General features: G+C 34.3%; 7 protein-coding genes across 9 annotated transcripts in view; 3 read left to right on the forward strand and 4 right to left on the reverse strand.

Annotated features, from left to right (window-relative positions):
- Positions 1-594: 594 nt before the first annotated feature.
- LOC100253519 (enoyl-[acyl-carrier-protein] reductase, mitochondrial) lies at positions 595-3,244 on the forward strand. The gene is made up of 3 exons (XM_010664834.3): positions 595-860; positions 1,373-1,556; positions 2,728-3,244. The coding sequence occupies exons 1-3, from the start codon at positions 719-721 to the stop codon at positions 2,948-2,950; spliced, it is 549 nt and encodes a 182-aa protein (XP_010663136.1). The 5' UTR covers positions 595-718; the 3' UTR covers positions 2,951-3,244.
- A 426-nt stretch (positions 3,245-3,670) lies between these two features.
- Positions 3,671-7,911, reverse strand: LOC100263783 (phosphatidylinositol transfer protein CSR1). Its single transcript, XM_003634219.3, has 7 exons — positions 7,700-7,911; positions 6,834-6,986; positions 5,954-6,100; positions 5,540-5,692; positions 4,719-4,841; positions 4,161-4,258; positions 3,671-3,898 (listed from the first exon to the last, which is right to left on the reverse strand). Exons 1-6 carry the CDS (start codon positions 7,826-7,828, stop codon positions 4,181-4,183), a joined length of 783 nt encoding a protein of 260 aa, XP_003634267.1. The 5' UTR covers positions 7,829-7,911; the 3' UTR covers positions 3,671-3,898; positions 4,161-4,180.
- Positions 7,912-9,567: 1,656 nt separating this feature from the next.
- Positions 9,568-11,384, reverse strand: LOC100241512 (plant UBX domain-containing protein 10). The gene is made up of 4 exons (XM_002281711.4): positions 10,507-11,384; positions 10,246-10,422; positions 9,991-10,170; positions 9,568-9,894 (listed from the first exon to the last, which is right to left on the reverse strand). The coding sequence occupies exons 1-4, from the start codon at positions 11,068-11,070 to the stop codon at positions 9,667-9,669; spliced, it is 1,149 nt and encodes a 382-aa protein (XP_002281747.1). The 5' UTR covers positions 11,071-11,384; the 3' UTR covers positions 9,568-9,666.
- Positions 11,385-27,143: 15,759 nt separating this feature from the next.
- LOC100246848 (protein neprosin) lies at positions 27,144-30,742 on the forward strand. The gene is made up of 7 exons (XM_010664829.3): positions 27,144-27,783; positions 27,880-27,966; positions 28,191-28,403; positions 28,826-28,990; positions 29,102-29,155; positions 29,246-29,392; positions 30,122-30,742. Exons 1-7 carry the CDS (start codon positions 27,436-27,438, stop codon positions 30,497-30,499), a joined length of 1,392 nt encoding a protein of 463 aa, XP_010663131.1. The 5' UTR covers positions 27,144-27,435; the 3' UTR covers positions 30,500-30,742.
- A 1,112-nt stretch (positions 30,743-31,854) lies between these two features.
- Positions 31,855-38,521, reverse strand: LOC100251987 (arginine-specific demethylase JMJ20). 2 transcript variants are annotated; one of them, XM_010664826.3, is made up of 10 exons: positions 38,262-38,521; positions 36,979-37,146; positions 36,164-36,326; positions 35,886-36,003; positions 34,975-35,044; positions 34,727-34,807; positions 34,297-34,383; positions 34,056-34,112; positions 33,838-33,949; positions 31,855-32,923 (listed from the first exon to the last, which is right to left on the reverse strand). In XM_010664826.3, the coding sequence occupies exons 1-10, from the start codon at positions 38,469-38,471 to the stop codon at positions 32,421-32,423; spliced, it is 1,569 nt and encodes a 522-aa protein (XP_010663128.1). In that variant the 5' UTR covers positions 38,472-38,521; the 3' UTR covers positions 31,855-32,420. The 2 variants fall into 2 exon arrangements, with proteins under 2 accessions (XP_010663128.1, XP_002278337.1); XM_002278301.4 differs by lacking the exon at positions 34,297-34,383.
- A 24,483-nt stretch (positions 38,522-63,004) lies between these two features.
- LOC100258668 (cell division cycle protein 48 homolog) lies at positions 63,005-68,283 on the forward strand. The gene is made up of 9 exons (XM_002281635.4): positions 63,005-63,219; positions 64,356-64,521; positions 64,597-64,825; positions 64,979-65,745; positions 65,841-66,062; positions 66,175-66,246; positions 66,599-66,880; positions 67,022-67,381; positions 67,777-68,283. The coding sequence occupies exons 1-9, from the start codon at positions 63,176-63,178 to the stop codon at positions 68,077-68,079; spliced, it is 2,445 nt and encodes an 814-aa protein (XP_002281671.1). The 5' UTR covers positions 63,005-63,175; the 3' UTR covers positions 68,080-68,283.
- A 1,172-nt stretch (positions 68,284-69,455) lies between these two features.
- LOC100262226 (leucine-rich repeat receptor-like serine/threonine-protein kinase RGI4) overlaps positions 69,456-70,733 on the reverse strand; it is a 5,005-nt gene continuing 3,727 nt past the window's right edge. Inside the window, exons 2-3 of one of the 2 annotated variants that reach the window (XR_787992.3) lie at positions 70,286-70,733; positions 69,456-70,170 (exon numbers count right to left, since the gene is read on the reverse strand). The exon at positions 70,286-70,733 is cut by the window's right edge and continues 131 nt beyond it. Coding sequence is in view for 1 of the 2 variants with exons in the window: in XM_003634214.4 (XP_003634262.1) it covers positions 70,374-70,733 (360 nt within the window). In the remaining variant the exon portion in view is untranslated. The other variant, XM_003634214.4, reaches the window with a different exon arrangement.

Below are 70,733 nucleotides of genomic sequence, written 5' to 3' on the forward strand. Positions count from 1 at the left end.
ATCAAATAGGAATTCAAGACATTTTCTAACCGATACAAAACTTGAATCATTTTTCTAACTAGTCTAGACCTTTTAAATCATTACCTTCTCTTAATTTATTGGTAAAAATTTGTTATGTGCGATTATTTTGAAGTAACATAACCTTAAGAGAACATGAAAGTATGACTTTAATTAAAAATTTAGAACTTAGGAACTCTTAACTCTTTTCATAAAAAAAAACCCTTTAGGTGCATTTACGGAAAATCCTTCTACCTTTTTAGTTGAAATAATTATGAGATTGTGATATATTTTCATAACGGTGCCACGTAAAGAGGGAATATTTCTTCAAATTTATGAAACTTAAAGGCATTTTAAATTTTCTTCAATTTCTTATAATTATTTCAACTGCATTGATCAGTTGATTTACCTTCCAATATTTTAACATGTATTTTTCTAGCAAATAAATCTAATTATGCATACAGGAAATCATAATTCGAGCCATTTTTTTTAAATATTGGGCCAAGCCCAGTCAACGTTTAGATTGAGTCCGGATTATGTGGGTCAATCCGGCCTAAGATACCATAGTGGCACTTTGAGAACTGAAAAGCCCATAACTCGAAGTTCAAGCACGGCCCATAATGGAGCCTTATGCTCCAGTTCTTCTGTCTGTATCAAACCACTTCGCTTCTGCCCGAGATATTGGTTTACGCCTAAGAGCGTGAAAAAGCGACACGAGAATATGCAGGCTTTTCGACAATTTCTCGCCGCCGGCCACTGCTCTCCAGTTCTCCGGATCGGAGTCCGGGTCCTATCGACGTCCGATTCTGCTTCTTTAAAAAAGAACGTCGCCTCTATTCTGGATTCCCTCTCTCTTAAGCCAGGTACTCCGCAATTTTTTGTTTGTTTGCTAAGAAAACGGGGGAAAATATAATGAACTGCTTATATTTTTAATTGTTGGGACTTCAGAGAACACAAGGCCCCTTTTGATTGATTTCAATGTGAAATTTTCCGCGAAAATTGTGTTGTTTTCCCTCTGTTTGGTTGCGACAAGGAAATGAAACTTTGGATCTTCGTGGTTTTTCACGCCTTTCTAGGCTATGTCTTCCCACATTGATCTGCATAAATTAAGAATCTTTATGCAGTTTAAGCCAAACAGTTGATATGAGATTTGATTTTGTATCTTACAGTTTCTACATTCAAAATTTTCGTTTCTGCTATTTTCCTGCATTTTCTTGGTAGACAAATGGGTAACTGCTGGTAGATGGAAAATGTTGGACCAGTATTCACATCCTTTGGTGGCATGAACTCTATGCAGTTTGAGATTTGGGATACCAAATTGCACTCGTTCTGATAGTTGTATTGTTGTTGTTTATGGAAAAATGATCAAATATAGGTGCCACACTGGTGCAGAACTGTGGGGATAGTGAAATTGGGAAGGTTGTTATTCAATTGGCGAAGGAGCGTAAGCTTCAAACCCTCAGCATAATTGATGATAAACCTGGAAGCGCTGATACTATCGAAGAGCTTAAAGCACTTGGTGCCGATATTGTTGTACCTGAAAGCTACACAAAGACATGGTACTTTGTTCTTCCCCATCTTCATTTTTATCTGTGATTGACTTCCTTTATTATGATTTCGTTATTGGGTACACAACATTCGTGCTAGCATTTGTTTGCCGGCAGCTAATGAAATACTTTGGCACATATAATTAGCTAAAATTAAACCCATTTAGGTGTTTCCATTTGCCTAATGGATGGGACGATTTTTGCACTCTCATGAGTCATGATGGAATCAAAGCTAATTTATTAAAAATGTTATTATCGGCTCTATTTTTCCCAAAGTTCTCTGGATGTGATATTTTATTGGGTTCTCTTGTTATTCTCAACTTGCAACTAGAAGCAATTATGTAGAGGTTGGCTGATAGGATGCATGTCAATCTCTTTATTTTAACACAACCATTTTGGGTTAGCTTCAGGTTGGCAGGATGATCTAAAAGGGGTGGAATTTATATTGGTGGGTTGTGTCAAGATTCAAGCGTTCAACCAGATAGGTTAATTCAAACGCAACATGAATGATAATCATGTTCAAAATATGAATCCAAGCATGACCTAATTATTAAATAGGTAACACATTGTGTAAACCATTTGATAATTAGACCGAGTTAGGTCTTGTTTAAATCAAGACGATTGACCTCCCAACTGGACATGTTTATGATTCAATTGATCTATCCATTCAAAACCTAATTTTAAACGAGTCAAATGTGGGTTAAATATTTTATGATTATAATCAGGTTAATCAAATACGATTATCAAATAGGTCATTTTATGTAGATTGACCTAAAAACTACTTGTTTATTAAATAGGTTATAGGGGTCAACATAAATTTGACCTAAATACAATTATACTCAATCCAAGCCCATGAAAAACATGTCAGGTTTGAATGGTGTTTGTGAACCATATCAAACTTGGCCATCCTTAAATCTACTACATTTTATGGTTTGAAATCTGGGTAATGCTTTCACTATTTTTGTTGAGAATATTAGGTTTGATAAGTTGGCAAGTGAAAAGAAAATTTCTTTGCAGACTGCAGCTTCTTCTGTATTTGGTTTGTCCAACTGTGTCATTGGCTTAACAATTTCTTGACCTTTCCAAGACCAGTGAATTTTGGCTTCTGTCAATGGTTCCTAGTTGGAAATTCTTTTCCAGTTGATTGTGTTTCTTCCTCATATGTTTTAGCTTCTTCTATCAGGTACATGAAACGTTTAGCAGGTGAGATGAGCCCTTCTGCAGGTTTGAATTTCAGTGACGGCTACCAAGCGACTGCTGTATGCAAAGCTGTGACAAGTGGGGGAACATTTCTCACATATGGAAAGGAATTACCCAAGTATGTTGCCTATGAAGGATCAGCCCGTAAACCAGTTGAATGGAGCACATTTATCAAGGAAAAGAAGATGAAAGTGTTGAAGATGTAGGAAATGCTGTGATAATGAACAATAACATTGGTGTTTCAGCTACTTTGGTTCTGATGGGTAAGGAGTTTCTCTCATTGTTGAGTTGTTAGTGAGGAACCCGACTGTCCTCGTGTATTGCTTGGAGAGGTTGCTCTTTCCCCTGTTAAATTCGTAGGAAAAATGCTAAGATATGCTTGCTTTGTGATGCAAGCAAGGATACTTTACAAATTGTTTTGGCATTCTGATTTGAATTAGAAATAATCTGTCTAAAGCATTTGAATGTTGAAATGACAGTGCCTTTGTTTCCAGATTCCAGTGGACTTTGTCTTTGTAAACTGTGTGTTTACCATTGAAGTTGGGGTCCTCTAATATGACCTTTATATCTTGATTTTCAAAAGGATTTTGAAGGCAAATGCAGAATGAACACTAAGTGAGACTATCTCCGCCCCCTGATTTGAATTCGATGTTTTGGGTTGGAAACAAGGTGCAGGAGCCTTGCCTCCTGCTTTCCCCAAAGGGGAGGGTTGTTACTTGACCTTAGTGTGGCATTTGAATTTAGCATTGAAATGTTATCAAAACCTTCCTGTTTTCCAGTGTCTAAAGATGCAAATTAACTTCCCCAAGTTAGATAACAGGATCAAGGCTCGATAAGGAGGATAAAAGTAACAAATGATTTTCAAACACTTGCTTGTTTTTATTCATTACTTCATTTAAATTGATGAATGATTTAAAAAATGTATCTGAAAAAAATGGTGAATTTGTAATCTCATTGTATCATAAGACTATCAGATGATTTATTGTTTTCATGACCATGAAAATTACAACAATGGAGAGTAATGTTTGGGTCTCTATCCTGCATTTTCTCAGCCAAACTGCTGTGCCACTCTACAGAAGTCGGGAGCCAGAAACAGCTAGGAAAATGCTTGTGGTCCATCTTCAGCAGCTTACCCAAAAGCACCGCTCAAGATCCTGCATGTTACATTTACCATTAGAAAGAAATAGTTAGTATCATTTCCAATTATAGTCATACTGAAGTTGTGCATCATTTGATTTGAAGGAAGTGCTAGTAGGCAATCATTTTCTTCATCCTTGCAGAAATATTGCTCAGCTAGTGCCCAAAGATTAGCTTGAAATTCCCCCTATTTGAAAGCCTTTCATAACGAAATTGGATATGCTTATTTTCAGTTTTTATCAGCCCTTTCAATACACTCTCAAGATTCTACTACTGTACCTCTCAGAGTGAAAATGCTTTCAGTCTCTGAAGCTGGCTGGAAATGATTCTTCTGTAAAATATTCCTTCCTCACAGTCTCCATGGAGCAAAATCTCACCTTCAAAAACCGAAAAGCAATAACAATGGCATGAAAAGACACCCAAATAAATAAATAAATAAAAGGGCTGGGCAGAATGAGAATAGCACTAATCAGTGTCGAAATTTGATGCTTGGATTTCATCATAGAAAATAAAGAAAAATTAAAAAACACTTGAAATAGTTGATATATTATGATGGAATACAGCCTATCAGCAAACTGGAAAAAAAAAAAAAGAAGAAGAAGAAAAAACGAATGAGAATTCTTTCAAATCCTAATTCATGAAAATAACTGGATGCTGTGACAAGCAAAAATCTGCATTTAGTAGGCTTACAGAAGTAGAGACATCAGGATAGATGAATTAGTTAGTTAGACACAAAGCAAAGATATCTGAAACTTGGCTGAATCAAGATGAAAAAGAAGTGAAAATCTGAAGGGAGCTTAGAAATAATGATTAAAGCATAGCATGGAAGTTGCATACCAGAGAAGCATATGATTTTAATAAGGGCTTCACCAGCTGCCAAATTGGTTTAAATACAAAGGGAGCTTCCACAAAAAGGACCTGGCCCACCCGCCTTGGATAGTAATAGTAGAATACATCAAACTGCCAGAAATAGAAAGAAGTCAGCCCATAATGTACCTATCAGAATTGGCAGGGAATACTGCTTACAGGTCTTAAAATTTCCAATGGCTACTGCAAAAAAACAAATCAAACAATTGTGATGTTAGATAAAAACAAAATAAAAACTTGAAAAGCACAATTCAATTTGATAAATGTGCAGTTAATTTGTATGCCTACTGTGTATATAATTAGCCAGCCGAAACTGATGCTTTTTGTTTCACAATGTTTAATAAGCACAAGCTAATCCTCTCAACAATGTAATGCCACACCATTAGCAGCAATGCCACAGGCACAACTAGATGATAGGGGTATTGCTGAAGAGAAAATAAGACAAGTACAGTAAACCAGATGCCTTTAAGACCTTCCAATCTTCTCCATGATTTTTTTCTTTTTTAATATTTCAAAGAAATATCTTAGGTATCTTAAATGTCCAAATTCAGCTTCACAGTCAGAATAGTTTAGAATTGTTGATGTATTCACCCAAAGAATTCAGTTTAGTAGTCATTTCGTTTGAGAATTGCCTGGGCTATATATGCAATTGCCAAATATCACCTGTCTTAAGTTTTTCATCCAATAAGAAGAGACTGGTTACCTTAAGATTAAATTCTAATCCCAGCCAAGTTTAGATTTAACACAGAATCATCCAAAAGATGATTGTGCAGCTAGTTTGTAGAAATTACCAAAAAAGTTAAGAATTTAAGATCAGCATTCTCAGTACCAAAGCCCCGAAGATCAATTATCCCAAGTATTTGTTCTTTCCCAGCTGGGAGTTTACTCAACACCTTCTCAATCAGAAACACACACAACTTCTCATCCTCAATAGGATCCTGCATCTGTGGACAAACCATTTTACACATACCATTAAGATACATGCCATTAAAAGATAAAAAAAGAACAAAGAGAGAGAGAAGGACAAGTTGAAATTCTTTACACAGGGTTAGAAATTGAAGAAAGATATATACTCTGGAATAGAAACTTTGGTTTGAGAAACAAAGATTGAAAAACTTGATTCTTTTAAATAGAGGATAAAGCCAAAAGAAAAATAAAATAAAATCTGTTAATTAAGAAAGTAGATAAGAAACTTTCAGACTTACAGCAGGAAAATGCTTTGATGCTACCACTATTAGTACTGGTCTATCATTGACATCAAGAAAGTCATGCACGTAGGCTTTTCCGGTTTCAGCTACAATTCTGACAGACTCTTCATGCAATTCAGACACACCAAATTCTTGACGCCATTTCTATTTGGAGTAGAAAGAAAACTGACATGGATAGAGATTCATAGCAATTCTCCAAAACTTTAGAACAAAATAAAAGGCTTATATAGTAAACTATAAGTGTTAAACATTGTTCTTTGACATACATTGCAAAAGGAAAGCGCAAACTTTTTTCACAGGGATGTCCCTTATCATTAATGTCAATGAGAATACTGGGTTTGGGGCAATTAAAACTTCTCGCTCTCTCTCACACTATTATTTCACACTGTTAAGAAAATACTAAACATGGAGGTGAAACATACTAGACAATGGTCTGTGCCACCCTTTCTCTGTCCCTCTCTCCCACTATCACTTCACTTTGTTAACATGAAGGTGAAACATACAAGCAGATGGTGTGTGCCACTCCCCCAATTAATTACTTTTCTTTTTTAAAGTTACTAAAATACATGCAGGTGAAACATAAATGCAGATGGTGTGTGGCATGTGGCTAATCTTTTCTAAGCAACAAAAATACCGCAGGCGACAATAGCTCAACAACTGAAGTAAACACATCAAACACAATATTTGGAAAGCAAAGAAATTATTGCCTTTTCATAAGGGGAAACTATCCTCACTGTCCTTTTGGCAATATGCTTGCACTTTTCTGTAAATCAAATTATCGGATGATAGTCAATTCAAAATATTAAAGGCATCATTATGCAAAATAATTTCTAAAAATTTACTATCCTGAAAGCATAAATGTGCAGGTTATGGATACAATGGCTTTAGTCAATTTTGCGACAGCATCTTCAACCGAAAACTTTCGATCCTTCAGAAACCATAGAATCATGTCTTCATCGTCTCGTCCATTTCTGCCAACAGGGAGACTATGCTGATCTTTTTCAAGCTTCTCCTTTACTTCCATTACTAGCTGCAACATTGGAAAACATAGATTAAGGATCCATCAAACATTGGTATTTCATTGATGATGCAGGAAATAGTAAATAGGCTCCAATTTTGGAGACTATCCATCAAGGTAAATGAATCCGTAAAACAAAGGATATTACTCCAAAAAGACTTTTCCTGGGACTATCTTCTGTTGAAACAAACAGACTAAGGGGGACCTTTCCAGGAACTAGGATTGTTCTCCTCTGATTCATCCTCTATAGATTAAATCAACAACTTGAAACATTATTCATTGGTCAAGGAATTTTTGGCAGTACCGTAGCAACTATTTATCACACTCATCTTATGGAGCACCTTCCTTTTCTCATTTTCCCAAGAACCAAACAAGACCTTAAGGAACTCACAAGGAAAAACAAAAAAATGGAACCATAAATAACTTTTAGCAGAATGCCAACCCCAGCCCAAATCAGAAACCGGAAAAACTCTAGCTTCAACCACAATCTAAAAAACAAAAATTCCATTGACAAAAAAAACCACAATGCTCCGCCCGGCTGCTAAGAATTTACAGAAAAAGAAAAGAAAAGAGTGATTAGAACAATAGTACACCCAATTCAACCCAACCGGTAACAAAGTCCCAAGCTTCCGTTCCTCTTCCCAAGGTTCTTCGACTACAAAACCAACCCTAATTACCTAAAAAAACAGCAAAAGAATACAGTGGAGACGAGAGAAAGTGAGTACCTTACGCGAATTATCGGAGTTGGAAATGCGATTTTGAATTGAGAATTTGCAGGTTGAGAGGGATTTAGGGCGGAATTGGAATTTTGGGAGGGAAGAAGGGCGAAGAGGATGACTCAGACGCATCGCCATTTCCGAGCTCTCTGCGAAAACCAGAAAAAAAAAAATGTGAGAACGAGGAGCATTCTCAGTGGGATGTCTAAACTTCTCAAAACACCACAACGACGCCGTTTTGGAATCGGATGAAACTAGAAACAGCGAAACTTTGTCCCTTTTTACCTTGGGCCGGGTTTAAAGCCTCTGGGCCATTTCATGGGCTTTAATAGATTAAGATGAGGCTCACTTTATTCACAAAAATCGCCCATTGTAATTTTTGCTAAAAATTGATGTTACTTTCTGAAGTTTTTTTCTTCATCCATGACCACTTGATCATCGTTTGCAATATAAAGAATGACTCATATGTAGATATTTTGGGCCTACTGATACGTTCATATAGAATAAATGAATCAGCTCAGGGCATCTTTAATTGGGCTTAGACAAGCCTTTAGATAGGCCCAAATGAGTTGTTTGCCGGGCTATAGCACAGCTAGGAACCTAAATCCCAGCCCTAGCCTGACCCTAAGCCTAGCCCAGTTTCACATTCGGGTTGAATGTTTTTTAGGTCCATCCGAAATTTGACATTTTTTTTTAAAAAAAATTGAAATAAAATGAAAAAAGTTATGAGTTTTTTAAAATGGCAATATGATCCACCTCATATAGATGAGTTAAAATAAGTGTAATGAATTTGAAGCAATATATGCAAATAATTAATCGATTTTAAATTTGTTTTTATTTTTCTTCACTTTTTCTTTCTTTCCATCAAAGTTGTCCTCACTTTTTTTAGAACCAAACATAACCTCAACAATTCTCCTTTTGTTGTGGGCTAGATTCGAAAAGGTTCAAAATTTCAATGCTTGGGTTGAGATGAAGTTTAAAAAATCAGTCCAAACCTAATTTAGAGTCATATTGGGCTCGATTTGGGCTCAGACTTGAACTATGTTGTGATTCACCCTAAAATACTTGGAGAAGGTTGGAATGGTTTGGGGCCAATGGGCCAAATTTAGGCCTCAGGGACACCTCAACCCTTTGTAGAGGGTTGCTTTTGAATTGTGAGTTGAACGGATGGACAAACCAGAGGCTCCTATTACGATATCTTTCTAACAGACATCGAAAAGACACATCAATCAAAATGGTATTACGTGTACTTGATATCATTCATTTATTCTCTTATACCTTAATTTCATTTGTTTATAGTTCTATTCAAGGATTTAGATTTTTGTCACCCACATTCAATTATCGCTTAGTGTCAGTCCCGACCTTAGTATTTTCCGAAATCAAATCCAAGGTTTGGAGCCTAAAACTCCTTTTCAAGTCATCCTGTGCCTATTCTTGCGCCCATCAACCCCTACATTTGGGCTTTTTCCCTAGAGACATGAGACACATGCCCAATATTCAAAATGCCAGGGACAATGTAGGCTATTACAAACATGCCTGTCCAACACACCACTCTTTTCAAAAAGTAGAGGACATATTCCAAAGAAAAATGTCACCTCCCCAGCTGCACTGGACAGTACTAACAGCTTTACTTTTTGCCTAAGCAATGACTTTACTTCTGTTCTCCAATGTAAAAAGCAAAAGAATCCAATGTTCAGCGTTGCATTCCATAGGGCCCCAGTGTACAACTTATGTGCTGGCTCTCTTGGATTCCTAAAACCCAAGGAAAATAAGGGGAGAGACATTGAAAACTTGCCTTTGAATTTGCCCTCTTTTCTGATCTCTTCTACACAAACAATGCAATTAGGCTGTGGGGTTTTATTTACTTGAGCCAGATGAGTAAGAATTTGATCATGAATTCATCATTAACAAGAAAAGAAAAGCATGTCTTACATATTATGGCATAAGATCGTATAGGAAATTGCCATACAAGTATGTTACAGAAGCTCAAGGAAGAGGCTTGCTCTAGGATGAAGGCAAGCATCTTTGAGAGTCATTCCCATCTCTTCTACACTGTAGACCCTTCTTGGGAAGCTTGATATCAGTCTATAGTTTCCCACTCCGGATAAGCCCAGAGAATCAATGTACCTGTAAACCGACTGGACTTTATCCATGACTGAGAAGCTATGCTCCCTTCTTTCCCCATTTGGAAACCGAATCAGTATCTATGAAAACATCCGGCATTTGAATTAGAGCAGTTATAGATAGCCTAAAACCTCTTGTTCTAAAACAAGTAAACAAAATCTGTTTGATGGTTATACCTGGGTAACCCTTGAATCCTTTTCTTCATTTGCAGTTTCATTGTGTGGAGTTTCTGTGACGGTGGTGGCCTCTTTCACCTTTTTACCGGTCTGTTTCTTTGAGGGATTGTGCTTTGCTGCTTGTACTGGTTTTTTCTGGACTACTTGTTCTGAGCGTAAATCTTTGGGTCTACTTTTTTCCTGGAAGAAAGTTGATCTATCATCAATTTGGTACATATTAATGGTAAATTAGACCATATGAACATGCATACAGACCTCGTCTATCTGAAGAGCAGCAAGATATGCTGCATCTTGTTCTTCCCTCAGCCGACGATCTGCTCTCCGCTTTTCTTCCTCCACAGCCCTGGAGCTGCTGCCAAAAGCCAGCCCTTGCTCCTCCATTGTTCTTTGTAGAATCTCCACCAATTCAGCTGGGTAAATTGGCCCTTCAATCTAGAAAAGACAAAGACTAAGAATTGGGCTATTTTGAGATTAGGAAGATGGAATGAGAGCACAGAATCCCCATTTCCAACCAACCTGTTGCAGGACTGCTAGGCTATCACCCGAAGCAGGAGCTACCACAGCGCAGAATGGGAAGCTGCCAGGCCTCAGTGTGGCAGCCATGTGCAAACCCTCTCCTCTATCTGCGAGTGCTCCCCAGGAAACAAAGTTGGCATCAAGGAACTGTGTAACCAGCTCTGAACACAGGGTCTCACTGCAGAAAGAGTATGTGAATGGGTGTTGGGGCGAGTGGAGATACATGAACAAGAACTTGTGATCGTCTTCTGCCATCTTGAGAGCATCCGTGAAGCGGCATACATAGAAAAAGGGATGGCTGGAGCCATACTGCTGCTCAAAACTAGTCAGAAAAGCCCACTCTTCAGGAACCATTTCAGGCTGCTGCGGATGGGGCAACTGGAAATTAGGCTGCAGCAGATGCTGATTACGCCTTCCACCGATTCCCATGAGGTCTATTCCATGACCCATCACTCTGGAAACCCCCCCTATGATGCTTCTTGGAAGGCTCACCATCCTTCTAACAATCCCATGGCAGGTGGCCTCTGCCAATGCCCGCCCACTTTCCCTTATTGCAGATGACATTGTTGTAGCCCCAGATGACAGAAAACGAAAGGGGGAAAACAGAGATGGAAGAAATATAGAAAACACTAGCAATATGAAGATGCCTCTGCTTCTAGGATGCCTTGCTTTTGAGAGAATTCATCCGTCATTTGTGGCAGTGGAAAATCTGTAGTTTTCCGTAATCTGTGTACAAAAGTGAGAGAATAGTCAAAAAGAGGAGGGTGAACAGGGAACCAAATTCGTATTCCTGCTGCAACTTTTTCTTTTTGTCATTTCTGAGTTGAATTATACTCTTTGCCTGCTACACATATGAGAACATTCTTGGCATCTATAACACATTCAAGAGCCGAATTCAAATTCCTGCTACTTTATTTCCTTCCTTCCCCCATTTTTTTAAAGTAACTCTAAGTTCAAGAATATTATTTGCATGTTTGCACAACTTGGAGCTGGGGATAAATCAAGTACTCGAACAAGTTTAAGCTTGTATTCAAGCCGGTTTGGGCTAAAACCCTTACACTTTGCTTCATAATTGGTCTTCCTCGGCTTGCCAAATTAGGTTGGAAGTCGTATTCCGAATACCTGTAAAGCTACCAATTCACCCAACAGTTTAAGCTCTTTAGCCAATGAGCCTAAATCAAGTTGATTTGGACTAAATATTTTCACTTCATCAAAATTTAATTTGACAAATTAGGGATTGTTGAAGTCTTAATGTCTTTTCCTTTCTCCATTTATCTATTTATACACAATTTGTACAATGGTAACATAATCATAAATTACAAATTTACAATCATGGATCCAAACTATACTTTGAAGTTGTCAAGTGGATAAGAGGACTTGATTCTCTACATTCTCATATGCCTTCATTGATCCCTGGATCAAGGAGAGACTTGTGATTTGCACATAATTTGTTAGTGTTGAAGTTAGGTTTGGGTGCCCAAGTGGGCTGACCCGACCCGACCCGACCCAATTAATGGGAGAAATAAGGGAACTAGTTTATGAGAGTTTTAAAATTATCTGCCATTATTTATAAATAAATAAATAAAAAGATTTTTTTGTTCTCTCTTAAGAGAAAACTCTCTTTCTCTGAGAATTTTCTCCGTGGAAAACCAGAGAGAGAAAGAATACGTTTTCTCTCTCTTTTCCTGAAAACAAAGGTGAAGAAATATGTTTTCTTCTTTCCTCGAAATACATAAGAAAGAATCAATTTTCTTCTGAAGAAACAAAAAGTCTTTTATCTTAAAGTTATTCTTGTTTTCTTCGTGAAAACAAAGGTCAAGACTCTTGTGCTGTGAGAAAATAATGGTTCTCATATTTGTAGTTCCATTCATGACTTGCGACGAGAAAATTACTTAGTGAAACAACCAATCTTGATCTTGGACATTTCAGAAGGTAACTCAAAAACCTTATTTTTCATCATTGGTATTAGAGCCCTATTAGGTTGTTTTCTACCTTTCAGATGAAGAATATATTTCTTATGAAAAAAATAAACAAGAAAGAAACTTTTTTTTTTTCTGGTTGTGGTTTTAGAAAAACTAAAAAAAATAAATAAACAAATAAATGGATAAATATGATTCTGGATATTGTTCCAAATTAATAATAATAATAATAATAATAATAATAATAATAATAATGTTCAGGAAACAAAATAAAAAATAAAAATGATAAGAGCCACTGGGAGAAAACATAAGTGCAATGTGCACCCATCTCTACAGGAACTTTTGGACGAAGTTGGAATTGAAATGGACAATTAAAAAAAAAAAAAGACAAGAGCCACATTTTTTTGGTTATGGTTCCCAGAAAAGCCCTTCTTTAAGACAAATAATTTTATGGAATTTTTTTGGAAAAAGTAATAATAATACTAAACAAGTTAAATATGTTTTAGTTTACTTAGATCAAAATTGAATTACTCTTGTTAGTTACAACTTCTCTCATGCTCACTTGAGACCCAAGTTCAAGCTTTGATGCAGAAGGAGGGGGTCTTAAATATGAGTATTCATTACTCATTGAACAACAAAAAAAATGATAAATAAATAAAAATGAAGAAGGGAATGCCTATGAAGAGGCTTAATCCCTTGACCATAAGTAAGAGTCTTGTATTCTACCAACTAGGCTAGATGTTTTTTTTTGTTTTCATAGAAAGATTACGGTTATTGAAAACAACATTTAGAGTTATAGAAGACATTGTGAATAATCCTAATATTGTTGTTCCTTTTAGCTTTAAATGAGGAGATTAGTTTTTTTGCTACATGTTAATTTGTTGTGCTTTATACATGTAATGTAAATATATTATATGCAAGATATGACATGAATATTTATTGTTTGATAAATGAGTATGTCTTTTATGTATATGCATGTCTTCAATTCTTTTGTATATGTTATTAATACATGCTAGTTGTATAATATATTTTTTTTATGGAGTGGGAGGTTTTAGGCTAAAAAGAAATTTAAGTAATTTCTTTCCTAAAATCATAAATACTTGCATAGATTATTTCTAATTTGTAATAATTAAAATTATATATAGGAGTTGATTGGGAACATAGTAAACTTTCGTTTCTATTGTAATTTAAGATTATTACACATTAGAAGATGATTAGAGCAAGTAAAAGTATCAATATCCATAAAAGTACCAATTAATAAGATTGTGCAATATCTCTAAGTAGTTGAATATGTTGACTACAACTAGGAACATCATAGTAGAAGTAAACAAGGATGAGAAATTGAATGACGATAACTATGAGGTTTGGAATCACAAAGTTTAGTATATCCTTGTAGAGCAAGAGACTCTTGATACACTGAATCATATCATGTAAGAACCTAAACAAGGAAACTTTGTTCAACATAGAAGAGATTAGAAGACTTATATGGCTTGGAAGGAAAAGAGTTTTTTAGCTCGCATTACATTATTAAAATGTATGCAAGATGATCTCTTGATTGAGTATGAGGTTTTCTAACTGCTCATGAAATGTGGCAAGCTCTAAAAGAAAAGTATGGTGGACTTTTAGCTACTAAGTTGAGAGAACTTATAATGAAATTTGAAAATTACAATATGCGACCGAACCATACAATGAAACAACATCTTAGGAAGATAAAAAGAATGATAAGAGAGCTCAAGACATCCGGACATGCCTTCACTAATGAGCAACAAGTTGAAGTGGTCATCAAATCTCTACCAAAGAGTTGTGAACATATGGTGGTCAATATGACACATGATAAGAGTGTCAAGACCTTTGATGATATAGTTTGCCATTTTGAATTGGAAGTCAACTGACTTATAGTTGCTAGGCCTAATGAACAAGCTCATAAAAACTTTTAGCTTTAAGCGTAATAAAAAATTCTTTAAGAAGAATAAGAGATCTAATGATGCTTCAAAGAAATGAAAGATTGAGACACGCAAGAAGTTTAAGTGTACTAAGAAGGATAAGAGCAAGTTGAAATGCTATAACTGTGGCAACAAAGGTCACTTTATTTGTGAGTACACTGTGTCCAAGTAGACATAGTCCCCACTAACCATATAGCTAGAGACCAAGGAGCATATATAAAGTTTCAACGAATTAGTTTCGGTACAAGATGAATCTATGTAGGAAACAACTTTAAAGTTGAGGTCAAGTGTACTGGAATGTGTAAATTGAAGTTGTGTATAGAATGTACCCTATTCCTACATGATGTTATTTATATTCTGAATATTCAACGAGATTTGGTCTCTATGTTGGTCCTTCTTGGTTTAAGTTTCAATTTGAATTTTCATGAAATGGAGTTGTATTTGGGAACAACATAATATGGTTCTAGATTTATTTTGAATGGTTTTATAGTTCTTAACATTGATAACTGTGTGTTATCTAATACTAATGATAGTTGTTATTCATTAATGACTACTTCTAGAAATGCATGTGATAATGTGATCATATGACATGCTAGACTTTGGCATACTGAACAAGGAAGAATGAATAGACTAACTAGAGAAAATCTTCTTGGTCAATTCATTAAAATTGATATGTCAACTTGTGAATATTGTCTAGCAGATAAAACTACAAAAAAAAAAAAAAAAACCATTTGGAAAAGAAACTAGAACTAAAATATCATTGCAATTGATCCATTTTTTAGATTTGTGATCCTATTAGTGTTAAAACAAGGTATGAAACCTTGTACTTCATTACATTTATAGATAACTTTACTTGTTACGATCATGTTTATCTAATTTCTCATAAGTTAGAAACATTAGATTGTTTCAGATGCTACATTAATTTAGTTGAGAATCAGTTAGACAAAATGATTAAAACATAAAGAACAAACTGAGGTAGAGAATATCTATCAGAACAATTTAAAGATTTATGTGATGAAAAGGGTATTGGTACACAATAGACTATTCCAAGGACTCCACAACCAAATTTTGTTGCTAAGAAGAGGAATAGAATGTTGTTACACATGGTTAGGTCAATGGCGGCTCAAGTCAATCCTCCTATTTCATATTGAGGATACACATTGTTGACTACTTCTCATGTACTTAACCAAGTACCCTCAAATTTTGTTTAATCTATTCCATATGAGTTATGGAATAACCGAAAGCCTGATCCTAACAATTTGCAAGCTTGGGGGCCAGGGGCTTATGTTCACAATCCTTCTTATAAATATGGAAAATTAGGTCATAGAGGAAGGAAATGTATCTTTTAAGATACAGTAAACACTCCAAAGGGTATGTGTTCATAGGTGAGCATAAAGATGGATTATTAATTGAATTAGAACACGAGATGTCACGTTCTTAGAGGACGATTTCCCACGTATGGGTGAGATTGATAAGGATTTACACCTTTATGAAATTATGGATCTCGACATAAGATTCATACCCGAATAACAATTGATGCTTGAAATGAGTGGGAGTGAACTAGTACTTGTAACAAGTATAGTAAAAGAGTCAATGTTGAGAAAAAATTCTCAATAAATAATTATTTGACAATGATTTGAGATTGAAGAGAAAGTTCGTATTGTCACTCAATATGATGATGCTAAGCCTAATTCAATTCAAGAGGCTTTTACTTGTCCAACTAAGGATGAATGGAGAAAAGTAATGGAAGAGGACTTAGAGTCAATGCAAAAGAATCAAGTCTAGGACTTGGTTGATTTGTCTTCAAATTGAAAAGCTATTGGGAACAAATGGGTTCTTAAAATAAAACGAAAGGCATATGGATCCATTGAAAATTGTAAAGCTCAATTAGTGGCTAAAGGGTATACCCAACAAGAGGGTATATAGACTATGAGGAAACCATCTCTCCAATAGTTAGGTTTGCCTCATTTCACCTCATTCTAGCTATAGTAGCTCATATGGATTTAAAGCTACACCAAATAGATGCTAAGACAACTTTCTTTAATGGAGAATTGAATAAAGAAATCTATATGGAACAACTAGTGGATTTCATTATCCAAGGCTAAGAGCATAAAGTGTGCAAGTTAAATTGATTGATTTATGGCCTTAAACAATCGTCTAGGCAATGGTACTTAAGATTTCATTGTGCAATAAGTTCGTATGTTTTCACAATGATTGATGAAGACCATTGTGTTTATATTAAGCAAAATAAAGATAAATGTGTTATTATCTTTATCATGGATGATATACTTATAGTTGGAAATGATTTGGAGTTTGTATAAACCATTTAAAGATGGTTGTCATCTACTTTTGAGATGAAAGATATGGGAGAAGCATCTTACATTCTTGGAGTAAAGATCCATAAAGTTCTCATCAACTAGTCGCTCTTTCACAAGAGAAAAATATCCTTGGATAATCCCATTGACACTTCATTTGCAAGAGGTGAAAACCTAAGTAAGGAAATATGTCCAAAGACTTCAAAAGAAAAGAGAAAAATAACTAATGTTCCCTACTCTAATGCTATTGGAAGTCTAACATATGCTACGATGTGTACAAAACTATATATATCTGCTATGTTGTTGGGATGGTGAGTCATTACCAAGAAAATCCTAGAATGATGCATTGAAAAACAGTAAAGAGAATTCTTCGGCAATAGGCATTGCGGACTATTCTTTTTGTTATCAAGGCAAAAAATTGCGCTTGGGGGTTATTCACATGCCGTTTGGGTAGGTGATATAGATAAGCACAAATCAACATCTAGATACTCATTTTTGCCTAATAATGGTGCCAACTTATGGAAAAGCAATATAGCTTTGTTAACCATCAAAGCTGAATTTACTATTTGTTCAATTGTAATATAAGAAGTTGTATGGTTGAAAAGATTTTTGCAAAGATTAGGAATAGTCAATATATTTTTTAGCCAATGACAACCTAAAATGACAGTCAATTTGCGACCATTTATGTAAAAGACCTTAAATATCATGGAAGAAATAAACATCTAGATACCAAGTATAATTTTAAAAATGACTATTGCACAAAAAAAAAATGATCCTAAATATTTACTTACATGTGAAATGGTTGTTGATCCATTTATGAAATTCATTCTAAGAAACATGTTTTCTGTACATGTAAAGTCATTAGGACTATGTAGGTTATGATCTATGTGGATCATATGTCATGGATCATTATTGATTGGATATATGATACTTTATATATGATAAAATGATATGAGTATTTGTTATTCATATAATTGAATATGTAATTGGTACTTACATATATATGTATGTCAATAGGTAGAGGTTGGCTCTCTCACACAAGCAACCACCCCAATCAATATGTTTATGAGTTAGGATGAGACACAATATACTAATGATGATAAATTAGTAAAAAGTATACAAAAGATGATGAGTATCGTCTTGATTAAGTATCAAGATGAGGTTTATAATAAATGACATCTTGACCAAATGTAATTGCCCACAATTTGTCTGTTTGAACTGGACTTGAGTTTTAGCATAAAAGGTTTAAGGAGAACCATAAATGCAAAACTCAAACAAACTGATGGTGTGAAGCTCTTAGTTGAGGTCCGTATGGCGGCAGTTTGACATACACTTTCTAAGTGAAGAGAAATCACCATAACATGTATTTCATACTACATGTGTTTGAATGTGACTGATAAAGAAAGTGAGTAATTAATTCATGCACCCTCACTGTGTGAGATCCTTAGGGCTTATTACAATTATAATAGTCCATTATTGTACTCTTTGTACTTTTAACTATGTTATGAGGTGACAAATTAATGTTGCTACTTTGGTATATTTTCGACATAAATGAAATAATTTATCCTTATGAAACATATTGGGCAAGCAGTTAATTTGGATCTAAAAGACATGAGCTCAAAATGAAGACTTTTTTTTTTTTAGTTACATTAATAAAGATGTGTTCATAGTCAACCGGTTTTATTGCTTTTGTAGCTTATATAATTATGAATACATTTATAATGATGGATAGTATACAACTTTGAGTGATTAAGCGTATACATTAAAAATGTAACTAAATAAGTATGAGATACATCGGGACATGATTATTACTGTTCACTCATAATTTTTTAAGGTTGAACTACTATGTATTTCTAAGAGGTGCATAAGTTTATAGCTCTCAAATTGCAGGTGTGCTCGCATGGTCACACGACTCATTCGCTTGTATGAATGATCTTCAAAAGTGGAATATAATGGACTTAGATAAGTGATCGGGCTAGTTCAACCCATCTTATACAAGTAGAAGCTGTTAGAGTTGGGTTTGGGTGCCCAAGTGGGCTAACCCGACCCGGCCTAATTAATAAGAGAAATAAGGGGAATAGTTTTTGGGAGTTTTAAATCTATCCAAAAATTGCCACTATTTAAAAAAAACAGTTTTTTTCTCTCTATTTCTTAAGAGAAAACTCTCTTTCTATGAGAACTCTCTCCATGGAAAACTAGAGAGAGAAAGAATACGTTTTCTCTCTCTCTTCCTAAAAAAAATGTGAAGAAATAAATTTGCTTTTTTCCTTGAAAAACATAACAAAGAATAATTTTCCTTCTGAAGAAACAAAAAGTCATTTCTCTTAAAGTTATTCAATATTTTCTCCGTGAAAACGAAGGTCAAGGCTCTTACGCTCTAAAAAAATAACAGTTCTCATATTTATAGTTCTATTCATGACTTGAGGTGAGAAAATTAGTCAGTGGAACAACCAATATGGATCTTGGGCATTTTAGATGGTAACTCAGAAACCTTATTTTTCATCGATTAGCTAGGAATCTTCTTAGACTTGGTGGATGATCCATGTTCCTTTGCTTTTTGATTAATTGGCATATAAGCGATCAAGGAATGTCTACTACATTGCTTCCTCAAGGAGAGTGGGCTATCCACATGGTTTTTATTTTGCATAAGTGGGTGTTCCTAGTAGTCTCAAGTGGTTTTGAGCTCATGAAAGAAGCAACATTTGGCCAAAAGATGATCATTAATTTGATAGATGTGTCATGTTTAACATTTTTTTTTTAATATTTGAAATGATTATTCCTACGGTGCCATTAATACAGTATCCATTCATTTTCCAAGTAGTGCCACTTTGCATCTTTCTTGTCTTTGAGGCTTTATCTACTGTTCTTTTCACTATGTATTAAGAATGGTCTTCAAGTACTTACTTTAGTCCATATTCTTTTAATTTCTACTATTTGTTTCTTTTCTTTTTCTTATTTTGGTGGTGACTTCTAGAAATCTTGAATCTCTAAAGGTGACATTCCACCTTTTGTATGAACTAGATAAAAGAAAAAACATATGCCTAATCATTCCATTGGAGACCCTAACTTTGAAATTGATAGCCATAGTAAAATTACTCTTCATTATTCACACTTCTAAGCCAATCTTAGGTTCTCTTTTCATCCCTTAATCCATTACTTTTTGAGTTTCTTTAATATCTATCCTAGCCAAGTTCATCCAAATGTCATCAAGCTATTAATAGGCTATTTAGTCATCAATCACAAGTTTGGTTTAGATTTAAGTTTGGGTGATATCTTGTTTATATACATTCTTAAGATAATTGAGAATGAGAGCAACTATTTATTGTCCCTATTAAAGAAAACATAATCCCTAATATATCATCTTTTATACTATAATAAAGGATGGGAAAACAACTATATCAAAGCCATAGGGAAATGGGAATTCGATTCTCATGTGATGTTCCCTATCAATTTTGGCCTAATAAGTTGGCAATCAATATTGACAAGATTTTTTAACGGATTTCAATGATCAAATTGTTGGCAATCCTAAATCATATAAGGTAATATAATCTATCTCCGGGCTCTCTAGATCTAACACAATGGAATATATTATTATCTTAGATTCTTAATATCTTGATTGTAGGTCAAAGTCACAACTAACTTTGACATAATCTCAATATTCTCTCAAAGTTGAGAAACAATACAACATAACAACTTGATGAAGTCATGATAACCTAATAGACTTACGTCATGACTTACCATAGGTCTTATCTAATGTGTAACCATACACATTATTCTACTTATCTTGGGAAACCCATGTCGATGGCCAAGGCCAGTTATTCCTCTAATTAGGAGGTAGTGCACTACAACCTCTAATAGATTACCTAAGTCTATGATTCGACTATGCACAAATCATCTATTTGCAAGAAACCCATGACTTAGATTTTTTGTACAACTTTTAATGCACCCAAGTCATATACAATACAAGAGATGCAAGTGAGAATACTCACAAGGTGTAATGCATGGAATAAGGATAGATTAAAGTGCAACTGGAACTTTATTAAATAAATAATAAACTCTGAATTTGTTATATCATATCATGTTTTTAAGGGTTTTATCATAACAAACATATGTTGTGAACTAACATACTTTTGGAGTATCTTGCTTAAAAGTTGATTCCTTAGTTGGGAAGGGTTAAAATATTTATGTTAAGAAATAAAATAATCTCCTTTAAAAAAGAAAAAATAAATAAATGAAATTCCAACTTAAATGCAATGTCTTTATTGAAACTTAAGCATTTGTCTTAAGGGGGTAATGGCATTCATGTCCTCAAACCCTAATGCCCATTACTACTTGGTTAGAAGTCATATATATATATATATGTAAGTTGAGAAATCAACTCTTATTCTAAAGATCTTAAGGTGAAGCTTGAAAGGTTAGTTGTCTTTTTAGCCGTCAAAACCTAGTATCTTAGGTAAATACTTAGATGATGCTAGTTGATTATTTTTAAGTTGCATAGAAGGAGATTTCCTCAACTTGAGTTTTGATTGATGCATTGATTTTTCTTTTCTAAAGGAGTCAAGCTTTTGAAATGGTTAATGTTTTAGTATGTGTTAAAATTTTACATTTGAGATTGCTCATAAAATGGTTTCTTACACTATTTTCAGATGAGATGGGTGAAATTAAATTGATATACTTGATTGTGTATATGGTTGTTGAATGAGTGATTTTTTTTTAACAGGAGATTAATTATACTTCGTTTTTGGGAGAGAATTGGGTAAAGGTAGATTTGAGTTTTGAATGTTGATAAGGTGGAATTTGTTTGATTCATTGAAGAAGATTGCAAGTTGATTCTGATTTTGATAGATGTTATTAAAGGAGTTAAAGAGATTCAGTGCATTGAGATGTATCAAATTGGTTCTATCATGTATCAAAATTTTCAATGCTCTTTGCTAGACATTTAAGTTCTTTGGAGTTGTAACTGTCATGGGTTAGTTTTGAATATTTTAGATATTTTTACTTGTTTGTTAGTAGTGTTAGTGATGTGGCAAGATATAATTGAGTGAATTTGAGTTGAAATCACTTAGAAATAGCTTGTTAATTAAGAGACTTTATAGGGAGTTAGATTAGTTTTAGAGATAATTAGTGAGAAAGATTAGTTTTGAGATTTTTAGAAAGGGATTTTCTCAACAATTTTCTATTTTTTTCTCACTATCCAAACATGAAGATTATCATTGTTTTTTTCATGATTGGAGGCTAGACTCTTCTATATCTAGGAGGACATTTTATCGTGAAGAACAAGAGATGAATGCATTACTTTGTGGTAAATTTTGATTCTTATATCTTAATTCTTGATTTTTGATATAAAACGATTGAATTCTTCTAAACTTTTCTAAGGATTTCACATATATGGTGCTTAGAAATACAACAAATGCTCTCTACAAGATTGATTCATTATGATTGAGTAGATCATCTATGCCTAAATCTATGAGAAAACTAGGAACGAATATGAACCGAATTTGTTTGCAAATTTGAAGCTAAAAAGATGCAATTGAATTTATCTCAATAGTTAATCTCATTCTATCTTGATCTAAATTTGTACAATTGTTTTTTCCATATATATGTTCATTAATTTATTTCACATTTTGACAATTGAACACTCGCAAACTAATTCACAAGAAGTTAGTTATTAGATCAAAAGTTTTTGAAAATCATTTTTCATTGACACTATAGATCATATCAAAGGCTATTAATTCTCAAATAGACAAATTGATTTATTAAAGCGTGTTTGATCTAATCCTCATTCTCTGCTAACATGACCTAGCTGTTATGCTAACTTTTAGTTCATTTTTATTTTACTGAAAAATCATCTTTGTTTTGATAACTAGAGGTATCGATTATCCATTTGGTTTAATTCAAAACATTTGATTGAATAAATTTTTCAAAAAGACAATCAGTTGCATAATTGGAAAATATGTTTAATGATAAAAAATAAAAAAAAACAAACAAAAAATAGTTTTTTTTTCAAACAAAAAATAGAAAATATGGTATTTCCAGATAACATATTTCAATTGTTTATATTTATTTTCAGAAAATTGTTTTATTAAAAACATTTTAAATTTCCAAAAAAACTTTGTTGTATAAAACATTTGAACAATTTTCAAGAATTATTTTTCGGTTTTCGAAAATACTTCTTAAAAATACCCTTAAATTCTGCTTTTGAGGTGGTCTGCTCTTTACTTGTGACAACATGATCTTGGATTTCCCTTTTCAAGTGATGTGCATACCTGAGCTGTCGTGAGGTACCCTTGGATTCTCTTGTTTTATCTTGCTTTTAGGAGGTAAGTGGAAGATGTGATAGATTGGGCTTGAGATTGGCCCATTCAAATATGGGCCTTACAAGTTACATCATCAATGTTTGAATGAGCTGACTACTGATTGGGCAAAGAACAACTTTTAGATGAAAATCATATCACACAATTATAAATGATGGTAGTCAGACTATTTGCTTTAAGAAAAGGCCAATTTAAAAGGTTGACAAAAAGAAACTATGCCCCTAACATGAAAGACACTAAAAATATGTTAAGTAAGACCAAGAAATTTATGCCTTCCTTTGCTCTTATGTCAAAGGTTATAATTTGTAATGTAGGGTTAAGGAGAAACAAATTTATGGTATGGTGATTAAAATCCAAAACCTATACAATGGTATATTAATTTTGGACAATGTTGAGAAAAAAAATACATTTTGAACTTTATTTTATAAGAAGAAATGATAAAATAAAAAATAAAAAAACTACAATAAAAAAAAAATGAAATAGAGGTGGTAATATTGGACTTGGGTTTTGAAGGAGACATTGTCATGAAAGTAATATAGAGTCGATTTTGTTGTATGATTTAAAAGTAGTTTTTCTGTTTTTAAAAATAGAAAACTGGTTTTAAAAATTATAATGTTGTTTGGTCATTGTTCTCTAAAAACATTTTTTAAAAATAAAGTGAAATATAGAATAATTTTTAGAAAACTAATTGAAGTTGTTTTCTAAGGAAAATATAAAAAAAATTCATAAAAAATAAATAAAATTGAATATGATATCATTCCCTTTTTCTCTTCACTATCTAATACCAATATTGAAAATCTTCAAATATAATATTTCTTTAAATTACACATGTTTTCATATATTTCTTTTTGTTTTTTTTTATTTTTAAAAACAACTTGCCAAACATCCCAATTTTTATAAAATACTAGAAAATTATTTTGTTTCTTTAACTTAAAAGCAGTTTTTAAAAACAAGTTTTAGAAAATATGACCATCAAGCTCATAATCTTTTTCAATATGATCTTTTTGACCTCAAATTAGTACTATACGACATCATTTTGATACTATAATGATCAATACTACAACAGTTAATAAAACACATAGCATCAACGAACCGAGAAACCAAAGGATAGCGTTCGAACAAATGAATGTTATATTTTATATTAACTTGATTAAAATATTGAACAATGAAATAAAAAAGTTTATAAATTTTCCATTAAAATCCTATCAAATTATCTTAAATCTTTTGATAATTCAATGATGTAAAATTGGGTTTTTGGTTAAAATGAAAATTAATTTGATATGCATTATTGGTCTATAACTATTAAACGGTTGAAGAGTTTTAATCAAATTAATAGGCTTTTTCTTAATATGTATGAGAGTGCAAACCCATTTATGGAGGCCTCGTGCAAGCTTAAAGGAAGATTGTGCGGGTGCTAAACTTGACATTGGGAAGCCTTCCTTGTCCTTATGTTTTTTCAAAAATAAACAAACAATCTACTAAAGGATAGCTTTATTGTGTCCTCTTTTTCTATGATAGATTGAGGTTTTTCTTAGTGGGGGTGGTGCTTTTAAAAAGCTACAGTGCTTTCAGCTTTGTTCAAAAAGATGGTGGAAAGAGCAATGTCTTATGTGTCAACAACCTCAGCATCACATGGTCTCCACGCCCAAATCAAAGGATCCATCACCATCTCCATCCTTCAAAGTAACCCACTGAAGTGTAGGGTCTAGCTCAATTTACATTTTTATGGGGAAAAAAACAGAACTAGTTTTAGAACAATGTAGGTTTGATGCCAGGAAAACATGTGCTCCATTGGTACTATTTTCACATGCTTGTTCCATGATTTTCCATTGCAATGCTGTCATGTACCTGGGTTCTACTTATAATTCAAAGTCAAGAGGTTGTTGATCTAAAACTTTCTATGTTTTAACAATTTTTTCGCAAGCGTTTTGATGGGACTAGACTCATATTGCTCACTGTTTTTCCTCATCAGTACTTGTTTTCATTAGCCAAATGTATCAAGCAATGAAGGATCTCACTTCATTTGAATTTTTCATCGGCAACTCTAATCAGAGGATGATGGATAATAGCATGGACCATTGGTGAGAGATCATATAAAAAGACCATGTGCCAAGCATAAAGCGAAAAGATGATTAATTGAGGGGTCCAACCATGAGGGTTATCCCAACAAGGGTGCAATCACTTTGAAATCACCGTCTTTCTTTTTTCATATCTTTCTTTTCAATCTCCTTACTACTTTTTCTTCAATTTTTTTTGGTAGGTTGAGTAATGACTCCCTTCAAAAAGCAAGCATGCTAATGGCAGCCTTTGGAGAAGTTTGAGGAGCCTATAGTATTATAGATTTGATTCCATCCATCACTAAATCTTATTGCTTTAAGGTATTAGTATAACAATATATGCTCACTAACACAAGTTTTAAGAAGATGGGGTTAGAATCAGAGCTAAAAATCTGAATCTTAATGCAATTTTTTCTCGGTTTGTGGGGTTGGAATCTATTCTCTTACACCCCAACTTTACAAAAGAGGCATGGTTGTGGTTCCACTGGGATTAGTAAATAGTCCCTTTGCTTGTGTTTGTGAAATGAGAATCACTCTCTGTGGACCTTTATTCTTCACTAGTTGCCTTCACTTAGCTGCAGATGTGGATGAGTGTGTGAGTGGGTCTTTCTGAAAAGAAGAGAGAAATAAAGAATAGCAGAAGTGGCAAGCAGCATTGCCCATTGCTCTAAAAAGATAACTAATGTATGCCCCATACCTCTCTGCTCCCACAAACAATGGGGGATTATTTGGTAATAGAACTGCATAGTTGGAAGCCCTCTACCAGTCCTTTAACTGATTGATTTTAGCTATTTAAAGGTGTGCTTAGCCTTGTGGTCTAGTGGTACTAAATAATGTCAGTATTCCTCTTATTATGGGAGATTGGGGTCTAGCCTTGGGCCCTCTAGTGAGTCGTCACCATGAGGCTTAGCGATCGGGTTTTAAGCATAATCCTTTTGCTTATTTAAGTAATACGACCAATGACCATCTTTTTTATGAGACATAAGTTGACTTTGGTGAGTACTAATGAACAATTTTGATGGATGAATACAATGTACTTAATGGTAGATGATGAATATGCTAATGATGGGTTCAGTACTGTCTCTTTTGTTCTATTATGCTGCCCCATTTTCAAATACATTATCATCACCAAATCATGATGTTTTTGTGTTTGACAAAAAATTATTGTTTCTCACTAACATTGTATAATTCTCTGCCCTTATGTCCCTAACCCACAATTCTCCCTTTCAAAGGTCATGCCTGCATCATCCTGCTACAAGTTCTATGAGAAGTGTCACTGAGTATAGTACTATCAGTCAGTTGCCTTTTTTTCTCTTTTCTAGTTCTCAATTTCTTGAAGATGAAGCCCTTGAATTCCTTTCTGAAAAGCTGGAAGAGCCTAAGGAGGGAGAATTTTCAGGGGGTAACTGCACAATTTTGATCAAGGATTAGTTTGATCTAACATGGGATCATCATTAGGAACTTTTGCTAGCAGTAAGGTGAGACTAATAGTCAAAAGAAATTCAATATTCCTCATCATAATGATTTCTTTGTTGTGATCATATGGATCTTTGTGGGCCATCAAAATGTTCAGTTGTGCTCTACATATGCTCCACTTCGACTTCCTAGTGGCATAAGCATGCTCCAAGGTATCATTTTTCTTGACTAGGAACCATAAAATAGCGCAGAAGAGATGCTGAAAGTCAAAGAGAAATCTGAATTGCCTAGGAAGTGGCTTTGGCCACTAAGAATTTTATAAGGAAAAGTAGTGAAAACAGAAAAGGGAAAGGGCAGATGAAATTTGGAAACACCAAAAATGAAGTGCAGTTCCTGTTGTTAATATGAATCAAAGTGGAATGCAATGGAAATCAGTAGTCATTGGATGCATTAGATCAGCTATAAAGTTTGAATTTGGCCTTTGTATTATGAGTTTGAGAACCTCCAAAACCTCTTCTTGTGAATCAAAGTAAAGGACAACAGAAATCAATGGTCATAAGCCCTATTAAATTTCAATTCAAAAGCTCAATTTTCAGTCTCTGCACTAGAAGCTTGACCAAGCATTAGAACCTCTCTCTCTCTCCCTCTCTCTCTTCCTCTCAAATTTAACTAAAAAAAAGTGAGTCTCTCCAAGTCTTTTGACCGCAGTCAGTTGTGGGTAAAACTGGGAAAAGGACTACCCCACCAATCAGAGCCTATTTTAATATGCTTGTGCCTGAAGGTTCTGTCTGTCAGAACACAAAACCAAGACACTGGAATCTGAGAGGGGAGAGAGAAAGGGAGGGAGAGAGAGAGAGAGAGAGAGAGAGAGAGGTGTCTGCATATTAGTTTATAAGGGGCCTTGAAAGTTTGGAGATGGTGAGGCAGTGAAGTGTTTTTCCCTTGAATGGTTTCTTGTGTTTTGGATGGATTTGATGAGAGATACAAAACTTAGGAATAAAACATGTTGTGTTCATCACACAACAGGACAAGCCCAATGTACACGAATACAAACCATTCTTCCACAAGAAACAACAACACCACAACATTCCTCAAACATGGCCTCTTCCTCTCCAATCATGTTCATATTTGTTGCTTTTCTTTTTGCCGCTTCTTCACTTAGCCCGGTCCTCTCACACCCCATTCCCTCAGATTCCGGCCACCACCGCCCAACGGCCAACCAGACTTTCCACCCAGGTCTACAGCTGCAGAAGCTGAAGAGAGTCAGAGCCTATCTCAGGAAGATCAACAAGCCTGCAGTCAAGACAATTCAGGCAATTTCTTGTCTTAATGGTGTTTTCTATGTGAATTTGGTATTTTCTTGATGGCTCTAAAGGTTCAGGATCTGGGTGGTTGTTTTTCTCCTGCAGAGTCCTGATGGTGATGTGATAGATTGTGTTTTATCTCATCTCCAACCAGCTTTTGATCATCCTCAGCTAAGAGGAAAGAAACCATTGGTAATTTTCCATTTCTTTCCATGGAAACTGTTTCTTTTTCTCTGTGAACAAAGTAGATTTCAGCTACAAATACATGTATATTCTTGAAATTGTTTTCAGGAACTATTTTCCCTTGAAACAAACAGACTTTCAGTTTCTGAAATCTTGTCATTATGGGCAAAGACAGGTTCATTTAATAGGCTGGTAATTTTTCTTTTCTTTTCCTTTTTTTTTTTTTTTCTCAGGATCCACCAGAAAGACCAAAAGGACATGACTCCATAAATGCTGTGGCAGAGACCTTTCAGATATGGATGAATTCTGGTGAATCATGCCCAGAAGGAACAATTCCGATTCGGCGAACCACAGAGAAAGATATTCTAAGAGCTAGTTCCATAAAAAGATTTGGAAGAAAATTAAGAAGAAATGTGAAGAGAGACTCAACAAGCAGTGATCATGAGGTTGGTATATTGAAACAGGGAGCTCTCTTTCTATGAGTTCTTTGACAATTCGTTTTCTCAAGAAGGAAATGTCTTTCTTACTAGTTCTAGAAAATTTACCTATTTTTCTTTTCCTTTGATGCATCAAAATGAGTAAAGAAGCTATTATTATCTGTTTGTGGGAAAAAAAGTCTCCCCCATCAATTCCCCCTTTGGATTGCAACCCTCCACCAAAAGGAAAAGCTAGTCTCTACCAAAAAGGCTTTATTGTACTCTTTCCCCTCCATTTTCTTAGCAATCAAACAGTATTTTGGAAAGTTAAGGGAAAGGAAAAGAACCCGACTAAGAAATGAAGAAACTGTGTTCATGTCAAATTTCACTGAAACTGCAGTCGACATTCAGAATTGTGGGTGCCCCTTTTACTGATAATCTTTTGCCTGCAGCATGCAGTTGTTTTTGTCAATGGAGATCAGTATTATGGAGCCAAGGCCAGCATTAATGTGTGGGCGCCCCACGTGGCCGATCAATATGAATTCAGCTTGTCACAAATATGGATCATCTCTGGTTCATTTGGCAATGATCTTAATACCATAGAAGCTGGTTGGCAGGCATGTATTTACACTCTTTTCGGGTCCCCAATTTTACATAAACCATTGTTCATCCTTAGAAGCAGTTCCTGTAGTTTTTAATTACTAAGAAATTGTTTTCATATTCTTCAGGTCAGCCCAGAGTTGTACGGAGATAACTATCCAAGATTCTTCACATATTGGACAGTGAGTTTCAAGTTCTTTTACTCTGTCCATCATGCTTAAAACTTTTGCCACATAACAGAAAAACAAGGACTAATTGCTCTTAATTTGCAGACCGATGCATACCAGGCCACTGGCTGCTACAACTTACTTTGCTCAGGTTTTGTCCAAACAAACAACAAGATCGCTATTGGGGCTGCAATCTCTCCAAGGTCGTCTTACAATGGCAAACAATTTGATATTGGATTAATGGTTTGGAAGGTGAGTTCCATTCTATTTTTGTCACTAGGAAATGGGACAAAAGTATCAACTATTAGGCTTATTGGTAAAGGTGAGTTTTAATCAGTAGTCAGCAAATTGAGAAGACTTACAAAGTAAAGTTGTAGTTTGGATTAAGACAGAATAGGAAGGTCTGTTCATTACTCAGATTTTGAAGGTAGTTTTTACAGTTATTAAGTGAATTCTATAGTACTCGCTTTGAAAAAACTCTTCAGACTCAGCATTAGGAAATCTTGTAATCAGCGATCATTTAACCAAATAGTGGCGCATGGAAACAAAGCGACAAAGATGACCTTGCTGTTTCTCCATCCTTTGGCTCACCTTATTATTAAACTGCAAGATTCTCTTCTTTTCTTTGTAAAAGGGTTCCATTACGCGTCAACTTTTTCTTTATTTCTTTGTTAACAGACTTTTTCTTTTCTTTAAGTCATTTGACTTCGACAGCATTTGGGGCCTAAGCAAAAGCACTGTTTTTTCTTTTCTCTGTGCATTTTCTTTTATTATTCTCTTCTTTGATGTTGTTTTCATAGGCCACATCCACCTCCCTAGGCACAATATGTATCTGAAAAAACTAAGGCAGGATAAGTAGTCCCACTCATAATGTTTATCATAATGCAGTAAAGCACAATAAAATCTCCAAGACCTAAGTGTTGTACAATATGTTGCTATGCTAGAAACTAATGGAGAAACATCTTTTTATTGTGCGTGTAGGATCCAAAGCATGGACACTGGTGGCTTGAGTACGGGTCTGGACTATTGGTTGGGTACTGGCCATCGTTCTTGTTTAGCCACTTGGGGAATCATGCAAACATGATACAATTTGGTGGAGAGATTGTTAATACTAGATCAACTGGTTTTCACACATCAACACAGATGGGCAGTGGCCATTTTGCAGAAGAAGGATTTGGGAAAGCATCTTATTTCAGAAACTTACAAGTTGTGGACTGGGATAATAGCCTGCTTCCTCTACAAAACCTTCACCTACTGGCTGATCATTCAAATTGTTATGATATAAAACAAGGGAAAAATAATGTTTGGGGAACCTATTTTTACTATGGAGGTCCTGGAAGGAATGTTAAGTGTCCCTAAGGAAAATGGCATAGGGAATAGACAGTAATCTTTTTTTTTTTTTCCTTTTTTTGAGTATTTGGCTTGGCTTCTCGTAGTTGGCCTTAACCGGGGTTTCTGGTATTTTTAGATTTTATTTTCCATAAAAATTTGATTCCTTTCTTTTCTAACAGGTCACCATTGATTATCCTACCTACCTCTGAGAGGTATGTAAATTTGGGAGAGTATACAAATTTTCAATATACTGTGGGGTTGTTTTGTGCAGTCTGTTTCTCTCTTTTATCTCTCTTTCATTTACAGAAAACCTTAATAATGTAGAAGATAAAAGAATAAAGTAGGACTAAGGACATTACTCAAATGTCCAAAGCTGCCCCAACAACTGCCATAATACAATATGCAATGACCCACCTACCCTACATCGATTCAAGCCATTGAATTTTTATCTATTTAAGAGAAGACAGATGCAGTATTGCTAGTTTGCAACTGATACTTTCATGATTTATCAGCAACACACCCTTCAAATGTGGATTTGCATGTGCAGAGCAAATACAACACAAGTATGAAACAAAGCTGTTGCTGGTTTAACAAATGTACCTTCCCTGCAATATAAAACTATATCCTCAACCCTAGCCTGCATCCCATCTTTCAAAACTATATATAAAATAATGTATCTCAGTTAGGGGCTAAAATAATTTCTAAGAATAATATTAAAATACAGTCAACCAAACACTCATTTAATTGCAGCAAGCATTCTTTTATGCCCAAACTTGTGCTTTTCCGACATGGATTTGAGTGAGTATAGATTAAATATTGGATTAAGAAATATAGTTTACAGTGAGACTTTGTCTTCCCCTCTTAAGGCCATATGTCTTTATCTCTTGCTAAGTCAATGCTATAACCCACACCTGATCTATTTCATCTTAATCCTTAGATCAACTTCAGTCAAAAAAGGGTTGTTGGGGTGTGGCCCCCCAGCAGCGACAGTGACCCAATATGTACAGGGAAAGATCCAGTAGTGGTGGAAAGCACTAAATTTGAATTTGTTCAGCTGTGGATATATGAACAGTTCATCCATTTGGAGAAGGAATGTTTGGTGTGATTATTGTGTTTTTGACAGAGGTTGCTTAGGCTGGAAAAGGCACTGGGCATGCAGTGAAGATGCTCTATAAAGCAAATAGAACCAGCAGCCCTTTATGGGACAAATCCAGGGAATGAAAAGGCCCACAGCTGCTGGTGGTTTTGCTTTCTTGGGTTGCAAGATATGATGCTCTCAGATTCTGAGAAAGATCGAGAAAAATGAAAAGACACTTTTGAAAGCTTAGTTTGCAAGCATTTAAAAGAAAAAGAGGAATCCAAACTTTTATCAGGGAGTGGAATTTACATGCTGAGGAATCAACACAAATCAACAATATGTTAATGGAAATGTGAAAAATTAAAACAGGGGTGCAGAGAGAAGAATGAACTTTTATGTTACTACATTTAGATAATGAAGAATCAAGTGAGTTTGTCACCTAGCTCTCGCATTCACTATGACCATGTTACATTGATGAAACAGAAAATGAATAAGTGCAGACATGGAGCGTCTACAGCTTCCCACCTTGAATGAAGTTCCTTGTTAGAATCTCAACTTTATTTTTCCAGCTCCTCCACAGACCCGAAGAGCCAAGTTATCACCATGTGTTCTTGCATATGATCTTGGATTGCAAGCACGCACCAAAAGACACCGTTCAAAAGTTTTTGAGGACCAGAAGTTTTGTTGGGTCTCCCCGAAAAGCTGGACCTGTGTCGCACAAAGGTTATTTTACCAGCCGAGCTTCTAAGTTCATAAACCTGCTAAGGCCTTTGAGAACAAACGCAACCATGCATCTTCCAAGAGTTTTCTGCCCCAGCAGTTTTCTGGGGCCTCCTTGAAAAAGTGAACAGTGTATCCAAATATTAATTTTTACTGAGCATCCGGACTCCTAAGTTCATCTAATTCAGGCAGCAGAGGGCTTTCTCTGTTGAAAGCTCTGCTAAGTTTTTTAACAGCAGAGTCTATAAAACTAACAAGATCTTCGGGAGCATAGATCTGAGAACATGACTTCACAATAAAATCCAAATCCCCCAAGCCATCCATCAAAGTTTCCTTCTTATCATAATTTTGTTGTTGTTCCTTGTGTATCCCCCTATACGTTCTGTCCAAGCCAGAGCACAGTTCAAGGAACTTTGAATCATCCATCATTTTCCTCAAATCCAGCAACAAAGCATGATCTCCGGCCAGAGCATCTACGGTTTTCATCTTCAATACAATTTTCTGAGCGGAAAGAAGGTTCAAAGCTAAATGTTGAGCTTTAGGGAATAAACACCAACTGGGATTTTCATTGACTCTATGAAGGTGATAAAGCTGGACCAAGTTGGCAAATGAGAAGCATGCTATGAAGATGAAGAAATCACAGAAGTTCATGCCTGTCAAAAAGGAAACAATCAGTACACAACCGAATGGAGATAACCTAACTTCAGCATCCTTCTTTAATTGCTACTAACTGGCATGCACAATATGTGCTCTTCTAGTTGTTGACTAAAACCACATTGTCAACAAACAATATATGCCATGGGACCCCCTTAGTATGAATTATCACTTCATCTATTGAAAATGCAAATAAATTGGGGCCCAGCATTGTCCATTAACGTGCGCCACAGTGATTGAAAGTCCACTTGCCTTATTCCAGTTGAGCTACTCTAACCATTTAATTACAAAATATAATATAAAACAATAAATATATATATATATATATATATATATGCAGTCATATTATACAATAAATGATATATGCTTTGGGCCACGTCATGGGCAGGCTACCCACAATGCAAGCTGAATTTGAAGCTGAAATTCTAATCCCAAGTCCAACCTAACCCAAATTGGGCACCTTTCAGTCTTCCAAATTTCAAGTTGAACAGATCCAACAAAGGCTGACCAAACACAATTTGAACACCTAAACCTAATCCACACATATAACTCTCTTTTGCATTACCTTTGGGACATCATACCGTCATATTTAAAGGTTTCTGATCAAAGCAACTCTAAATCGAAAAGGCTTTGCTTGCCCAATGGCACTTTCTCACATCACCATATCTATGGGTTTGTGTATCTCTCAACTTGCGGATTTGGGACCATATGTGAAAGAGAGTGTTAAAAGAACATCGTATACATTGTGAACCCAAATCCTACAAGATAAGTTGTTAGGAAAACTGGTAGATCAGTAGAAAATCATTAAAAAAGATACACATTATATCCTGATGTAATGAATTGATTGTTCCACCTAACATTTTTATAAAATGGGTGCTAGCTGCAACATTTTTTACTGTCTTTTGATGGGTACCTGTGTTAGCTGCAAGATTGCGCTGGCAGAGACCTTCAAAATCATCACATATGTCCCTGACATCCTCTATGTACTCTTTAGCCTCATTGTAGTCTTTCAAAAGCAAATCCCACTGCATGAATTTGAAATCAACGAGTCATACTTCAATTTCATTAGAATTAACTTCCTTTCTATTTAAACTGCTACTGTTACTACATAAATCAATCAACTATACTTACAACCCAAGAAAGATTATAGGCATTGAACCAGTTGTGGTTTATTGATATTGTATCTTCCTGAAAGCATTATGAATGAATGTATTGTGTCAGAAAATACGCATTCCCAGGCATACAGCTCACACAAAAGAAAAACATAAATGCACTTATGAAAGCAAAATCCTGCAAAAATAGATTTACTGTTGTGTCACCTAGTCAAACTACAAGGTATAAATTGGCCAAAGCAAAGGATTGTGGAAGTCACCATTCCTACAAATCTGACAGGCCAATAAGTCTTATGCCAGGAGTGTCCTAAGGGGTGATGGTGCTGTTGGGGAGCTGATGGGGGAATCTGTATTGGGGACCATACAGAACCAATTATACACAACTATAACATTAGAAACTAATATTGAAAGAGACTCAGAAAGAAGCTGTAATGTTAGAAACTTATATTGAAAGAGCGTCAGAAAGAAGTAAGAGGTTTTTATGTAGAAAAACATAAACAAAGTACGAATGAAATCAATGTCAAGATATATCAGCTTCTCGCCAGATAGGTTAGATTATAGATCTGGATATTAGGCATGTCAGTTCTGTGCCAGATCGATTAGATTTTCAGAAGCATGGGACTGGACATTAGTTTCATTGACCAAGCACAAACCATATATAGGTAAACTCATGCAATTTAAAATAGATACCAGATTGTGAACTTGATGATACCATCCACTGGGCACAAAGATAATTTCATCTTGTTCTTGAATGCATTCTAACCAAACAGCCTGCAAATGTCACATGGAGACACAAACATGTACATGAAAACATGTAGAAATATAAGTAAAAATAACTGAGGAAATCACTTGACCTAGACTGGTTAATGAGATTGAGAATAAAAAAATTATAAACACACAAGATGAACAAAGGACATGAGTTCAGACTGGTGCATTACCTTCTTAAACCCAGGAAATTTTGCTTCATTGACATCCTCACAGATATTATATACAGAGCTTTTCATATTTCTGAATGGGAATAAAAAGGCAAGTCAAACAAACAAGGCCAAAACATACAATAAGTAGCAAGATTTCATATCATTTGTGACAACCCTAGAATAGAAAATGTCAATCACCAATAGCAAAGAACAATAAGAAGAATAAGATGAGCCGAATATTGAACAACCAGAATGCCCCACTTTTCATACCATGAAGAGAGCTTCAATGGCATCAGTCAGTGTGAATGATTCATAAGAGATCTCAATACATAGTTCTCACGTGTCTCAAAACAAAACCATATTGCTCTCACCAATGAGGCAGTTAAGGTTGATCACATCTGGATTGGAAGATTCAGAGGCTAGAGAGAGAAAGAAAAAGATAGATGTAGGGTATGGTACTATGTTGCAGAGTGTTATCTTTGCTGGTGATAATAGGGAACGGAAAATTGCCAATTAAAAAGTCATAACAGCATTTTACTTTGACAGAGTAGACAAAGTGGCAAGGTTGGATACCAATTACCACTTAACTATTATAGGAAAGCACACAACATCCAAGGTTGTTGCTAGAGTAGGTTACTCTGAATGTGGACAAGTTCCAACACTACTATCACTGTAAGTTTGTAACAATATGGAGAAAAGAAGGTTTAATTTTTCTGTTTCCTTTCATCCTGTCACCTATTTGGCTCTCTTCACTTTCTGAGTAACAATACCCTTGATAGCTAGAGCTGTTTGCGTCCCAATTGCAACTAGAAGTCACCTTTGCAGCACAACATGTGTTTTCTTCTCTTATTTTTAAATAAGAACAAGACATATGTTTGCAATGCCCCATATGAAAATCTAATTACTAGATGTGCAAGAATACATATTCATGCCTGTCAAAAACAAGATGACTTTGTGAAGGAGGCAAAAAAAGCCATTTCTTCTTCCCACAAACATTAGCCGACCAACTATAGGATCTGAAGACATCGGCATGAAGGGGAGTCCATGTACCTGCATGAAGAACCAAAATTTAGGTAGTTGTGCATAGAATAAACAATTATCCAAAAAAGAATTAAACTAAATCAGCAAAACTAGTCTATCTGCCACAAGGAAATACAGATAAGATGATAACCATGTCATACAAAAATATTTCATCATGTCTAAGTCGAACCTTTTGCTCCCATGTAAACAAACCGATAATCAGAGCAACTAATTTCATTTTTCTCTTGACAAGCATCAGGTTCATTATGCATACTATAATTGTCGAGATACAGGTTGAGCCAATCATCACGAAAGAATAGCGGAGTTGTGTACGCTAAATATTCTGGATACTCCTGAGAATCAGATTATGCAGGACGAAAGAACAAGTGAGGCAACTGAACTAACAATATTCTTACACATACACCTCAAAGCATATGACAGAGAAAAGAAAAGAAAAACAATAAGAAAGCAAAAACAACAGCGTAACAAGGAGAAGGAATGTTTGCAGCTTAGGGTTTTTTTATAGGCAAACAAGTTAAAAGGCGCCTAACAAAAAATAAAAATAAAAAAATGGTGCAGCCCAATGCATTGGAAGTAACATGTTTATCCATGTCCAACACTAAAATAAATGTTGACACTGACAAAAATTGCCAGAGTGGACCTAGTAAGACCAAAACTTGACAAGTTCTCATGATAAACAACACAAGAATGATATGCCAGCACTTAGGGTTTTTTTTTATTTAAATAGGTCTTTAGAATATATTATATTATTGTGATCGTATCTTTTGAATTAATAATGTATGTAATGTTTCATTGGGTTACCTTAAAATTAACATTATTCACAAAGCCATATACCATGGTAACACTTGAACTCTTAAACTGAAGTTTTACAGAATCAAGGGGGTATATCCATACTACTAGTTAAAAGAACATCCTCATATATGTAAATTGTAAAGTAGGCATGAAACAAAAATATAATGGATAGAGCATAGTTTCAATTCACACCTTTACAAAATGCCAGTCTTTCAAATATACCAGTGGCTTCCCATGCTCATTAGTTGTAGCATTAACATGATAATTTGCAGAATCCTTGAGCCAGTGGTCAATGAACTCCGCAACAGACATTTCCATTCGCTTTTGATCAGTGAACTCTCTGGTACCACAATCTGCAACCTTTATGCAACAAAAGTATCATATCACATTTTATGATCAGAATACCGCCCAATGTAGATCAGGAACAAAAGAGAACAGAGAAGCAAGCAATAAACCAGCAAAAGGAAAACTCAAACCTTCCAGAACTTGATCCATCAAGAGTTTCAAGACAATGAACTAAAAAATAGTAGTCACACCATAGAAGTCTACTTTTACATTCAATCAAGGAAGAAACATTCAAAACATGATTAAAAACCTAAGAACTAACCCACACATCCAAATTGATTCTTTCACAGCTATATCAATTATTGAATGGATCATGGTCTAAAACTAACATTGGTTGATCGTTACTACCTAACAACCTGTTTGGGAACAATTTCAAAAATAGTTCTCAAAAAATAGCTTTTGAGAACAGTTCTTAAAAAACAGTTCTCAATTGGTTTCAGGAACAGAACAAAACTCTGTGGAACTCAAACATGAAAAACGGTTTTGTGGGCTTATTCTCAATGAATGCACTACGCAATTATGTACAATGCAAAAGTCTTTAAAGCATTCTCCATATTTTCAATTATTGCTCAAAATACTGCATGAAAGCAACTAAAAACAGTTTTTTGGGCTTATTCTAAAAATCAGTCTATTTTCAGAACAATTTCTCAGAAAAATGTTTTCTATTATAAGTTTCTCAAACGTGATCTCTGTTCTAAAGAACAATTTCCAAACAGAGCCCAAATTTTCAGATTATTTTTTCCATCATTCTCCATTCTAAATGATCTAGCTCTATGCCCATAAATGAATCCAATATTAAAAGATTCAAATCATTCAACCAGCTGTATCCTTGGTTTTTACTTCTGTTATCATTAACTCAACACTTTGAACCCCGTTTGAGCTAAGAAACCTCCAAAACCTGAAACAACCAGCTCAATTACTCCTCATACAATTATTTAGCCGAATTAATGTAACTCAGTAAGAGAGAAAAAAAAAAAAAAAAAAAACATATGACTCCAATTTTCCTTTCCTCAATTTTACCGGCAACCAAACAGAACTTTAGGATGAGAAACAAACAATTCTTCAAAAAAAATCTAACTGGGGTGTCGTAAAATCAAAGAAAAAAACAACATGGAGGTGAATTTGAATACCTGAACAATGGATTTTCCAAAGTGGGTAGAGAAAAATTCGAGATTAGGCTGTCCAGTGTGAGTGACCCAATCTTTACAAGCCCTCCATCCATCCATAAGCCCTCTTAGAACAACAGGTCGATTCTTCATAAGGTACCTCTCCACGAAGTCACTGTAACTCAGCTCGTCGCCATTTTCCTTCTCTATTTCGCCCCCGATTCTGAGACCCATTTTCGATTCAGATGTTGAAGCCTTGAAGGTGACCAGAAGACACCAGAGGGAGAGAGAACGAAGAGCAAATATGGGTTAGTTGGGCTTGGGCCTAGGAGGGAGGCCCGGCCCAAAATCTAGCTACCGCTTAGCCCATTCTAGCCTGTTGGGCTGGGTTGTTTCTTCCGATGGTCGAACTCCATTGTGATAAAGACCTAGAGAAAATGAAGATTCTACACATTAAAGGAGAAAAAAGTTGGAAAAAATCTTTAGATTTGCAAAAATGACTACCTAAATGATGGCTCCAAAAATAATATTGATATAGATATGAAATAAGTCTTAAATAGGTGTAATGTGGAATGTTGAAGGTTAGGACGAGTTAAGATTTGGAATTGCGCCTAGTTTGAATCCTTTTGCTTAAAAAATTCTAAGCCAATCTTGGCAATCATGGGTGACTCAATGACAACATCTTCCTACCTAAGTGATCATACAAAACATTTCTCGGCACCCGACGGGTGTATGTTAACCTAACCCCATCTCAGGTAAGAAAATATAATGAAGAATGGTATCTTCTTAACCTAATGAGACCTGACTTTTCAGGTCCCAACATTCCCAAATCATTCATTACTTTATATGAATCAACAAGCCAACAATACCATGACACTTGATCTCTTTTTTTACCATAGTTTGTATAAACCTAATCACAATCCAAATAACTAGAATCAACCATAGTGATATAAAAGAGGCTATCTAAACTTGGAGGAACATCATGTTTTATTCCCACATAATGAGAAAAGCATACTAGTCATCCTTGTACTCTCTCCTCAAAGTCGGTCTTAGTATTTATCACCTTGCATCCCTGTTTTTTTATCCATTTTCTTACTCACTTGATCGAAAGAAAAGATTGGGCGAACCTCCCAATCTTTCTTTGTTTCAAGAACCCTAATTTGGTGGGTGGGATCACCACGTCAAGCAATTCAACCTTCTAACCCCTAGATACACTAATAACTAACACCATCAAATGGAACAAACAAAAAAATCGTAAGATCCTCACTTTTCATGGTGACTACATATTCGAACACCAAAATGGAAGAAAAGAGAGCAAGCATCATTTACCTTAGTTGTTTAGGGGTCTTTCTTGCCTTCTAAGCTCAAATTGAGGTGCAATAAGCGAAATATCATTGTGTGAAACCTGCATTTTTCACGTGCGTCCTCACTCAATGACAAGACTTGTTTTTCTTGTGAAATTTTGATTTTTATAAAATTGGAGTTACCACTTATTTTTATTTGTTTTTAAAAGGGAAAATAAAATAAGAAATAAAATCATAAAAAAATGTCTCCTTATTTTTGGAAAAACGCATATTTGACAACTTGAGTCTGGATTTGAAGGTTAAGTTACCTATCAGGAAAGTACCATAAGGGTAGCACCCCTCTAACCCTTAAATAAAGGTCTCTACTAACTAGGTTGAGCAAAACATGACAATTAATCAATAAATCAATGAGTATCAAAAGATAGCAAAGGTGATGACATCTATAGCCTAACAACAAGCTATTCACATAAAGACAAATATTTAAGGCTATGTTTGGTTCCCGGAAAATTTGAGGGAAAATGCAAGGAAAAGAAAATATAAAGGAAAAGTAGAAAGAAAAAAAAAGTGAAGGAAAATAAAAAATAGATTAAAAGTCGATAAATTTTTTTTTTTTTTTTTTTTGTTACTTCAAACTCATTTTATTTATTTTAACTCATCAATATAAAGATTAAATAATTTAAAAATGTATAAGTTTTTAATTAGTTTTAATTATATTTGATTTTCTTTGATATTTTTCATAGGACAATCAAACATGAAAAAAATAATTTTCCTTTGCACTTTTTTTCTTTCCTTAGTATTTTCTGAGAACCAAACATAGCCAAGGAATTAATCACACAAGCAAAGACAATAACATACCTGAGCTACAATGTCACGCCCCAAGACCCACTCCAAGGGCGTGACAGTCATTTCACACCTCAAACTCGAAGGCTTAAAGTGTAACCTGACCCAAACAATTATATTGTAACTAGAAGTAACCAATTACCAAAAACTTGTTCAGAGTAGCGGAACAAAATTCTTAAATCTTCAAACTTAACTTTAAAACTAAGCATCCATCAACCAAAATCCATTATCCAAATAGATTGCAAACTCAAATAAATCAAGTGCTAACAAATTTTCATAATCTTCAAATCTCAACTTCAAACTTATAAAAAAAAAAATATTTAAAAGCTCAGTATCTAAATAGCTTCCAAAAACCAAATAATCCAAATGAACATAAACTTATAAGCTAAAAATGTCTAAATAACATCCTAAGCAAAATCCTAAAGATGACCATTCCTGAACCTAGCCATCACTCCTCGCCTGAACTAAGGGTACCTGAAAAAATATCAACAAATAGGAATGAACTCAAAGCCCAATAAGGAACATTAATGCAGTTCATGGATCAAACATTTCAAAGTCACTAGCAAAATAAGAGACATTATAATTAATTATTCTCATAAACCTTTGAGTCAGTTTTGCCGATACATTCAAAACTTTTAACTGTACACTTTCAATTCTGATTCAAACATTTTCATATCAAATTAAATCAAAACATTCAAAACATTTATTTACTCTAGTCATCAAACATCAAATAGTGCCCAGTTAGATGGGACTTTTCAAATAGGTGGCTAGCCTCAAATTATTTCTTTAAGGTGGACGAAACCAAACACTACTAGTACTAGTAACCTCTAACCAAACCCCAAGAGGTTGGGGTCCAAATCAATTACATTCCCCACCAAGAAATGTAGAGGTCAACTATTATATCCTATTGACAAAGGCCAAAAAGTCAAAAGTCAACTATTATATCCCGTTGACAAGGGTCAAACAAACCAGAGTCAAACACTTATTTCAATTATTCAAATTTGCAAAACATAATATCTCCACATTTCTCTATTGTAAATAAAATATGGTTCTAACATACTTTTCATGCAAAACATATTTGATCCATGCATAAAACGGATAATAACTCAAAATGTTTCCAAATGATGTATATAAAAATTTGTTTCTAAAAAAATAATAACTGCATTAATTTCCCTTACCTCAAAAGAAGTCCTCAAAAACTTTGAAGAAAAATAATCCTAAAAATCTATTCTTCACCTAACAAAATATAAGAGAAATAACCATTACTATTTATCTAAAATTTTAGGTTTGTTAATCCTAAAATTTTAGGTATTCAAATTAATGTTTTTAATTATGAAAGATAATTTAATCTATTCATATTTTTAAAAAATTAATAAATTTTTAATTCATATAAAGCTTAATTTATTTTTAATTTATTTCTTGGGACACAACTTAATTTAATTAAACTATAATTTATTTCACTAATTAATTTATATGTTATTTATTAACTTACACTCATTATTAGTATAACTATAATACCAAAAACTTTACTTTCTTTTATTTAAAACTTTTATTCTCTCACTTTTTTTTTTCAAACATAAACTTTATCCCCCCAACAATTCTCCATAATTGTCAACATAATAATATATATATATATACATTAATTACCAAACACCATCCATCCGTACACATCTTCTCTTATTATTTATATTACTATTTATATATAATTTTTATTTTTACTTTTTTTACCGTTCTCCAACTTTCTTTAGTGTGCACACGCGTTCTCCTTTTTTTTTTTTTTACTTCCTCCGGTGTGCATACGCGTTCCTTCCTTTTTTTTTTTTTTTTTTCTAATCCTTTAGCCACAAATAACAATATATTTATTTATTTATTTATTTATTATTATTATTATTAAATAAATTAACCCTAGTCTAAATCGAAATCTTCCCAGAAATCTTTTTTTTTTTTTCATCTAAAAACAAACTTAAGATTTCCCAAATTTCAACAATAAATCAAAATCTTAAATTTTCACTATTTTGATATTAAAACAAATTAAAAATAATAATAATAAACTAACCCTAATCTAGATTTGGGTTTTCCAAAAAATATCTAATGTGCTTAAAATTAACTAATGAATCTAAAATATTAATCTAGGGGTTAGAATCTTACCTATAAAGATCTGTTCTTTAAACCCTGAAATCCGACTCCAATCTTACGTTCTTAGGAACTCTCTGCAAATAGGAACACGATTCAAAAAAGAACAAGAAGAACATAATTCTAATTTATACCTAGGGTATTTATTCGTAAAATTACATTTTTACCCCTCTTCCATTTTATTAAATTAATTAATTTAATTATTATTATTAATTTACTAAATTACCCCTAAAAAAACTTGGGCGTTACATACAACCTAAGGCACTTTCATAAAAACATTAAAGTTAGTTTGACAAATAACATGCACTTCATCCATTCAAGAAATCAAGTGCTAATCAAAGCATAATCAATCATGAAGGTATTCACACAAAGAATGTCTATTGATAAAATTAAAGGATTAAAAGTGTAAGCATAACAAACGTACCTGAATAGCATAAATAACTTATAAGATACTTCCATAAAGCTATAGAGGGTTAGCTTATAGACAATAATAATTAGTAGAAGAATTACATGATCAAAAACTCCAAATGTTACATCATATATATACAACTTAAATGAAATGTTAAGAAACCTAAAGTAATGTAAACCATCGCATAGGACATACATACAAACTCATTGTTAAAGTTAAACTAATGTATAAGAGAGCTAAAATACCAAAATAAGTGTCTAAATCAAAGTAAGCAACAAGGGATGGAACGGTTACATTCACTTAAAAAATCCTAAACAAACATCTAAAAACATTATTTCAATATGGGAAAAATCATACCATGTCCTCATTATGTTTACATTACAAAACACAAGCCAAAACCACAACAACAACAACAATAATGGCAAGGCAAATTTCTATACAGATCAATTTTAAAAACAAGTAAAAAGCCTCTCTATGTTCAAAATCAAGGCAGTGCAATGGGTGCAACAAAATATAATTATATCTTTCAATTCGAAAAACATTTTTCAATATTTTATATATCTAAAATTAATTTTAGGAAATCTATAATAAAAAAAATATTAAAGTAAATTAACAAAGTCATTTAATAATTTTAAAGACTTAGAAACAACCTTAGTGTCAAGAATTGGGCAAAAATTGAACCTCCTATAACAGATTGACTCATATCTTCAACTTCAAAATTGTTTTTCAACTCAAACAAAAGTTCACAACACCATAAAATCATTGGAAAAATTTTAGAAGTATTCCAAGTTAGTCAAATCAAAATTTTATTTCAGATGCACAATAAATCCAACAAACTAATAATAAAATGTTTTTGAAAAATAATTTTATGAATCTATCTATACATTCCCAACCTCACATGAATATTTATAAACTTATCAAAGCCAATTATTATCTCATTTATTTGGGACTATAAGTTTGAATTCATGTCATTCAAAACCAAAATTTTTGAAAATCAAAAGGATACAAACCAAACGAAACATGGTTACATATTTTTAAGGACATGATTTTTCATCCTAAGGGTTCTAAGTGACGTTTTTAAATTGATTTTCAAAGGGATCCTTTGAGAAAGGATTTTCTTTATTTTTTAAAAGAAGAGTTGCATTTTTAAACAACAAAACATAAAGATCACAAACCAAGCAAAACAAGAGAAAATAAAACCTTCAAAGTGAAATTTTTGACAACCAACCAAGATTAAGAATGGTGAGGATGCCAATCAATTTTCATTATTTTTCAACGACCTCTAAAAATCAAATCTAACAAACACTCTCCAAAGAAACAAACTAAACGACTTTAAACCAAACAAGCTAACAAGATATCAATAAAAAATTATCGAAGACCAATTAAACACATAAACTGATATTAATAAACTAAAACTAATATAAGAGCAATTAAGTTAATTAACCAAAATTTTAGAAAATATATGAACTACAATATGATTGACCAAGAGTGAAATCTAAATATAATTGTTAAAAATATTTGAATAGATGAGTGTAGACCCCCAAATTGGGATATATCTAAAGCATTTTTTTGCAATTAGTTTTTGGCCAGGTGTCGCGCTCTTAGGAAGCCACGTGTCACTCCCGGATTGGCTGTTGAAGATTCAGATGGGCTTTTGAGGAACCAATAGAAGCTTGACAGAAAGAAAAGGAAAAAGGGGGCTGATGAGAAGGAGTCGTCTCTCGGGCAACCAAAGAAGGCTGGCAGCCAAAGAGGATGATGGTGGAGCTGTTCTTGAGCAGCCCAAAAGAGCTTGAGGTGACGGTCTAAGGGAACAGAGGAGCTGGGGCTACAGGGGTGACAAAGGAGATATTTCAGTGACCTGCTGAGGTGGTGAACAAGGAGGACGGGTGCAGATTTTTTTTAGGGGTGAGAAGAGCTTGGAAGAGAAGCTAAAGAAAGAAAGAAGAAAGAAAAGAAGGGAGATATCTGGGGGGGGCTTTTCGTCAGGCAAAGGATCAAGAGGACGGAGGGGGATCTGAGCAGAGGGCAAGCCATTTGACACTCGCTTGAGGACTCAGGTATGACGATGATGAGCGTTCTTACTTTACATTATTTGGTTTTCCTCTCTTCACATCGTTGATCTTAGGCAGGGTTTGATGGTTTTTGTTATGATATTCATTCTATTATTTTCTTTTTCTGTTTTCTCTGTTTTCCCTCAAATGACTGAAACATAGTTTATTTTCTTTGAGTTTGATGTTCGATTAAATACATAATAGCTTATTCCTCATTTGCCACACCCTCATCTCAGTTTTTCCTTCCACCATCAAGCTCGCTTCCCTAACCACACTACTGAACCCATGTCTCTCCCTAAGTCTTCCTCTCTCAACACCCGCCGGGCTCATTTTCTTATTGAACATCCAATACCCATTCCACAAAGCATCCTTCATGCCCATTTTCTAACTGCCCGTATACATGCTTCATAGCTTTTAATCCCCATTTCCCATGCAAGCACCCCGCTAATCGCCATCATCCCCATCTACCACTCCACCGCTACTCCCATTTTCCTTCATCATGCATGAACCCACTACGTGCCTCCACCCACAATTCATCCCATTATTCATTCTTCCATACCTATCAAAACCCATCATCTAAAGCCCATCTCATACCCATCCTCATGCTTTCCCTCTCTACCCTTCACTCACACCCACCGAACCCATTCCTCCCTGCCACTTTCCATCACCTGCCCCAAGTATCACCCATTCAATCATTTCATTTCTTCTCCGCGTACATGAAGCTCCATGCCTGCGTGCATGAAGCTCCATGCATGCGTGCATGGGAGCCATGCAAAGGTGACTCGTCCTCCTCCTTTGCAGCTAGTTCAACTCTCCCCTCACCGTCGCCGCCCTTTGAAAACACTCTACCCAACCCGTCCGCTACAAGAACTCGATGGTCGCGGCATTGTCGGCGACGCACGTGGCGAACTCTCCCCCAGACGGCCAGGTTCGACCGAGGAGGCCCCTCGCGCGCCTGTAAAGGCTGCAGCAGCAGGCTCCACACCGTCACCAGGCCGCTACAGCTGGACGTGTTCGACGGCGGAGGGAGCAGCACGACGCGGCGGCGCGGCGCGGAGCGCCGACAGTTTGGACCAACTTCGAGGGCCCCCAACGAAGCCTCTCATCTCCAGTTCCTCCGTCACCGTCGCCTGAAGTAGGGAGGAGCTGTGGAGAAGATGAAGTTCGGGCTTGGTTTGAGTTGGGGCACTAGGCCCATTTTTGTGATGGAGATAGGTTTTGGGCTTACCTATGTTGGTGTTTGTATTGGGCTTGCCCATGAAGACTTTGGGCTCAGATTTGAGTTGCAGCCCAAGCCTAATTTTGTGTTTGGTTTTGGATTTGGGCTTGGGCTTGTGGATTGAGTTTTCTTTTTGTTGGACGTGGGCATGGGCTTAAGGGCTTGGGTTTATGATATTATCACTATTATTATTATTATTATTATTAATTATTATCATTATTATTATTATTATTATTATTATTATTATCATTATCATTATTATTAATTATTATTATCATTATTAGTATTATTATTGTTATTATTGTCATCATTGTTACTATTATTACTATTGTTATTATCATTATTCTTGTCATTATTATTATTATTATCACTATTATTATTATTAACCCAACTTTCAAAATCTCATTATTATCATTATTATTAATTCACACTTTCAACATCTAATTATTATTATTATTATCATCATTAATCCAAACTTTCAAAAATCTCATTATTATTATTATTATTACCTCAACTTTCAAAATCTATTTATTATTATTATTATTATCATTAATACAAACTTTCAAAATCCTATTATTATTATTACTAACCCAACTTTCAAAAATCTCATTACTATTATTATTATTAACCCAACTTTCAAAATCTCATTATTATCATTAGTATTAATTCACTCTCTCAACATCTATTTATTATTATTATTATCATCATTAACCCAACTTTCAAAAATCTCATTACTATTATTATGATTAACCCAACTTTCAAAATCTCATTATTTCATTATTATTATTTCACACTTTCAACATCTATTTATTATTATTATTATTATCATTAATCCAAACTCTCAAAATCTCATTATTATTGTTATTAATTCACACTTTCAAAATCCTACTATTATTATTATTAACCCAACTCTCAAAATATTATTATTATTATTATCATTAATTCAACTTTTAAAATCTTATTATTATTATTACTATTATTATTATTATTATTAATTCGATTCTCAAAATCTTATTATTATTATTATTAATTCACACTTTCAAAATATTATTATTATTATTATTATTATTATTATCATTAATTCAGACTTTCGAAATCTTATTATTATTATTACTATTAATTCAAACTCTCAAGACCTTATTACTATCATTATTATAAATTCAACTTTCAAAAGTCTATGGTCTCGCAGTTCAATTTCCTAAAGTCCGTTTCTCATTTTATTTAACAAATTTCAATTTAATCACCGGAGCTCTAATCTTCAAAATTTAATTCCAAATACTCCAATTTTCAAATAAGCTCCAATAATCCAGTTTTCACTCGAATAGTTTTTAATCACATTTCAGTTCATAAATAATCTTCTGATCTTCTTGATTTTATATAAGCAATAGTGATTCCTTCATAATTCTAAAACACGGGATTTGTGGGATTAGCTCATGAACAATAAATCGGGCTTTGTTGGGGGCCCTATGTTTGACCCCTTTTGACTGTCAATTATCGTGCTTACTGTATTTTGCTTGAGCTTCGTTTTGCACTCCGATATGTATGAGCTATGTTTTGTATTCATTAATTGTGCACTAATCCCGTTTCTTGATAGCGCATTGTGGCTCGTGGCCGAGGTACGCATCCACTCCTTTTCTAGTCAATCTCTATTGCGTGTTTTGATTCTCATATTGTGCATGATTTAGGTGAATATTCATTGACTTTCTCGTTGATTGTCACGTCAGTTTCATTGTATTAGTAGAGACCCTACTTTAAGGGCTTAAAGGGGTGCTGCGGTCTTTACCGTACCTTTCCGATGAGTAACCTGACCCCCGAACCCGATCCGGTTTTTCACAGACCACCTTTTCCAAAACAAGGAGTCACACTTAGGGTTTTTTTTTTCTTATTTTGTTTACCCTTTAAAAATAAAACAAAAATAAGTGGCGATTCCAAGTCATTTTCAAATAATCAATAAAAATCGAGCTCACCATCGAGTGGGAAATGCATGAGCCGAAATGCGGGGTCCACAATGAGGTATAATTTGCAACATGATTTGTAATTTATAATGTTGAAAACAAGTTAGAATATTAATTTTTTTTCCCAAACAAACTTGGAAAGGTTAAATTTACTTATTTAAAAACATTTTAACTATCATTACCTCTTATATAAGTATTGTTAAAATTAAATTTTAAAAAGGAAAAATTTGTATTTTCCTTAAGTTAATTTGAAAAAAAGGATTAAGGAGTTGTTATTTAAAAATATTAAACTCATCCATCTCTAATACAAGCTCTATCATAGCAATCTTACCATACCAAATTTATATTCTTTTACCTATTTATTTGGGAAGATAATTATGATAAAAGTGAGTAACTACTAATTTTATTTTTCTCATATTCATGAAATTTATCTATATAAAAAAAAAAATCTTCTCAAGAAAGATTATTTTTAGGGATTATATTTATTTTTCATATTTTTATTTGTATACAAATTTTAATTAAGGTAAAACATAATTATTATGTGAAAGCCTCAATTTTTATATTCTTTTCCACTTTCCAAAGTGAAAGCTAAAGTTTCAAAGTTTCTTTATAAGCTTTCAAATAGAGGAAACCTTTTAAAAACTTCAACATAGAGGTAAATGATTACAAATCTCTTAATTGATTATGTACACAAGTCACTGAATCGAATCCATTTGATTCCATTTGAACAGCATGACTAGCTTTCAACCTAACATGCACCTATATATTGTAATACATACCTAAAAGGATTTTTTATAATTGTATGATGAATTTAAAATTAATTTTTAAATATACAATACATTGAAAAATATTTCTAAATCTACAACATTTTTTGTCTCTTTGAAATATGTATCTTGAAAAGACACCTTCCCATTTTTATATCAATGATACACGTTCAAAAAAATTGAATTTACATTGAAGGTATCTCTTAAAGAAACAATTTTCACAATTGTTATATCAATAACACACGTTAAAAAAATTTGAATTCACATTAAAAATGCCTTTTCAAAAGACACTTTTTACAATTCTACAAAATCGAATTTATATTAAAAGTTTATTTTAAATAGACACTTTTCATAATTTTCATATCAATTGCATAGTGAAAAAATTAAATTTATACTAAAGATGTCTCCTTAAGATATAATTTCTACAATTTTACAAAATTAAATTTATAGTAAAGGTGTCTTTTGAAGAGACACCTTCAACAATTCTTGTATCAGTTATCCATTAAAATAATTGAATTTATATTAAAAGTGTCTTTTCAAAAGACACATCCCACAATTACATAAAATTAAATTTATATTGAAAGGTTTTCCTTCAAGAAACACTTTTAGTATAAATTTAATTTTTTCGATAGGTGACTAATATAAAAATTGTGGAAAGTGTTTCTTTAAAAGACACATTTAATATAAATTCAATTTTATGGAATTGTAGAGATGTCTTCAATGTAAATTTATTTATTTTTTCACTGTGTGGCTTATATGAAAATTGTGGAAGACGTCTCTTCAAAAAACACCTTTAATATAAATTTGATTTTATGGTATTGTGTAAATGATATTTCTTTAGTATAAATTCAATTTTTTTTTTAATGTGTATGACTAATAAAAAAAATTATGGAAAAGTGTCTTTTGAAGAGACATCTTTAGCATAAATTTAATTTTATGGAATTATGGAAGGTGTCTTTTGAAGAGACATCTTCAGTGTAAATTCTTTTTTTTTTTAAACATGTATCGTTGATATGAAAAATATGGAAGCTGTCTATTCAAGAAACACCTTTCAAAGTGGCAAAAAGTGTCATAGATTTCTCGACAATTTTGTAACTATCATATTTTAAGTTTTTTTTTTCCAAATTACCATTTTTTAAGAATTATTTTTTAAAATAGTCGTACAACTTAAAAAAGCCTAGTACCTAAATCCATAAAATTTAGGAACTTTTACATGGGATCATTATTTAATTGCATTCAAGTTTGAAAATTTATCTAATATATTCCCACCTATAAATAATCAAATAAACAAAAAAATATTTATACAAATCCATATATTTCTAGAGTTTGGGTAAGGAATCATACTAAATAAATGAGCATGAAAATAAAAAACCTTATAAATCAATAATCCATTTGAGCTTAAAAATCTATCCAATATAACCACATATAAATGATCAAATAAAAATGAGGAAAAGATTTGTTACAATTAAGATGGTAAAACCAAAATAGTAGGGAAATGGGGGGAGATGGTTGAAATTTGTAAGGACATACCTCTACAAGCAAGAGAAGAAAGTGTTCTTCTCTTGCATATCTTTTACAAAGGAGAGATGAAAATGGTCTCCTCTTGCATGCATTTATTGTTGAGATATTAGGAATGCTTTCCTTATATCATTTAGTGTTGAGATATTAGGAATATTTAGATATTAGGAATATTGAGATATTAGGAAAGTTGAGACATTAGGATATTAGTTGTTATTTCCTTATATCATTCTTTCCTTGTATCATTCTTTCCCATTCTTAGAATGGTGATTACCCTCTATATATACTTTGTACATGAACGAATGAAAGTATGAATGAAAAAAACTACCATTTATCAATTTGAAGATGGTATCAGAGCCATAGAACTGAAATCCTCGACATTTTGTCGCTATGGTAGTCCGACAGCGATCAACCATCCTAAGACAAGCCCTAATATTGATAAGTCAACCTTCAAATGCACTCACTACAATAAGACTAGTCTTACCAGTCTGGATATCCCACAATTTCAAAGCAACGACTCTTGGTATGACCAGGATACAATAAGGAACCGAGGATTTGAACCATGGACCTTTAGATCATGTTTAGGCTATCAACACTTTGTTATTAATGATAATAATCGTGATCAACGGAAGAAAGATTCCAAGAAAACCTCGACTGCAACTGTTGCCGAAATAAAAACAGAGGCTAATGTTGCTGAGAAAGCCTCTGCATTGGTACCTACTACTGATCATGGTGGTAAGTTTTTAAATACTTTTACACCTGTTATTAATAGTGCATGGATAATTGATTCTGGTGCTACAGATCATATGACTTTTGATTCTAGACAGGTTTCACCCTTTAGACCTTCCTCACAAAAAATTGTTTCCACAGCCAATGGTAACACAACTCCAGTCATTGGGGAAGGATCCTTAACTCTTACTGATACTTTGAATTTGGATTCTATTTTAGTTGTTCCATCTTTAGATTACAATCTTTTGTCAGTTTCTCAAATCACTACAGCCTTATCTTGTATTGTCATTTTTTGGCCTGAATTTTATGTGATTAAGGACATCCAAACAAGACAAACGATTGGTTGTGGTATTAAGCGGGGAAAACTCTATTACTTGGACTTACAGTCAAAGGATTCAAATAAGTTGCAACAAGCCTTGATGGTAGATGGATTTGAGGGGGAGAAGAAAAAGTCTGAAATTTGGTTGTGGCATTGACATCTAGGACATGCTTCCTTTGGTTATTTAAAAAAATTGTTTCCTAGTTTGTTTGCAAAGAGTGATATTTCTGGTTTCCATTGTGATATTTGTGAATTGGCTAAAAGCCATTGTGCTTCGTTTCCGTTAATTATGAATAAAAGTTCGTTTCCTTTTATGGTTATACATTCTGATGTTTGGGGCCCATCCAAAGTCCCAACTTTGAGTGGCTCACGTTGGTTTGTTACTTTTATTGATGATTGTATCAGAATGACATGGTTATGCTTGATGAAGACCAAAGATGAAGTGAACTTGTTGTTTCAAAATTTTCATAAAATGATTGAAACTTAGTACAATGCAAAGGTTCGTGTTCTACATAGTGATAATGGTGGAGAATATCAAAGTTCTGATCTTCAAAAGTATTTGGAAGGACATGACATCATTCATCAGACTACTTGTTCCAATACATCCCAGCAAAATGGAGTCGCTGAACGAAAAAATCGACACTTGTTAGAGGTTGTTTGTGCTTCCTTGATAGCAGCAAAAACACCGATATCTTATTGGGGAGAAGCAATCACATCTGCCGCATACTTGATCAATCGGGTACCTTCTAGCTCAATTAACTTTCAAACACCTCTCCAAGCTCTTACTAATGTCGTAGTTGCCCCAACCGTCCTAAATCTACCTCCTCGTGTTTTTGGTTGCGTGGCATTTGTGCATCTACACAAGCACCAACGTACCAAGTTAACTTCTCATGCATTGCAATGTGTGTTGGTTGGATATGCATTGCACAAAAAGGGATATCGATGTTACCATCCTCCAACTCAACAAATGTATATTACAATGGATATGGTGTTTCATGAAGATTCAATGTATTTTTCATCTGAGTCTGAACTTCAGGGGAAGTACCATAAGGAAATTCAAACTCTCGATTATGATTATCATATCTCTGAGGAATATGAATTTGGACAATCTGAACTAGTGAACCAGGAAGCGGATGAGTTGGATATGAGTGGTTAACAATTTGGGTCCGAATATGCTTTCACTGAAATACCAAACCAATCGTCATCTATTGAGGGTGTTCTTAATTTGGAACCTGAGTCATTCATGAAACGGTTACCACACCGTCATAATAGAGGTATTCCTAAACCCACATATGAACCTGAATTGTCTACCAAAGTCAAATATCCCATGAGCAACTATGTGTCTAACCATCGTTTGTCTGAATCAAATAAGTCATTTGTAAATCAATTATCTACTATAGCTATTCCTAACAGTGTGTAGGAAGCCTTAGCTGATCCAAGGTGGAAAGCAACCATGAATGAAGAGATGAAATCATTGCAGAAGAATGAAACATGGGAACTCATAGAATGTCCACCAAGAAAGAAGCCAGTTGGGTGTCGTTGGATCTATACTGTGAAATACAAGACAGATGGTAGTATTGAACGATTTAAAGCAAGACTGGTAGCAAAAGGGTACACTCAAACTTATGGAATTGACTACACAGAGACATTTGCACCTATAGCTAAGATCAACACAGTTCGAGTATTACTGTCTTTAGTTGTAAACCTAAATTGGCCATTGCAACAATTCGATGTGAAAAATGTCTTTCTACATGGCGAGTTATCTGAAGAAGTATATATGGATCTTCCAACCAAGATGCATGGTGTCATAAAAGAAATGTCAGAAGGTGTGCAAATTGAAGAAGTCATTGTATGGGTTGAAGCAATCCCCGAGAGCATGGTTTGGAAGGTTCACAAAGTCAGTGAGAGTTTTTGGTTATCGTCAAAGTAATTCAGATCACACTTTGTTCCTAAAAAAGCAACATGATAAGATTACAGCACTCATCGTATACGTGGATGACATGGTAGTTACAGGAAATGATTCTGAAGAAAGAAAAGCTCTGCAAAATTATCTATCTAGAGAATTCGAAATGAAAGATCTAGGTCCTCTGAAATACTTTCTTGGGATTGAAGTTTCTTGATCAAGTGAAGGAATTTTTCTGTTTCAAAGAAAGTATGCCTTAGATCTTTTACAGGAGACTAGAATGTCGGGATGTCAACCTGTTAATACACCAATAGAAGAAGGTTTGAAATTGTGTGTTGAGCCTAATCAAGTATCAACCGATAAGGGAAGATACCAGAGACTTGTGGGGAGATTAATGTACTTAGCTCATACAAGACCAGATCTTGCTTATGCATTGAGTGTAGTGAGTCAATACATGCATAATCCTAGAGAGCAACATATGAATGCAGTCATGCGTATTTTGAGGTATTTGAAGAATGCTCCTGGGAAGGGAATTTTGTTCGCTAAAAATGTTGATCATCAGAGTATAGAAGTATATATTGATACTGATTGGGCCGATGCAGTGGATGATAGGCGATCTACATCTAGTTACTTTACCTTTGTAGGTGGTAATCTTGTGACATGGAAAAGTAAGAAGCAGAATGTCGTCGCTCGTTCAAGTGCAGAAGCGGAATTTAGAGGTATGACTCTAGGACTTTGTGAGGCATTATGGCTAAGGCTCCTTTTATAGGATTTAGGTTACCTATATAGGCAACCAATCCGATTGTTTTGTGACAATAAAGCCGTATGTGACATTGTTTATAATCTAGTACAATATGATCGTACAAAGCATGTCGAGGTGGATAGATTCTTCATTAAGGAAAAGTTGGATGATAAGATTGTGGAATTGCCTAAGATTCGATTAGAAGATCAATTGGCCGATATCCTTACCAAAGTTGTCTCAAGTCAAGTGTTTTCAAAATTTTTAGACAAGTTGGGCATGTGTGACATCTATGCACCAACTTGAGGGGGAGTGTTGAGATATTAGGAATGTTTAGATATTAGGAAAATTGAGATATTATGAATATTGAGATATTAGGAAAGTTGAGATATTATGATATTAGTTGTTATTTTCTTATATCATTCTTTCCTTGTATCATTCTTTTTCATTCTTAGAATGGTGATTACACTTTATATATACTCTATACATGAACGAATGAAAGTATGAATGAAAAAAACTACCATTTATCAATTTGAAGATTTACAAACCAGAGTTAAAAGTGGTCTTCTCTTACATGAAGAAGGAAAAGATAAAAAAAAAAAGGTCAATTGTGAGAATAGATAGAGCCCAAAAAGGCAACCCAAAATAATGACTAGAGAGAGAAAGACATCAAGTTGCATATAAGGGAAATAAATCATTGTAAACTAAAATCACATCATCTACTATTGAAAAGGCTTTTTGGCCTAGGAATATAATTTTTTTAGGTAAAAAATGTTTTAAAATGGATCATACTTTTATATATAGCATAGATTATAGACTATAGATACATATTTTTTCCCTCTTTTTAAATTATTTTTAAACAACACTAATATTAGAAGTCAAAAAGTTCGAATATATATTTTTTTTTTAAAATGATGAATAAATTTTACCAATTTTAAAAAATATTAACATTCAATTTTTTTTTAAATGTTTACAATTATAATTCATATTGAATAAAAATAGTTCTTTTAAAACACTTTTAGCAATTATATTTAGAATGTATTTGGTAATGATTTTAGGAAGTGTTTCTAATTTTTCTAATACATAAAAAATAAAAATTTTCAAGTATTAGAAATTGTAGAAACACTTCCTAAAATCATTATCAAACGCAATCTTAATTAGAGTACGCTTGATAATGATTTTAAAAAGTATTTATGATTTTTTTAAAACTTAAAATTTTTATTTTTAAGTATTAAAAATTGTAGAAACATTTTTTAAAATCACGGTCAAAACACTATTAATATTTATTTTAGAGCTTTATTTATATCTTATAAAAAAAAAAAATTTTGTATATCAAATATTTGTGAAAATATCTATACAAACTAGGGAAACATTATTGGAAAATATATATATATAATTACATAAATAACTCCTGTTATAATTGCCTTCCCAAATAAATAAATTTTAAATAAAAATATATAAATTTGGTAAATTAAGATTTGCTATGTTAGTGTAGACCCCTTGATTACTACCAAAAAGTGCTATTTTGTAGACCTAATTATAATGGTTTTAAGCACCTTTGAGTAGTAATCATATTCATTTAACCCAATTAATTCATTAAGGTCCTTAGTAATTGGTTTTAACCATGTTGTGGCAAGTTTACATGTTTTTATCAGCTTATGAATCAATTCAAGCATGCCAAATGATGGAGGAGCTACTTGAACAAGTTATGGCAAAGCTTTTAGAAGCTCAAATTCATGAAGAACCAAAGCTTTGAAGTCCTTTGCCATAAGCAAATCCGGAATGCAAGGAGGGAAATCAAAGAGAAATCTGCCATGAAGCATTCTTGATGACAGTCTTCTTGCGCACTTTTGGAGCACTTTTCGAAGTCCATTTTGTACATGCTATATATCATTTCAAAGCTCAGGAAGTCAAGAATCCAATGCTTCAAACGATGCACAATTTGGAGTTGAAATGAAGGAGTTACAGCCATTACAAGCAGATCACTCCAAGCTGAAGGAAGCATTTTGCAAAAGTGTTGCAAAATCACCCTTTTGTTGCGAAGTGATTTCGCAGCCTTTTTGTACAGTGTTGTGGATTTCCTTCTGAAGTTGCCCGATATATGCGATAAGTTGGAAGCTGAGAGCCTCAAGATGAAAGCCAACTTCGCAGCCCTGCGAGATCAGCCTTTTGCTGCGAAGTCATTTTGCAGCCCTTTTTGGATGTCTGCGAAATCTCGCAGACCTCGTTTTCACCTGCGAAATGGTCCTTAGTGCTTCCCGATATTTGCGACCGACACTTTGGGATATTTTTCTTCAGATATTTTTGTATGAATTTCCATTCTTCTCCTTGTAATCCACCAACCATAAGATTTCTTAGTTAGGAAGGTTGGAAAAACGTCTCTATATATATTCCCTTGCATCCACTGTAAGAGAATCATGTAATCCATCGATCAATATATAGATATATCATATATAGAATCAACGAACAGAGCACTTGCTCTGTTTTTCATATATATTCTTGTTTTCTCGTTAGTTTTCTTTCTAGCCAACCAAACTCTGAGGATTTTTCCTAAGATGATGAGAGGCTAAGCTTTTTGTCTCTTGGAGTAAGGAAAGCCGGGTAAGTTTCCACATGCATAAATTGGAAGTTTTGTTGTTTTAGTTTTTAATGAAGAGAAAGTGTGACCCGTTAATGGTTTTTATCTTTTTAGTTAACTTAAAACGCCTTTAAATCACCTGGGCCAACACTTGGTAAGGCAAGTGATCTCCGTCCATGGAGATGCACTAGTTTACCCCTTGCGAGCCTTTGGGAGGTCACTTGAAGGTAGGATTTTCTGGAATTGCCAACACTTGGTAAGCTTTTGGACTCCAAGGAGACATCCATTAGTTATCTCTTGCGAGCTTGAGAAGGGAAGTCCAAGGTTAAAGATCACCTTGAATGGCAAGTGCTAGGTGAGAGGTATGAGTCATTGCAAGGTGCATCAGTGAGAGGGATTTAGTGTTTGAACCCATTAATTGGAAGCATCTGTATAACACCGGTTGGAGAAGGAACTATATGTTAATTCTCTAATGCGAGGAAAAGAAACAAGTGACCGGAACTCCCTTTTTGTATGAGGAACCTGAGCCTAGTGATCTGAACTCCAAGAAACATTTTTCTTTGTAAGTAAAATCAGTTACTATTTTTGGTTAGCTTAAAACCAATCCTTTTCCATTCAAACATCTTTATGTTTTCTTTTAAAGCTAACCTTGAAATGAAAAGGCACCAATTCAACTTTGAATTAACATCATTTGTGAAGTGAAAACCCATCCCAGTGAACGATCCTAGAGCCACTATGCTATAGTAGCTTTGTCTTTGCTACCCTAGTATATGGTGTAATAGGTTATAAATTTTGTTGATTACTCCCTCAATCAAGGAGCACCAGCTGGACACGAATTAGCTGAGACACCAATTGGGCATGAATCAAATGGCACCATTGCCGGGGATTGAACCCCGAATCAAATGGTGTCGTTGCCACTGCCACTGCTAGGGACAAATCAAATGGCGCCGTTGCCGAGGATCGAACCTCGAATCAAATGGTTTCGTTGCCACTGCCGCTGCTAGGGACGAATCAAATGGCGCCGTGGCCAGGATCGAACCTCGAATCAAATGGTGTCGTTGCCACTGCCACTGCTAGGGACGAATCACCCCTTTGCGGACATGACTCAGAGGGAAGTTGACTTTTTTTTTCATTTTTGAAGTGGGGGGACCTCTTTCTGGAGGAGGCAAGCTGCGTTGACGTGTGGCAACCACCATCAACTTGCCATGGTGGTGGTTGAGAGAGAGACATCTTTGAGCAAGAGATGATGGATGGAACGAGAGCAGTTAAAGTAGAGATGAATGGAATGAGGGGGCTTCGGAGGGAAATTTGGGAGAGCTTAAGAGAGAACCGGTTTGGGGGGCCTTAGAGAGAAACTGAAGAAAAAGCAGAGGGAGGGGGGAGGGGGGGCTCGTCAGTTTGGTCCAGGTATGATTTCAACATTCTATGGTATTTTCTCATTTCATACTTTTCTATCCTGGTTCTTGCTAGGTTTTTTTTAGTTTATTTGCTAATTGGTGTGGATGTTATAGGCCACTCGTTTGTTTTGTGAGACTTTGGGCATGCTTGCTCTGTTTCTGGATTTATTTTGGGTGTTTTCAACTCCTCTTGAAAGTATTTGATGCTTTGTTCCTTCCCATAACTTGATGTATCAAAACCATGCCCTCATTTCCTCTAGATTTCACTTGTTCATAGCTCTTCGACAATCCATGGCATAGAGCTAGACTCATACTCTGTTTTTATTGCGTTTTCATTCTTCCATGGTTTTTTGCTCTATTTCTTGTTGAGGGTGGATGATGCTCCTTCAAATGGTGAGCTTTGTTGAGCTAATGGACGTGGGGATGACATAAGGATGCACGCATTATGGTAACCGGTCCTGCAACTTCGTCTACCATTCCACATCCTTCAATCACTTCACCATGTCTTCATTCTTCATATCCTAATACACCCATCCCCATTTGTACCTTCATTTTTCTTTAATATCCAATACCCACTTCACTCACCACCTTTCTCATTTTCACAAACTCACTGCCCACCGAACCCATTTCCCCCACACCACTTATCCTCCATGCTCATCTTTAAACCCGCTTCTCTCTCTAAATCTTCACATACCCATCTTCTCCATTTATCTCACCCTTTGTAGTAGCTCTCTTCACCATCAAACCATCACCCAAACCACCATCTACACCGCCACCCAAACAACCACCAACTCCTCCACCAAACCACCCACAGATAGAAAAGAGAGGGGGAGAGATTTTAGAGAGAGAAAAATGGCACCAATGTTGCAGAGCTCTCAGCCATGGGTGGAATAATATCGTTCAAAACAAGTGAAGGGTGTAGCTCACCAGGACAAGGTGGTTCGAGTGCTTACCAACGCTCTTAAGACCACAAACTACTCGCACATGCTATTCTATGGGCCGCCCAATACCAACAAAACCACCACTGCACTTGCCATTGCTCATTAGCTTTTCTAGTTTATTCTTGTTAGAGGTTGGGGGAGAGAAAGTTTGAAGATGATTGGGCACCAATGCAATGAAGGAAATATCTACTAGAGAAGATATCACTAAATTCGAGATTTCAGATTTTGTGAACCACTGTGAGTTGGTAGAAGATATTTTTAAAAAACTTACACTGGAACTTCCTAGTTAAACTTGATGGACGAAAAAGTAATATCTATAAAAGGAGAATCTTAATGAGGGAAACTAATTCTTGCAATTCATGTTGTTGGTGAGTTTGCAATTATGCTCAAATTTGAAATTCCAAGGGAAGTTAGTGGAATTAAAAAAAACAAAAGTTATTCAGTTTTTAAGGGGCACGCCCATAGATATTGATAGTGACAGCATGGGAGAGGCTAATTAATTTGTTAGAAAGTACCAATGGCCATGTGCATGCCCAATAAATATTTCTTCGGATTGATGTTTTTTATTTTTGTTTTTATTTTTATTTTTTTATTATTTTTTTTGCTCTACTTTGATGTCTAAGTATACTTGTGTGTTTCTAGTTTGTTGTATATCCATTTAAATATTTCTTCAAAATTTCGATTTCCAAATTTAATTTCCAATTTTCGGAATTCCAATTTCCATATTTATTTATTTAATCAATATTATTTTCGTAATTATTATTATTTCATTTATTTATTTTTAAAATTCCATCATTAAGTAATTCTTCAAAATTCCGATTTCTAAATTTAATTTCCAATTTCTAGAATTCCAATTTTCACATTTATTTATTATATCATTATTATTTTCGTAATTATTATTATTTCATTTATTTATTTTTAAAATTCCATCATTAAGTAATTCTTCAAAATCCCGATTTCCAAATTCAATTTCCAATTTCCATATTTATTTATTTAATCATTATTATTATTTTATTATTATTATTTTATTTATTTATTTTTAAATTTTCATCTTTAAGTAATTCTTCAAAATTCCGATTTCCAAATTCAATTTCCAATTTCCGGAACTCCAATTTCCACATTTATTTATTTAATCATTATTATTTTCGTTATTATTATTATTTCATTTATTCATTTTTAAAATTCCATTTTTAAGTAATTCTTCAAATTTCTGATTTCCGATTTCCAAATTTAATTTCCAATTTCCGGAATTTCAATTTCCACATTTATTTATTTAATCATTATTATTTTTGTTATTATTATTATTATTATTATTATTATTATTATTATTATTATTATTATATTTATTTTTAAAATTCCATCTTTAAGTAATTCTTCAAAATTCCGATTTCCAAATTTACTTCCCAATTTACAAAATTCCAATTTTCACATTTATTTATTTAATCATTATTATTTTTGTTACTATTATTATTTTATTTATTTGTTTTTAAAATTCTATCTTTAAGTAATTCTTCAAAGTTCCGATTTCCAAATTTAATTTACAATTTTCAAAATTCTAATTTTCATATTTATTTATTTACTCATTATTATTTTCGCTATTATTATTATTTTATTTATTTATTTATTTAAATTCTATCTTTAAATAATTCTTCAAAATTCTAATTTTCACATTTATTTATTTAATCATTATTATTTTCATTATTATTATTATTTTATTTATTTATTTATTCATTTATTTTTAAAATTCCATCTTTAAATAATTCTTCAAAATTCCGATTTCCAAATTCAATTTCCAATTTCCAAAATTCTAATTTTCACATTTATTTACTTAATCATTATTATTATTTTATTTATTTATTTATTTTTGAATCTTTAAATCATTCTTCAAAATTCCGATTTCCAAATTTAATTTCCAATTTTCACGTTTATTTATTTAATTATTATTATTTTTGTTATTATCATTATTCTATTTATTTATTCATTTATTTATTTTTAAAAATCCCATTTTTAAATAATTTTCAAAATTCTAATTTCTTTCAAAATTTAATTTCCAACATTCTAATTCTTGAATTTAATTTTCAAAATTCCAATATCTTTCAAATTTAATTTCCAAAATTCCAATTCTTAAATTTTAATTTTCAAAACCCCAATTTTCAAATAATTTTCGAAACTTTAATTTTCAAATAAATTTTAAAACTCCAATTTTCGTTCAAATAGTTTTAATTCCACTCCATTTTTCAAATATTTTTTTAATTCACAAATTTTCTTCGATTTTCAAATAATCTTTCGTTTTCCTTTATTTTATTTTTTTAATAAGCATGAATGATTTTCATAATTTCAAAACAATGAAATTTGCGGGATTAATTCACGCAAAATCAATTGGGCTTTGGTGGGGGTACAATATATGAGATTTCTCTTCTGATTGTTGGTCGTTATGCTTAATGAATATTTACTTGATATTTGTTTTACTTTTTTATATGCATTTGATAATTTTATACATGAGCTAACCTTATTTTCATTGATAGCACATTTTTACTTGCTGCTAAAGTATGATCTCACTACCACTTAGCTTATTCTTGTGTATGATTTATTTTATTATCTGATCATATTATTGGTATAAATTGATTTTCTTATCAATTGTCACACTTACTTCACCTTATTTAATAGAGACTCATTTTTAGGAACTTAAAAGGGTGTTACGGCTCACCACCATACCTTCCCAATAGGTAACCCGACCCTCGAACTCGACTCTATTTTTTCATAAACCTGTTTTTTCTTCAGGAGTTACACTTAGGGTTTTTCTTTCTTATTTTGTTTTTTTTCTTTAAAAATAAAACAAAAAATAAGTGACGACTCCAAGTTTGTTCTCAAAATCATAATTTTCACCAAATCAATTAAAAAACGAGTTTCGCCACTGAGTGGGAACGCATCTTGCAAATGCGGGGTCCACTGTTAGTGTTAGAATATATAATGCATTTATATACATAAAATAGTATAATTTATTTTTACTCATTTTGTGGAGGGATTTAGAAAATATGAGTTATATGGAAAGTTATAAGTTAAAAAGATTTAGGGGAATATGAAAAATATTAAACTTAGAAGAGTGTTATGATGTATTTGAAAATATGGTTAATTTCTATATTTAGTGAGAGAAAGAAATAAAAGTAAAATAATTACTAAGGTTTGTTTGGTCATCTTTTCTAAAATCTGTTTTTTTAAAAATATTTTTAAGTTAAAGAATAAAAAATAATTTAAAAAAACAAATTTTAAACATAATCAAACGAATCTATGTTTTTTAAAAAACAAATGAAAACAACTTCTACTTGCTCTCTAATTTTTTTTTTCTATCACACTTTATTTTTAAAAATTATTTATTTTAAGAAAATAACAATCAAATAATTATGAATTTTTAAAAACAGTTTAATATTTTTAAATCACATTGCCAAACAAACTCTAAGTATTTCATTTTTTTATTTTTTTTTATTTCATTCTCATTTTTACCTTTATAATCAAATATTATGAGACAATATATTTGAAATCTATCAATATTATTTATTGATTAATATCACATTCTTAAGTGAATTGTTGATATATTATATCATTTTATATATTCTTTAATCAATTTAAATTATTTATAAATTATATTTAAAATTATTTCATTAAATATAGTAAAAATAATAATTTAAAAATTAAAATAATAAAATCAAATCTTCAAATCACTAATTATCTTTTATTTTTTCTAGCCTTCACCTATAATAATACATTATACAAAAATAATTATTTTTAAAGAATAAAATAAGATTTTAACATTTGTATTAAAAAAAAGTTACACTAATTTTAAAAATATAATACGAATTATTACTAATTTTAAAAAAATTCATAATTAAAATTAATTTTTAAATATTAAATGATCACCATAAAAGGTCACCTACTTCTAATTTTGAAAATTTAAGTAGAGTTGTAATCAAACTGCTTTAACATTCCGTACCCGTTAAAAGAGGAAAGTCCGGAAGGATACGAATCCGGGTCAAATAAGGATTTGGGTCTGACTTCTTCTATAAATTTGGGGCAATTCTTGGATCCTCCAGATCGAGTTGAACCCAGAAACCCTATAGCCTGAGCGGTTGAAGACAGCGATGGCGGATCCAAGCTCCTCAGGCCCTTCCTCTTCTCCGGAAGTGTACGTCTTTTCTTCTCGGTTTATTGCTGCCGAAATTTTATGTCTTTTTGGTAATTTTTGTGTTTTTTTTCTTTGGGTGGAGGGTTGATTATGGGGGTTGGGTTTTTGGTGGTTTGGTGTTTTCTGTGTTAATGTTTGAATTTTGAAGTAGAAATATTTAGTTCGGGTTTTGTTTGTGGGTTTTTTTGGTCACTAAAAGAAGTGAGGGTAACTGGAGAAAGCAAAAGTTGGTAAGTTTATGTTTCTGGTCGTGTTGGCTTCAGAAGCATGAGGATGCTCGCATGAATGGGATTCAGTCGATCACGAGGCTTTAGGTTTTTTGCGGGGTTCGAGCAATGAAAATAAAAAACTTGTCATATTTTCGTTGGTTTTCTCATCAGCCAAACGGGGTGTACAGTGTTTTCTCAACCTTTAAAGAACGCGTATTTGTGATGATTTCCATGTTATTTAAGGGAAGAAACGTGCCACGATCATGGCCTGGTGATTCTCATGGGGTAGCTTAACATAAAACCAATCCCGATTTCAATAATTGGGGTTTAGAGTCTCAATTAAACAGCGAAATTTGGATTGCATGAGAACTCCATTGCAGCTGTTGATGTTTGATTACAATCTGAATTTTCTGGTGTGGTATTTTCTTCTAGCGTATGCCGTAGAGACATAAGGAAGATTTACTGGGTAAATAAAAGGAAACTACATCCACAAAATTAAAAGTAGAATTAAAAATCAAAAAACAAAAAGGGGAATGCTTTGTTTAACAGAATCTAATACCAGATATCCAACCTTAAAGGAAGAGCTGGAAGTCAATCTTCTCACATTACTATATTCAACCAAATTTGTTCTTTTAGATGTCAAGATCTTTATAAGAGCTTAGAGTTAGTTTATAATTTGTGCAATTAATTCCTTGTTGTTGAGTTTCAATAAAGCTGTGGGATCCCGAATCTTATTAGGTAGAACTCAAATAAGGTAGAAATTTGCATGGTGAAAATCTATTTAATATAGCTCTTCTTTCGGTCTCTAAGCATTTAGTTGTTTCCTCCAAATTAGTTATCATCTGTGCAGTTTTTAAATTAGTTAATTTCACCCGATTTAGAAATTATTTTATATTTCAGACCAATTTATTTGAATGCTTAAAACAGGAAAAGTGTTAAGAAGGATTTTTCTACTGCAATTTTGGAACGTAAGAAGTCACCCAATCGTCTCGTTGTCGATGAAGCGGTGAATGATGACAATTCTGTGGTTTCCATGAACCCTGCAACAATGGAAAAGCTTCAGTTCTTTCGAGGAGACACTGTTCTAATCAAGGTGATTTTCCACTTCTTTTTTCTGTTTGGGTTTGGATACGCATCTGAGAAATTAACAGAAAATCTCTTTTTACAGGGAAAGAAACGAAAAGACACAGTGTGCATTGTTCTTGTTGATGAACAATGCGAAGAACCAAAGATCAGAATGAACAAAGTTGTACGAGCCAATCTTAGGGTACGCCTTGGAGATGTTGTTTCTGTCCATCAGTGTCCTGATGTGAAGTACGGAAAGCGAGTTCACATCCTCCCAATTGATGATACAATTGAGGGTGTGACTGGCAACCTGTTTGATGCATATTTAAAACGTAAGTCTATGCAGTCTTTAAATTATTTAGATGCGTTTATTTACTTATTTATTTATTTTGTTCTTTTATTTGTCACCTTGCTACTACAATACATTTCTTTGTCAATCATTTTTGCAACACAGGTGTTTGACTATTTTTCTGTTGGTTTAACAGCATATTTCTTGGAATCCTATCGGCCTGTTAGGAAGGGTGACCTTTTCCTGGTCAGAGGAGGGATGCGAAGTGTTGAATTCAAAGTAATTGAAACAGATCCTGGTGAATATTGTGTTGTTGCACCAGATACTGAGATCTTCTGTGAGGGAGAACCCATCAAACGTGAAGATGAGGAGAGATTGAATGAAGTTGGCTATGATGATGTTGGTGGTGTAAGGAAGCAGATGGCCCAGATCCGTGAGCTGGTAGAACTTCCCCTTAGGCACCCACAGCTTTTCAAATCTATTGGGGTGAAGCCACCAAAAGGCATTTTGCTCTATGGGCCACCTGGGTCTGGAAAAACCCTAATTGCAAGAGCTGTAGCTAATGAGACTGGTGCATTTTTCTTCCTGATAAATGGACCTGAAATAATGTCAAAGTTGGCTGGTGAAAGTGAAAGTAACTTGAGGAAGGCATTTGAGGAAGCAGAAAAGAATGCCCCATCCATCATTTTCATTGATGAGCTAGATTCTATTGCTCCAAAGAGGGAAAAGACACATGGTGAAGTGGAGAGGCGTATTGTATCCCAGCTGTTGACTCTAATGGATGGCCTTAAGACCAGGGCTCACGTGATTGTCATTGGTGCTACCAACAGGCCAAATAGCATTGACCCTGCATTAAGGAGATTTGGGAGATTTGATAGAGAGATTGACATTGGTGTACCAGATGAGGTTGGCAGGCTGGAAGTCCTTCGAATCCACACAAAGAATATGAAACTTTCTGATGATGTAGGACTCTACCTTGTGCCTTCTCATCTTCTACTTTAGGAACTCCTGTCTAGAGGGACAATATGTTCATGTGTTTGATTGATATTGTTTTTCAGGTTGATCTTGAAAGAGTTGCAAAAGATACACATGGTTATGTTGGTGCAGATCTTGCTGCTCTTTGCACAGAAGCTGCTCTTCAGTGTATCAGGGAGAAAATGGATGTGATTGACTTGGAGGATGAGACAATTGATGCTGAGGTGTTGAATTCCATGGCTGTGACTAATGAACACTTCCAAACTGCACTGGGGTCTTCCAATCCATCGGCCTTGCGTGAAACAGTAAGTGCTAATAACGAACAAACAAACATGTTTAGCTGAAACACTTCCTTAAGAAGCACATGTTTCCATCTGGTGCTTGTTAAACCCAAATTCTTACCGTCTTGGTTGGCAGGTTGTGGAGGTTCCAAATGTGTCATGGGAGGACATTGGTGGGTTGGACAATGTTAAAAGAGAGCTTCAGGAGGTGTGTGCCTTTGTCCATTTGTAAGATTTGCTTGTGAAAAATGTTCTATATGTTCAACCCTTTAGTATAATCTGCAGCTATTTTGGTTGCTGATATGCTTTTTGGTATGTTGTATCATTTGCTGATTGTCCTCAATTCTAGTGGTAGTGGTAGGCAATCATTTTTATGGTTAAACTTTTATCACCTGCTTGGTTAGCAATATAGGAGATAGAATTTTATTTTGCCAGGCACTACTAACTCCACATTTCACCTCTTCTTTGACCTAGTTTCCCCCCTTTGTTTCTCCATCTCTAGTAGACCTCTAATTTTCTAAATGATGAGAACAATTACATAAGGTTTTGGGTTATTACAGACTGTCCAATATCCAGTGGAGCATCCTGAGAAGTTCGAGAAATTTGGCATGTCACCTTCTAAAGGTGTGCTCTTCTATGGACCTCCTGGCTGTGGTAAAACCCTACTTGCGAAGGCAATTGCAAATGAATGCCAGGCCAACTTCATAAGTGTTAAAGGACCTGAGTTGCTGACCATGTGGTTTGGAGAAAGTGAGGCAAATGTGCGGGAGATATTTGACAAGGCACGGCAGTCAGCACCGTGTGTACTCTTCTTTGATGAACTTGATTCAATTGCAACTCAGGTATTAATTCTTGCCCTACTTTTGCAAGTAGTGTACATGCCGTAATGTAGCAATCCTTATTCACTGGTTTCTAATTGCATCCTCTACTGGCATGTCTAAGATTGTCTATTTTATGTGTTCCTTTTGTGCCCTGCTTTTCAGCGTGGCAGTTCTGTAGGGGATGCTGGTGGTGCTGCTGACAGAGTCTTGAATCAACTTCTGACAGAAATGGATGGAATGACTGCAAAGAAGACTGTTTTCATCATAGGAGCAACAAACAGGCCTGACATTATTGACCCAGCATTGCTCAGGCCTGGACGTTTGGACCAGTTGATTTACATTCCACTACCAGATGAGGCTTCCCGTCTGCAAATATTCAAAGCATGCTTAAGGAAGTCACCAGTCTCTAGGGATGTTGACCTAGTAGCTCTTGCACGGTATACTCATGGTTTTAGTGGTGCAGATATCACTGAAATTTGTCAACGGTCCTGCAAATATGCCATTAGAGAAAATATTGAGAAGGTAAGTGATTTTCCTCAAATTGGAAATAGCATTCTGCATATCATACTTGCCTGAGCATGGCATATGTAAAAAATTCATCATCTTGTAGAGGTAATTACACTATACATGCTAGTTGTAGGCTGATTTAGTTACAAGGTTCACTAAGCATGAATGTGTATGAACTTGACTTTATTGATTAAGTTCTAACCCTTTTGTTTATGTGATTGATGAATATCAAATTTCTCATTTTGATTTTGTGTTCCATCTGCATATTAATTTCTTATTAAATACTCTTTAATCCATTTTTGCCTAAGAGAAAAAAAATCGTAATTGTTTCTTCTTTCCCCCTTGAGAAAGAGGGGAGATTCATTTTGCACACTATTGCTTTTCCTCGTGTCTAATCCCTGGAGATGCAGGATATTGAGAGGGAGAGAAAGAAGACAGAGAACCCTGAGGCGATGGAAGAAGATGATGTTGATGATGTCCCTGAGATTAAAGCAGCACACTTTGAGGAGTCTATGAAATTTGCACGCCGAAGTGTCAGTGATGCAGATATCAGGAAGTACCAGCTCTTTGCTCAGACTCTACAGCAATCACGGGGATTTGGATCTGAGTTTCGGTTTCCAGATCAGCCCAACAATGCCACAGCAGCATCAACAGCTGCAGACCCATTCTCCTCAGCAGCTGCTGCTGGAGATGATGATGACCTGTACAGCTGATGTGTTTATTTTTCAGAGACACTGGTGCAATATCAAGCTGACGATCAGTTGTAGAACTTGTTTTTTGCTGTTTCTTTTTTATATCTAAGAATTTTATCTCCTTTTGTATGCCTAGGCTCTAATGGTGGCTAAATACATGAATGAATAGCTACATAACTTAGTTACGGGGATAGGAGGATTAATACATTTTCATTTGAGCCTTTTGATTTTGCCCCACATATTTGATTCTTTTTGGGAGTGGGTCTTGCCCATTGATTAGGCAGTTTGGATTGGTAAATGCTGAACCTCAATGGCCACTCTGCTTGACAGGCGTTTCAATTGAGTCATTGCTTTTCACACCCATTCCAGAAATCATCTGTTACATTTTCTGTTGTCATTTTGGGTGATGACAACAATCTTCTGCAGTTGGTTTGCATTTTGTAACCTCTTCTACATGGATCTTCCTCTTCCTTCTTTCCAACAGTCATGTATATGATAATTTAGATTGAAACATCTTTCTCTCCGTAGCAGAAAATCTACTCAAAAGATGGGGATAACTTTGAAATATGGGAACATCTGGATTTGAGACATTAGGGTCATATCTTGGAGTCATAATTGCATCTACTTGCGGGGGTTATCGTCAAGATGTGACCTCCGGCAAAGGGTAATAATGCAAGTTTATGTCGATGATATTATGGCTACTGGCAGTTCCTGACATGATTGAGCTCGCCCGACATACTCCGTGATGATAGGTGCCATGAGATGACGGTAAGTGATGGGCATTGAGGTGATGGTAAGTCATGGGTGCCCAATGCCCATCCGTCAAATGTGATTTAAACGACAATCCCTGGCTGTAATGGTAAAAGATCCAGCCCTAAGCTCTTTACAGCAATGGAATATTTACGGGACCCCTGTAGTTTTAACTCAATTTAGGAAAAGGTTGGAAAAGAGGCAACTGACAAGACTACTTTCAGTTATAGACTATTCTACTTCGGACTTCAGCAGGGCAGAGTCAGCAGATCAACCTCCTCATGATGAAGGGGTGGAAATCTTGGGTTTAGTACATGTTTCTCAAAATACCTGATTTCTTCCTAATATTTTAGGACAGCTTCAACAGGCATAGTAGATCTGAGATCTCGTCTGTGGGCTCCATTGCCCACCAGTGGTCTCTGCATTGTGTTCATTTGCATGTGTTGTCACGTGACCTTTCACAGTCCCACACGTGGGTATCATCTTCCTTCTCTCTTTTCTCTTTATTTTACCTAATTTGATATATAACCAAAGTACACGCACTGGTTGAATATTTTTGAAGTCACCCCTGCCTTCAGCAATTCATAAAAATATGTTTGTTACTCAATCAGCTTCACAAAAGGCAAAAAAAAAGGTACAAAGTGAGGAAGAAAAAAACCCTAATAATGCAATGAGTGCATGGCTTGGTAGATTATTGTGTAAGGATTAAGTTGGATCACCTTTTCTTTTTGAGTTACACAAGAGATATGTTGCTTCTCATGATTCTTCTATTACCTACCAATGTCCCTTTCTTAGGGTAAGATTGAAACAGTAAAACTAAAGAATTGAGATGTGAAAAATGAACTAAGTGTGTATATAGAATTGACACAAATCTTTGGAACTGGGTTGAATGGGTTTTGCAGGAGTCGATTGGTTGTTGGTGAAAGGAAGACATTTGGTTTGCTTTTGGATGTAGCAGCTTAATTTTTCATAAATCCAATGTATCTCAGCAAGCTTCCATACCTTCTCTAGTGTTTTGTATGTCTCTGGTTCACGTGGTGGGGACCTATAGACTTGCATGAAACGAAGGAGACTTCTCCTTCTCCTTATCCTTAATTATGAAAGAGGAAGAGAAAACCAATCATTGCCCACAATTCCCCACAACCACACATCCCCAAGGAGAGAGACAGAGGAGAAGCCAGCCCATCCTCCAAAGGCCAAGAAAAAGGCCTTTTAAATCTTGCAAACACCACAACAAACACATCTTTCAGGACATCCTTGTGGTCCTTTTCAGTGAAATGATGGAATTGACTTCACAAGAAAGCAAAACACTAGTGTCTCTGTCTCTCTATGAAATTGCCTTCCACGGAATCACGGTTTCACCTAAGACATGCAAAAACCCAAAACCAAGTAATTTGATTGAGAAATAGTCTCATCTCATAATAATGTCAGATTAAATTGCTATATACACTCAATCAATTTTCCTTTTTTGGCTCACCTTGTTAGCTAACTCTTTACAATACCCATGTCTCCCTACTCCCCAATTCCCAATAAACAACACTAGCGGAACCCTTTTCAATCAGTCATCACACACTAGCATCATTATTGACATTATAACCAGCTGAGGAAGATGAATATGCCAGTGAGTACTGGGAAGAGCCTTGGAGGAGCAAGAGTTGGGAGGAGTAGGCAGGAGCTTCAGGCTTTTTGGATCCATTGCTATTAGGCTTGTGAGGCTCAGTTCCTGTGCTGGGCTCGTGGCGTATTTCCCTTAACAAAACCGCAACATCTTTCATTGTAGGACGATCTTCCGCACGGTTGCTTGTGCATAAGAGGGATATCCCCAGTGCTTGGAGCATTTCTTGTATTTGTGTATCTGGGTGGCCCTGGAGCTTCGGGTCCAGTATCTGAACCGGGTCCCTCTTGCTCTTTAGCTGCTCTCGGAC

Source organism: Vitis vinifera, chromosome 17, assembly GCF_030704535.1.
Source record: "Vitis vinifera cultivar Pinot Noir 40024 chromosome 17, ASM3070453v1".
Lineage (NCBI taxonomy): Eukaryota > Viridiplantae > Streptophyta > Magnoliopsida > Vitales > Vitaceae > Vitis > Vitis vinifera.

Bases quoted from the DNA above. Each gene is read 5' to 3' on its own strand.
- LOC100253519 (XM_010664834.3), top strand. From the start codon at position 719: ATGCAGGCTTTTCGACAATTTCTCGCCGCCGGCCACTGCTCTCCAGTT. The intron at 861-1,372 runs GTACTCCGCAAT...GATCAAATATAG, and splicing joins TTCCCTCTCTCTTAAGCCAG to GTGCCACACTGGTGCAGAAC. The intron at 1,557-2,727 runs GTACTTTGTTCT...TTCTTCTATCAG, and splicing joins GAAAGCTACACAAAGACATG to GTACATGAAACGTTTAGCAG.
- LOC100263783 (XM_003634219.3), bottom strand. From the start codon at position 7,828: ATGGCGATGCGTCTGAGTCATCCTCTTCGCCCTTCTTCCCTCCCAAAA. The intron at 6,987-7,699 runs GTACTCACTTTC...CCAATGTTGCAG, and splicing joins ACTCCGATAATTCGCGTAAG to CTAGTAATGGAAGTAAAGGA. The intron at 4,842-5,539 runs GTAATTTCTACA...TATTTCTGGCAG, and splicing joins TTAAATTCTTAACTTTTTTG to TTTGATGTATTCTACTATTA.
- LOC100241512 (XM_002281711.4), bottom strand. From the start codon at position 11,070: ATGTCATCTGCAATAAGGGAAAGTGGGCGGGCATTGGCAGAGGCCACC. The intron at 10,171-10,245 runs GTCTGTATGCAT...ACTTTCTTCCAG, and splicing joins CTGCTCTTCAGATAGACGAG to GAAAAAAGTAGACCCAAAGA. The intron at 9,895-9,990 runs GTATAACCATCA...ATGTTTTCATAG, and splicing joins AGGATTCAAGGGTTACCCAG to ATACTGATTCGGTTTCCAAA.
- LOC100246848 (XM_010664829.3), top strand. From the start codon at position 27,436: ATGGATTTGATGAGAGATACAAAACTTAGGAATAAAACATGTTGTGTT. The intron at 29,156-29,245 runs GTGAGTTTCAAG...CTTAATTTGCAG, and splicing joins GATTCTTCACATATTGGACA to ACCGATGCATACCAGGCCAC. The intron at 29,393-30,121 runs GTGAGTTCCATT...TTGTGCGTGTAG, and splicing joins TTGGATTAATGGTTTGGAAG to GATCCAAAGCATGGACACTG.
- LOC100251987 (XM_010664826.3), bottom strand. From the start codon at position 38,471: ATGGGTCTCAGAATCGGGGGCGAAATAGAGAAGGAAAATGGCGACGAG. The intron at 34,384-34,726 runs GTATCTATTTTA...TCCCCAATACAG, and splicing joins ATCATCAAGTTCACAATCTG to ATTCCCCCATCAGCTCCCCA. The intron at 32,924-33,837 runs GTACCCATCAAA...CCTTTTTGACAG, and splicing joins CAATCTTGCAGCTAACACAG to GCATGAACTTCTGTGATTTC.
- LOC100258668 (XM_002281635.4), top strand. From the start codon at position 63,176: ATGGCGGATCCAAGCTCCTCAGGCCCTTCCTCTTCTCCGGAAGT. The intron at 64,522-64,596 runs GTGATTTTCCAC...CTCTTTTTACAG, and splicing joins GAGACACTGTTCTAATCAAG to GGAAAGAAACGAAAAGACAC. The intron at 64,826-64,978 runs GTAAGTCTATGC...TTGGTTTAACAG, and splicing joins GTTTGATGCATATTTAAAAC to CATATTTCTTGGAATCCTAT.